The sequence below is a fragment of the Medicago truncatula genome, chromosome 1 (assembly GCF_003473485.1).
Source record: "Medicago truncatula cultivar Jemalong A17 chromosome 1, MtrunA17r5.0-ANR, whole genome shotgun sequence".
Lineage (NCBI taxonomy): Eukaryota > Viridiplantae > Streptophyta > Magnoliopsida > Fabales > Fabaceae > Medicago > Medicago truncatula.
Genome location: NC_053042.1, coordinates 118439 through 190527, shown reverse-complemented (window position 1 = coordinate 190527; position 72089 = coordinate 118439). Strand labels below are relative to the sequence as shown.

Below are 72089 nucleotides of genomic sequence, written 5' to 3'. Positions count from 1 at the left end.
GCTTTTTAACTTGTGTATCTCTCTCTACAATCTTCAAGTCTTCACTCCTTTATATAGAGGCGTGAAAGAGACGTTGAGATAATTAGCACGTCTAAAGAGTCGTTTGAAATCCTTTGATCATTCACCAGTAATCCTTTGCCTGATTTGGGTGTAGTCCTTTGAAGAATTAGCTTCAAATTCATTCCCACTTTGAAGGCACAAATTCTGCAGACATAGCTGTTGTCTTGTCTTGTAGCGTGGACAAAACAGAGTAGTGGAGGTAGTGGTTATACACTTGTACTTTGTCAACTCTGTTAACGAAGGACAAATGCTCAGCGCTGTCCAAATGACCGTTGATACCTTCCTTTCAATTCTTCGTTCTTCTTAGATGAGATTGAAATGAGAAACAGCTACTTTGGATCTTCAGTTTGAATATATGGATTAAATGTAGCTTCTGGTGATGACTTCGCTTCTGATGAAAACCTTGCTTCTGATTACCTTCTGCTTCTGATGACGTCATCACTTCAGATGCACTTCAGCTTCAGAAGCACTTTAGCTTCAGACGCAGTTTTCTTCAGATGCTTAGAATTTCTTTTTCTTTTCATTGTTCTTCCAAGACCTATTGAAATAACTTGAGTAGCCTTTGGTCCTGTACACTTGAACAATTATTAGCAATAACCAATTGACAATTTTTAATACCTTGTTATCATCAAAACTTATTAAGGTTCATTGTGAAACACATTTTGTTCCAACAATCTCCCCCTTTTTGATGATGACAAACAATAGTATTTAAAATGTTCAATTGTTGTTAATCTAATTAATAAGTTGACTTCTGGGATAGAGGTTTGTAAGCTCCCCCTGAGTCCAATAGATCTTTAAGGTGAGGTTTGTAAGCTCCCCCTGAGTTCTATTCTTATTAATTAAATTTCAGTAAAAAAAATACTCATAACATATCAGAAGTATTAAAAGGTTTTAGAAGTGGTTCTGAGCAAAGTTCATAAAAAAAACTTAATCAAGTTATTATAAAGGGGCTCAGAGCCTTAAAATACTATACATTTACTCCCCCTTTTGTCATCAACAAAAAGTAAGTAAAAACAAAAGAAAGAGCAGCATAGCAACAAAAGTATAAACTTTAAAATACAGTGTATCAGAGCAAACAACATTAAAATGCAGCAAATATTATCAGAGTACAAAGCTTGTAAAACGTGTGATTCAGAAGCAATGATAACATTTATAATAGACAAGTTAAGATACAAAGTCAAAGCAACTAGAATACTTAGAGGAAAAAATAAACAAGCAAAAATTGGGTGTGCAACTAAGGTTTGGCTTGCTTATACAACTGTTCCAATAGATACTTAATTTGCTCATCCTTCTTCTGAAGTTGTTCATTCTTTGCTCTCAGTCTACTTTTCAACCCAGCATGAATTCTAGCAGTCCTTGAAATGTACTCATCTTCTGGATAGAAAGGAGTGTTGGCTAACAAAGGCACATAATTCAGCTCTTTCACTCTAGCTGCTTCATGCATATCATCCAACATTCTCTTCAGCATTGCAGAGTGAGATGAGACACATTTTGTGCTCAGTTGATCCAGCAGCTCATTAAAATCTTTCTTCAGATCCATCCATTGATCTTGATAGTGAATGGGAGGTACAAGAACTGTTCTGAGAAGAATCAGTGTCTGAATCTCATCACTAAGCCTGATAAGCTGATCATCTATATACTCAGATTCTAGGATGGTGTCTGGGATTGGTGTTTGAGATGTAGAAGGTTTATTTGAGACTGTTTGATGGTCAGAAGAGGTTAGGTCAATTATTGGTGGTTCTGGTTGTTGTTGTTGTTCTGTGTTAGTTTGGTCTAGGTTAGAAACAACCTGTTCAGGAACAGTTGGTTCAGGAACAGTTTGTTCTTGGTCAGAAGCGACTTGTTCAGGAACAGTTTGCTTAGGAATGGTTTGAGTTTCTGTTTGGGTTTCTGTTTGTTGGTTTTCCAAAACAGTCTTTTCAGGGACTGTCTTAGAGGCTTTTTGAGGTGTAGGTTGCATTTCACCACCTAAATGTCTTTCTAGGTTGTGAAGGGTTGAGGATTCTTGTTGTTGGGGGATTTCTGAAGTAGTTGCTTCTGAAACTACTTCAGAGGCTCTTTGTGGAGTTTGGTCATTTTGTGGGTTTGTTTGGTTAGGTTCTTGGTTGGGTTCAGGGTGTTGTACACTAACAGCTTCTGGAATTTCTGGATAAAGTGGGTGAGTTGCAGGCAAATTGAATTTCTCACAGAGTTTAATTTTGTTCTTAGAAAATTCAATTTGAGTTTGCTCAAAGTCAAATGTTCCATAGTCTGTTAGTTTGGTAGGTTTGGTATTTAGAAGTTTTTCTATGTGTTGACTAAGTGGTTGGTCATCTGATTCAGTGGATGATGATGAGGGTGAAGAAGGAAGGTCAGGAATCTGAGTACTGATGTCAGTTTTTAGTGATGTACCTGAAGAGTGAGCTTCTGGAAGAGCTGCTTCTGAAGCTTTAGAAGCTGGTTCTGAAGAAGTAGCTTCTGAAGCTTGCTTGTCTTTCAAAGCTTGAGAAAGCAGTTTCACCCCCTCCTGAACAGTTTCCTTTTCAACCTCAGCAGCCAACGCAGCAAACTCAGCAGCCTTCTCAGGAGCTAGCTTATACCCTGCAGCCTTAAGTTGTTCCTCTCTTTTCTTCTGTTGTCTCAGCTCCTTCATCTTAGTCATCCCAGTTCTAGTATAATTCCTAGCATATAGCCATTGTTCTGCTGTAGGAACATACATTGGCATAACACTAGGCTTATTCTTAGCCTTTTTAGCACATGGCTCTTCTTCTGGCTGTTCAGCTTGATCTTCTTTGCTACCTTCAGCAGTTTTTAGATCTCTTGTTATCTTGTTTCTGATGGTTTGAAGAGCAGCTTCCCTAGCATCAGATTTCTTGACTTTCTGTTTCTGAACATCTTCTTCAGAAGCAGGAGCTTGTTCAGAAGTAACAGCTTGTTCAGAAGCAGAAGCACTAGCTTTGGATTTCTTTGGCTTTGGTGCTGCAACCTCAACATTTGTCTCTTTTCTTGTTCTCTTGGAAGGTTTCCTTTTTGCTTTTTCTTCTTCCAAGTACTCTTCCTTAGTAAGAGATTTGCTTTTTGATTTTCTGCTCTTGGCAGCAGGAAGAACACCTCCAAACATTTTTTCAGGAACATCTTTCAGACTGATCTTTTCTCTTGTACTTTCAAAGTGATCTCTGATAAAGTTCATCTGAACGTCCAGAGGATCTTGCTTACAGATGGGAGGAAAGTTTGGAATCAAAGCTGATTTGGCATCAGATGCCTTCATATCTGTGGGTAGCTTCTTAAGGTCTTTTACATCAATCAGATACATGGACCTCAAGGTTTCTCCATTGATAATTTTTCCTCTAACAGTTCCCAACTGTTCATCTGTGAAGAAGTTTGCCTCCTTCAACATCTTGATGATTCCTCCTTGATGAAGAATCTCAGAGAGTAGCCTTCCATAGGGTACCCAACACCTATTCTTCAGCTGGCTCTCTCTGAGCTGTTCTACCATATGCCTGAAGATGTATCTGGGCACATTAGCCTTTACACTAGTTAAGAAAAAATGTAAAAGGATTTTGTGTTCCAGAGAAGGTTGATCACTACCACCACCTTTTGGTAGTAGGTTGTCATTTTGAATTTTCAGCATCACCTTGGTCTTGGCATTCATATTTGCATAGGCGAAGTCCTTGACCTTGTTGTAGAGTGTTTTGTTCACAATGTCATTCCAGGGGCTGTCTTTGGGTTTAGTGATTCCAGCCTTATAATCTCCTTCTGCTGGTCTTCTGAGGACGAAAGCAATCACATCCTCATTGATCCATACATGTATCCCCATGATGCTTGAATGTATCTGGGTTTTAGTGAATGGTTCCAAGCCCATTTCTTGTCTTGATTTACCCTTGAGTTCTGGATAGAGAATAACTTTTTCATCTTCTTCCATCTTAGCAGCATCTCTATCAAAGATACTGGCTCTAACCCAGAAATGACGAATCAGAGTTTGATAGGTTGGTCCGTTCAGAAAGTTGAAGTAGCTTCCCAAGCCTTGCGCTTCATAGAAGCTTCCAATATCGCAGTTATGAGCGGCCAAAGAAGCAAAATCTACTGGATTCTCTGATTGAATCTTTAAATCTCATTCCTCCAAGGACATGGTTCTTCCCTTAATCACGTAGGCAGGAGCCTCTTCTTGTTGCATGTTAGATGATGAACCAGGTGCAGAACTTGAAGATGCCATTTGAATGATTGAAGATTGAAAAGGGTTCTAGGGTTTTTGAAGTTTCTTAACAGCGAAGGTTTGAAATGAAATGAGAGTGTGAGTTGTGAAGTGAGTAGTGTGTGTTTTTTCTTAAGTGTATTTATCAAAACGTTTGCAATTCAAAAGAGACAAACAAACATAGCATTAATGACAAATTGGGGGCGCGTGTTAGTACGTTTAAAAGCAAATAAAACATCATTGCCCTTTTTGTTATACTCCAATACAAATAGACCACGTCAGAAACTTTTCAGAAAAATAACCTTTGGGTAATGGGACAGCTGTTACAAAAGGTTATTGCCAACGTTCCCACTAGCCAACTATTCAGAAGCAAAGAATACCGCTTCTGAAGTTTTAGTGCTAACGTCATCTTCAGAAGCACATTTTCCTCAGAACCTCAGTTAAGAGCTTCTGATGGACTAAATGCTTCTGAATGGACTTCAGAACCAAACTTCTTATTCAGAGGCAAGCAAATTTTCAATCAGACACAAAGTGCATGTTTAAATTTTTCTTAATAAAATCAAATCTTTCAACAGATAAAAGTTTTGTAAATATATCAGCCCATTGATGTTCAGTATCAATGAATTGTATATCTAAAATTCCTTTTTGAACACAGTCTCTGATAAAATGGTGTTTGATCTCAATATGCTTGGCTCTAGAATGTAGAATTGGATTCTTAGACAAACAAATAGCAGCAGTATTATCACAAAAGATGGGAATACTGTTAGCATTAATCTGATAATCTTCCAACTGATGTTTCATCCAAAGTAGTTGTGTGCAACAACTTGCAGCTGAAATGTATTCTGCTTCTGCTGTAGACATAGCAATAGTTGCTTGTCTTTTGCTTGCCCAGGATATCAGATTCTCTCCCAGGAATTGACAATTTCCACTAGTTGATTTTCTTTCAATCCTGTCACCAGCATAATCAGCATCACAGAATCCAATCAACTTATAATCTAGGGATTTCCTATACAGGAGTCCAATATTAGTTGTTCCTTTCAGATACCTGAAGATTCTCTTAACTGCAGTTAAATGAGATTCTCTAGGATCTGATTGAAATCTTGCACACAAGCATACGTACACTGAATAAAATATCAGGTCTAGATGCAGTGAGGTATAACAGAGAACCAATCATACCTCTGTATAGCTTCTGGTCTACTACAGTTCCAGTATCTTCTTTGCTTAAGATGCAGGTTGGATGCATTGGAGTGTTCATCACTTTACAGTCTTCTAGCTTGAACTTTTTCAGAAGCTCCTTTGTATATTTTGTTTGATGAACATATACTCCTTCTTTACTTTGGTTGATTTGAATTCCAAGAAAGAATTTCAATTCTGCCATCATGTTCATTTCAAATTCATCCTGCATTAGCTTAGAAAATTCTTTGCAAAGAGATGCATTAGTAGAACCAAATATTATATCATCAACATATATTTGTACAATCAAAATGTCTTTCACAAGCAGTCCTCCTTGCACTTCCAAGGAGATTTCACTATAATCACAAAGATTACAAATGCTCAATACTCTCTAAGTATGAGACTTCTCAAAAAATGCTCAAGCACACACGCAAGAGTCTTCCAATGCTCAAGCACTAAGCAAGAGTCTTCTAATGCTCAAGCACGCAGGCAAGAGGCTTCTGATCAAACAAAAATACAATGAATTAAGTTTGACTTGAACACTTGATATACAATCAGTGGTGTTCACAATACAATACAATTAAGACTCTAGACTTTTGAATTTCTAAGATGTATCAAATCAGTGCAGAAATTCAGTGTGCTTTGTAGAATCAACTTGACAGAGTTTTGGCGCTTTTTAACTTGTGTATCTCTCTCTACAATCTTCAAGTCTTCACTCCTTTATATAGAGGCGTGAAAGAGACGTTGAGATAATTAGCACGTCTAAAGAGTCGTTTGAAATCCTTTGATCATTCACCAGTAATTCTTTGCCTGATTTGGGTGTAGTCCTTTGAAGAATTAGCTTCAAATTCATTCCCACTTTGAAGGCACAAATTCTGCAGACATAGCTGTTGTCTTGTCTTGTAGCGTGGACAAAACAGAGTAGTGGAGGTAGTGATTGTACACTTGTACTTTGTCAACTCTGTTAACGAAGGACAAATGCTCAGCGCTGTCCAAATGACCGTTGATACTTTCCTTTCAATTCTTCGTTCTTCTTAGATGAGATTGAAATGAGAAACAGCTACTTTGGATCTTCAGTTTGAATATATGGATTAAATGTAGCTTCTGGTGATGACTTCGCTTCTGATGAAAACCTTGCTTCTGATGACCTTCTGCTTCTGATGACGTCATCACTTCAGATGCACTTCAGCTTCAGAAGCACTTTAGCTTCAGACGCAGTTTTCTTCAGATGCTTAGAATTTCTTTTTCTTTCCATTGTTCTTCCAAGACCTATTGAAATAACTTGAGTAGCCTTTGGTCCTGTACACTTGAACAATTATTAGCAATAACCAATTGACAATTTTTAATACCTTGTTATCATCAAAACTTATTAGGGTTCATTGTGAAACACATTTTGTTCCAACAACTTGCTCTGTTGCAAATAGATAAAATTGAAATCTCTAACCCTTATCTCTTTTATTTATATCGTCAAATTAAAATAAGTAACGCGAGCTGTTTAGACGAAATGACAATCCATGTGAATATGATACTCCACTTATCACTTTATTACTTGTGAAACGATTTGATACACTTGTCTAATCTAACCCTCAAACAATAACAGTAACCTTGCATTATCACATTAAAGTGTGTTAATTTCTATTTTGACTATTGACATTTGGCTTAGTCAAAGTAATTAACACTCATTACTCAAGTAACCTATATGTGAGTTGTGTAGGCCTAATGCTGTGCTTTAAGTGCTTAATATTTAATGTAGCTGAACGATCATACTTGGGAGAATGCTTATAGATACTGCTTTCTATAAAACATAATAAGTGTTGAAAAATAAAAAATTAAACACAAAAAAAAACGTTATTCCCATCAAGTATTATGGGTTACATTTTCTATTACTACTTGCCAGTTCTGAATCCTCGACTTGTTTGAAAGGGTTTGTTAATCATGGGGAATTAGAGTATAATTATGCATAAAATTCTTAAGGACAACGTGAAAAGCGAGCCTCAGACTATTCATCCTTTGTTTGTTTTGCAGGTGTTGATTCTATTTGATTTGCTTATCAAAGATGTTGATAGAGTTGTGGTCAGATATCTAATTCAACAACAATCTCAAAAGAGATAAGTTTATTGACTCTCTTTTACTTATATTTAATTGATTCTTATATTTATATGTTGATTATTATTTATAGAGATAATCTTATGCTTAATTTTACAAAACATGACATTATCTATTGTTCCAAATCATGGTACACGTCTGGTCTCTTTTCTTTGTTGATAGGGATTAATTACACATTCCTATAAATAAACAATGCATATCTAATAGTATAATTCTAGCTTTCATAAATTATTATGTATTTATTAATTTTCTAAAAAATTCTACACATAAAGTAAGTTGTTGACTAAATTATAAAACCAAGAAAATTATTAGAAGGAACTTATATAATGTATATAAAATATCCGGATGTTACACATGGCACAAGAAAGGAACAAACAACATGGAACACATGTAAGTTTAGCGTGATCAAATAATGAGAAATTCATAGAAAGGAATAAAGGTAGCGTGAGGTCTAAAAGAAATACAAGTAGCGTGATATCTATGATGACGAGAAACGGAAAAAGGTTGTATATGTGTTTAGAAACCATCACCCTTTTCTGAAAAGGGTGCAAGGGTATTAGACACATATTCACCTGAAATGAATTCAATAACTTTTTTACAGTAGCATATGAAAAACTTAAATTATATATGAAAGATTTGCTATAATATATTTGTATGACTTACTTGATAGTGATGATTATATTAAACTCCTTGAATGATTTCGTTTGCGTAAAACATACTATCAAAGTTATTGAAAAGATGACATCATTTGTCAATTTTAAAGATTTGGAAATGAATTTCTTATAATCAATTTTATGATAATCGTATAAATATTATTAGAACACCTGATGAGATTCTAAAATTTGTTATATAAAGGTCGATCTGAACAAATCTAATTGATTATGTAATAGAATGCTTGTGATGTCACTTGATGTGAGTAAAGATCACGTCCTCAAGAAAATTACGAACAATTAGAATTGGTCAGGTAACTAATGTATTTTGCTTATTATATATATCATGGTATTTTATTTTTGGCATTGTTAGTAAATATAGATATTACAGCAAAGTCAAGCATACAATTTGTATCTTAAAGAAACAGCAGTATCATCCGATCATTTGAAAATGTTAGCAAGTGGAGAATGCTCCTTGTTAAGGATTATGATTTCACACATACAAGAAACTTATGATTTTCTAATTTTATAAGGAGACTCTTTCAACAACTCAATATGAATATATCTTATGAGCCGCTAATTTGGATAAGAGTATGAAGATAAATCATATATCTTTCTACAGAGTCACCGCCAAGCAAAGATTTTGAGTAACTAGTATGAAAGATTATTTAAAATTCTTCATTGTCTTTATGAGGGGGAGACAAAAACGTGTTATACACTCTTTTTCCCTTAACCATGGTTTTATTCCACTGGGTTTTCCTGATAAGGTTTTTAATGAGGCAGATTATGACACAAAAGGATGTTGTACTCTTTTTCCTTCACTAGAATTTTTTTCCCATTGGATTTTTCTCTGGTAAGGTTTCAATAAGGCATATCCTTTATGGACATCCAAGGGGGAGTGTTATGAATATATCTATTAGTGGATGTCCATCCATTACCCTTCCACATGCTTGTAACTCCCACTATTAAGTGGATTGTAATGTGATCATTCATGTACCTATATGCGTCCTATAAATAGGACCTACATTACAATGTAATGACACACTTGAGAAGCAATACACTATACTCTCTTGTTCTCTCTTTATCCTTTCTCTCTATTCATATATACTTTAAAATATATTACAATGTTAAGGATGAATTTCATAACAATTTCCAATCTATATTAAGATTTATAATTGTGAATTTGACAATAATTGTTTTGTTTAATAGATTAAGATTTAAGAACAATATTGTGTTGAATTGAAAAAAAAATTAGTTAAAAAAATACCATAAATGAAACTTGAATTATTGATTGCTTCTAAATGTATGTCTTAACAATTTCAAGGTCTCAAACAAATATTGATCTTAAAACTTGACCACCTTAAGGATAACAATAATTTTATGTATATTTTGTTGGATATTGTTTGTAAATGAAAGACTAAAAATGATGAAAAAAATTAATTTTAATATTACATTTGACATTACAAAAATTAGTGAAGGCTTTAGAAGAGCAAATATATTGTTACATGAAAGAATATAAATTTTTAGTATGTTGAATATCTTTATATTACTAGCAAATTTGTTTATAAATAAGTGTAGTGAAAAAGTTACATGTCTTTTCATCTGGATTGATTACACTTATATAAGTGCAATATTGTAAATTTACAAAATTATATTAAATTTGTTGTTGGCAAAATCAGCTGGGTCATCTTGAATATAATGATACGATGAAAACTAGTAATATTTACTTAGAAAGGAATAATGGTATCAAGATGAGATAAAGAAGATGGAAAAAGTCGCAGATACTAGAAATATTTGCTTAAACTACACACCTACGTAAATGAGAAGTTTTAAATGTTGGTCCAAAGCTTTAGAAATGGCTCTAAAAACCGTCATCCCCATTGAAAAAAGGTTGAAAGTGGAAAATACTTGCTTAAATTACACACACGTGTAGATGAGTAGTTTCAACAGTGGATCCATATCTTTAAAGTTAGTTCCACATAAAACGGTAAGATACACAGTTTTACCAATGAGACATTTACTATGGAATGGAGGGAATTTTTTTAATTCAATTGTATTATAGTTATTAAACAAATTATTTATTAATTGAAAATTTCCATTTATATAAATTTTTTGTGTTTATAAATACTTTTTTATTTTTATTTTGATACACTTGAGTTGCTAGATATTCCCTCTGGTATGATAGCAAATATATTTTTTTTCTTTCAGATTCATTGAATAAGATGATATTGTTCAAATTCCCGAAACACTTGTAAAATGGTTATTGGTGTCAATTTAATCAATACAAATATTTGAACATTACTAACCATTTTCCAATTGTACTCCCTTCGTTTCTCTTTTAAGTGTCATAGTTTGACATGTGCACTATTCACATAAGATGTTCAATTTGTCTCTGAACATTTTCAAAATATTAATTTTTTCATAATTTTTTGCAATATATATAGTTAAAGTAGTGCATTCATATGTATAAGTGGTCAATTGTGACACTCAAAGGAACACGGGAAGTATCGTCTATGAGTTACAGAGCTAAACTTTTATCATTAAACTGACGAGTTGAAGTCTTATCCATTTTATCTTTCAATTACTAAGGTTTTTGAATGTTTTAGGGCGTATAAAAATTATATGGACTTCTTTGATTTTTTTTATATGAACTCATTTAATGTCACACATTTGTAACCTTTGAACTGATACCTAAATATAACTATTTTTGTAAGAGTTTTTTTTTTATTTTTTTATTTTATTTTTTTATTTTATCATGTTATTGATGTAAACTACCCATTAACTTTGACGATGACTGATCTTTATTGCTGTATTTGATAGAACATATTTGGTGGAGTGTCTCCTCTAAATCACACTTTTCCATCCTCAAAGTTTGAACCCAATGATTAAACTTTTTATAAGAGGTTAAGAACTATACCTCAAAGTGTAAATAAATTATTATTTTTTAACCAAACTAACAAGAAAAATGTTGTTTGACCATTTAATAGCATTACAATTTATTACAATTAGAACTAATATTTTAAAATTCAATAGTTATATAGTTATCAAACTATTGTTAAACTTTAGTAATATTACAGTAAATATTAATTAATTAATTAATCTTATTTACCTAAGGGTATTTTATTATGAGAGATTAGCTCGTTCAATGAAAACCACCATATTAGATGATCAGTTGTGATTGGGTACTTTCTTAATTTGCACAAGTTATCTTCCTTGCGTATCCTTAATTGTATGTTTGATCCCTTATGTTTATTTTAGGTTTTAAGTTGGTCCTATATGCTTTAAAAGTTTTAAGTTGGTCCCTTACGTTTTAAAAGTTTCAAGTTGGTCCAAAACGTTACTCACGTTGCAATAAGTTAGTCTCTTCTGTGACACGATATTGACTTTAATAAAGCAAAAAAAAAATTAAAAAATGTTTTAAAACTGATTTTCTAAATAAGTTAAATTTCATCATCCATATTTTCAACCCGAATCTTTAAACAGTCAAGTGATAGAAGGGACTAACTTACTCCAATGTAAGTAACGTTTTAAACAAATTTGAAACTTTTAAAACATAAGGGACCAACTTGAAAATTTTAAAACACAAGGGACCAACTTAAAACCTAAAATACACATAAGGGACAAAACATGCAATTAAGTCTAAAATTTTAATCTCTTTCGTCAGTCACTCGCTCCAAGTTCTAAATGCTAAACTATGAGTTTTTTTCTTGTGGAAAAGTGAATAAAAGGCTAAAACTGCGGCACAAGAAAGGAATATAAAAACAAGGAACACAAATAAAGGTACCATGATGAGAAGAGGGAAAAATCGAAGAAAGAAATAAAGGTAGCGCGATACTATAAATAGGAATACATGTAACGTGATGTCCATGATGAGAAGAAGGAAAAGGTTGGAAGTTTCTCGAGAAACCACCTCCCTAAAGATAAGGTTGAAAGATGGGAATTTGAATGGATTAAGGTAGCATGATGCCATATAGAAGAGGGAAAAAGCCGTGGATGCCGAGAATACTTGATTAAACTACATGTGCACGCATGTATAAAGTTTTCATTGTGGGGCCAAAGCTTTATTAATAGCTCTAAAACCACCGCCCCATAAAAAAGTTGAAAGTGGTGCACAAGAAAGGAATAAAAAACCGTGAGCACATATAAAGGTAGTGTGGTGAGAAGATGAAAAAGTTGTCTAATGGAATAAAGGTAGCAAGATGCCATGATGAGCAGAGGAAAAAGATTGAATGGCTATGAGAACAACCACCACTCGTAGAAAAGGTTGCAAGTGGGACTCTAGAAATGAATAAAGGTAGTGTGATGCCATGATGAGAATAGGAAGGAAAAAAAGCCTTAGATGCTGGAATAAGTTCCTAACCTACAAACAAGAGTAGATGAGAAGACACTGATGTGGATACAACACTTTACAAATGGGTCCACATAATATGGTGGGACCAACATAATTTTCATCTAATAAAATAATGAGTGTTAGAGTATATGTTGAAAGGAGAATGATTATAACATTTCTCTTTAAAATAAACTACTTCCATCGGTTATTATGTGATCATTTGAACATTTAAAATAAATTAAAAAAGTGTATAAATGAAAGAAAGATAATGACACTTTTAATAAATTACCCTAATCACATATTTGTTTATTCTTTATTATCATAAATGTAAATGAGAAGATATTGAATTGAGAATAATAAAAGCAATATTAATTAGTGAACACAATTGAAAAAAATCAATCTTGTATTGAAAATTGAAAGGGTCAATTATTTTGCATTACAAAATGGGTGGAATGGAGGGAGTAATTTTTTTATTCAATTTTCGTATACTAATTAATTTTTTTTTTATCAATTAAAAATATTTCCATTTAAATGATTTTCTTATGTGTATAAATACATTGTTTGGATTTGTGTTAAGTATTCCCCATTTCAAATATGGTAAATCATACTGTTGTTTTATCAATCTTTGTGCCTTTAGTTTTCACATCATTAATTACCTTAGTGTGTGATGCTATTGAAAGTGGCGATGAAAGTAGTAAACTTTACATCGTGTACATGGGCTCACTTCCTAAGGGAGCATCATATTCCCCAACCTCTCACCATATCAGCTTGTTGCAACATGTTATGGATGGTAGTGACATAGAAAATCGCTTAGTTCGAAGTTACAAAAGGAGTTTCAATGGTTTTGCTGCCATACTCAATGATCAAGAAAGGGAAAAACTTGTCCGAATGAGAGGTGTGGTCTCAGTTTTTCCAAACCAAGACTTTCACGTTCAAACCACAAGGTCGTGGGACTTCGTTGGACTTCCTCACTCATTTAAAAGATATCAAACTATTGAGAGTGATTTGGTGATTGGAGTCATTGATAGTGGAATATGGCCAGAATCTAAAAGTTTCAATGATAAAGGTGTGTATATATATTTATAATGATAATCACTAAATCTTATCTGTTATAATTATCATAAATTGTTTATTTCTTAATAATTATCATATGTACGAAATTTCACCCTACTTAAAATTATACATATTTAATTACTTAGAATAATTTGTGATTATTATATTTAGTTAATTTCCTTCATAGATTAATTAATAATGTTGTTTATCATGAGTATCTTAGGACATGGAAAAATATTATTGTTTATATTATAGGAAGATACTATAATATAATTAGAAGATTGTAAAGATAAGATTACATTTGGGTTGGTATGATAGTGTTGGCTTGAGACCATGGAGTGTCCTCCTCTCAATTTATGTGAGATAGTTTAGCTGTTTAATACACACACACACAATGAGCTTATTAATTCAATTATTCTTTTTTATAATTGACCAGGTCTTGGTCAAATCCCAATAAAGTGGAGGGGAGTTTGTGCAGGTGGTAGTGACTTCAATTGTAACAAGAAGATCATCGGAGCACGATTTTACGGCATTGGAGATGTGAGTGCAAGAGATGAATTGGGTCATGGAACCCATACATCATCGATAGTAGGTGGACGTGAGGTAAAAGGTGCGAGCTTTTATGGTTATGCAAAAGGCATTGCAAGAGGTGGAGTTCCATCTTCAAGGATTGCTGCATACAAAGTTTGCAAAGAATCAGGTTTATGTACTGGTGTTGGTATACTTGCTGCATTTGATGATGCCATTGATGATGGAGTTGATGTCATTACTATCTCTATTTGTGTCCCTACTTTTTATGATTTTTTGATTGACCCTATTGCTATTGGTTCTTTTCATGCCATGGAGAAAGGAATACTCACAGTGCAGGGTGTAGGAAATTCTGGCCCTAGACCAAGTACTGTTTGTAGTGTATCACCTTGGTTATTTAGTGTTGCTGGAACTACCATAGATCGACAATTCATTGCTAAGCTCATTCTTGGAAATGGAAAGACGTATATTGGTAAGTCAATCAATATAACACCTTCAAATGGCACCAAATTTCCAATAGTTGTGTGTAACGCTAAAGCTTGCTCAGATGATGATGATGGAATTACATTTTCCCCAGAAAAGTGTAATTCTAAAGACAAAAAGAGGGTGACAGGTAAACTTGTTTTATGTGGATCGCGATCAGGTCAAAAATTGGCTTCGGTGAGTAGTGCAATTGGTTCAATCCTTAATGTTTCATACCTTGGTTTTGAAACTGCATTTGTCACTAAGAAGCCTACACTTACCCTGGAATCAAAAAACTTTGTTCGAGTTCAACATTACACAAATTCCACCAAAGACCCTATCGCTGAGCTCTTAAAGAGTGAGATATTCCATGACATCAAAGCTCCTAAAGTTGTCACTTTCTCTTCACGTGGCCCAAATCGTTATGTTCCAGAAATTATGAAACCAGATATAAGTGCCCCAGGAACGGAAATCTTGGCTGCATATTCACCTTTAGCATCACCCTCATCCGATATAAATGATAAGAGAAAGTTTAAATACAACATATTATCTGGAACCTCTATGGCATGCCCTCATGCCGCTGGAGTTGCTGCATATGTGAAATCATTTCATCCAGATTGGTCACCTGCAGCTATAAAATCCGCTATCATGACAACTGCTACAACAATGAAAGGTACTTATGATGATTTGGCTGGTGAATTTGCTTATGGATCTGGTAATATCAATCCACAACAAGCCCTTCACCCTGGACTTGTTTATGACATCACTAAGCAAGATTATGTGAAAATGCTTTGTAATTATGGTTATGGTGCTGACAAAATTAAACAGATTAGTGGAGATAATTCAAGTTGCCATGGATATCCTGAAAGATCATTGGTGAAAGATATAAACTATCCTGCAATGGTTATTCCTGTACATAAGCATTTCAATGTAAAGGTTCATAGAACAGTCACAAATGTTGGCTTTCCTAACTCAACCTACAAAGCTACTCTCAGCCATCATGATCCAAAAATCAAGATTAGTGTGGAACCAAAATTTCTGTCTTTCAAATCATTATATGAGAAACAATCATTTGTTATTGTTGTTGTTGGAAGAGTAAAATCAAATCAAACTGTGTTTTCCTCATCACTTGTTTGGTCAGATGGAATCCACAATGTTAGGAGTCCCATCATTGTTCAAATATTATCTCTATAGTCAAACATGTTATTGTCATGGAAAACTAAATAAATGACTATTTAGTCTTGTATTATAATTCTCTCTATATCCTTAGTTGTTCCTGATGATTTATTTATTTATTTATTTTTATAATAGTTCAAAATTAATATAGATAACACTAAAACAAAAATGAATTTGCACAAAAAAAAAAATGAACACTGAAGACACAATGATGATATAATAACTCGTGTACAACTAGTTTTCTCTTGAACTAATTTGTCATTAGTTTACAATGAAAAAAATAATAATTAATCAAGTCACACAAATCACCATTTTGAGGGATTATATATATATATATATATATATATATATATATTTTTTTTTAATCAATCCTAAAAGTCCAAAATCGTTTTAAGCTTGATACATACATTCAACTTAGAACTCTCGATATTAAAAACCACAGTTCAATGCACATTATAAAAAAAAAGTAATTTTTTTTTGGTGGTGACTGAGAGTTCTGGTGACCGAGGTTTGAACCCCGAATCTTCCATATTTTTTTGCATTGTTCTTAAACTGAGCTATGCTCACGAGGACAAAAAAAAAGTAATTAAAAACACATACAAATTAATATAAAAATATATCCATGCAACATTATATTAAAAAGGAATATACAAATACTATTTTACACCACATTTATGATAATTAATAAGGATCCTAGCTACTCCCCCTAAATATGAGACCCCCTCTCACTTAGCAGCCCCCATATATATATATATATATATATATATATATATATATATATATATATATATATATATCCAATTTTTCTCCAATTGTTTTTTTTTGTTTTCTACAATTATGCAACTTTGATAAGTTATGCATATAACAAATTAAGTCAAAAAAAATTAAGCAAATTATAATTCTAAATCTATTATATATCCATTTCCTTCTTCTTTATTTTCTACAATTTTAACATTTTTTTTCATTTGCTTCTTCTTTATTTTCTACAATTTTAATATTTTTTTTCATAATATGATTTACCCACAGATCAAATTTTATAGGTTTTTTTAATCATTTCATTCATATGTTTTATATACAACAAATTAACCCATTATCCCTAAAAAAAAAAAATTCACTTTTTATGAATCATCCCTTTTTTTCCTTAAAAAAAAAAAGAGTCATCCCTTTTTGAATCATACACACATACTAACGTTCAGACGATTAATTTAAGATTTATATTTAATTAATTGTATTTTTCTTCAATTTATCTATTCTATTATTTAATATATATATATATATATATTAAAGTAAGATTATTCAATTCAAAGAAATTCGCTTTTAGCATCTCCTTATTATTCTTTCAAATTCTCTCCAATTTCCTTTTTCATACTCAAATTCTCTCCATTTCACTTTTATATATTTAACATAGATATCTAAACAAATTATATCTGATTTTGTTTTGCGTAAAAATCTCAACAGACAACATATATTACTTTGATTATATTTTATTAAAATATTCTAAAAATCAGAGGGTCCGTGGGTCGATATTAGACTGCCCTATAAAATATATCCTCAAAACTATACAATGTTTTCATTAGGTTCTAGGAAGAATAAACAATTGTGTCCTTTTCTAATTTAATATATTCGAACTAATTGTTCTATTTCAAATTCCTATTTATTTTTTTAACGACACACTCCTCGAAAATGTTATATCTGTTTGTCTTTTGGACTCTCTATCTAACTGCCTTTTTGCCTATATTTATATTTATTTGTCTATCTATTATATATGACACAAATCAAGTGAGAATGTTATCTTTATGTGAGAATGATATGAATAAATGGTAACCCTCAATATAAAAGGAATGTGAGATTAAAACATGACTTTTAGTGTCACCAAAAATAAAAATGACTTTTAGTGAATCATGTGTGTCTCACTTCATTCTTTATGTATCAATGTGTTAAGTCTTCAGTTTCTTCTTATTCTTTGCGCGATCAAACTTCAAAGGTAACAACATTGCTAACATTTTCACCAAAGGTACATACAAAGGAAGAAAAGGCAAAATATGGTAGCAGCATTAGAACTTGATAGAGGAATCTCTAGGAGCAATGAGTTTCCAAATTTGGACGAATGAATTTAACCACCATTTCAATGCCATCACTGTAGTCCTCAAGAGCAAAGTAATTAAATTTTTAAGTGTTAACAAGAAACAATGGAATGGAAAAAGTGAGATGAAGAAGACTAAATTGAAAAGGAATGATAATATATAATTGGATTCCTAGACCAACAAAGTAACTTATGGTCCAAGAAAGAATTTAACTTTATCAAAAAGAAGGAAAAATAAAATAATTTGTTCTCTCTACGTATGAGAAGAAAAAATTATTCTAAATTCATTTAGTAGCACATACAAGCCTGCGATCTTGTTAATACAAAACCAACACAAGTACCAAAAGAAAGCAAATATTAGATTTAGACGAATATTAATACAACCGAAAAATCACTCGAAATAAATACACGTCAAATACTAACATTCTTGTTCTTCTTGATTGTCACACAGCTGACACCAGTAACAGCTTTCATTCCGAGTTTAAGCATTGCCTTGTGACTCTTCTTTTCACTTCTCGTCTGTTTGGACCTACCAGATGCATCACCTTCAAGACTTGCAATAGAAAAGAAATCCATCGAGATTGTATTCGTCATTGTCGCTTCAGTTCAGCAATGATTCTTCAATTATTTAACATATATATACATACATACATATATATATATATATATATATATATATTTGTCTACAAAAAAAAAATGCTTGAATTTGTCAATAACCTCTGCTCAAGAGCCACGAACATTCTTTGAGTAAATAAAAGTCTTCCCGACTCAATGCCTCCACATATTTCTTATGGCTGAAGCTAGTCCTTGTGTCTGAGATTTGCACATTCCATCTACAACAGTAATGATAGAGGAAATTAGAATCAAACACACCTTTTATGAAAATCATAATATAAGGATAATGCAATGTGACCTAGTAGATGATGAAAAGATCAAGTATCACAATAAAAGTCAAATCAAAGTTTTGTTTTCTGTAGCTCCTTTCTAATTCTTAAATGGCATCTTACTTTTAGAATCCCTATCAAGCTAAAATAACCTAAAAAAGTGAAATACAAACAAAAAAGTCTTACGTACGGATGTTCAGGACAAGTATATGGACTGAATGACTGCAAAAAGGCGATCAAAATGCAGTCAAACAATAGATACACATGATTTCAAGATAACAAAGTGTATGACTATTAGTATGAAAGTACTGAGATAATTAGTCTTAATAGAATATTGAAAAGTAAAAAGAAGAGTATAAATATGTGAACAAATGGATGTTTGGACATTTTGTATCAAATTTCGATTGTAAAAAGGAATTGCATCCCTCCTAATTAATAAAGTCCTACACAGAATTCTTATTACCTTCATCAAAATTTATAAAGTCATAGTCACAAAAAATAAATTGACTGTCAAATGATCTTCATATCTAATGCACAAGATCTTGAAATGGGCAACTACGCCAGATTGTTTCATGGTAAGGAGAAGCTTCAAGAATAGGCAAAAATAATCTTTGAGAAATTCATGCATTAAAGAAAGAAGATGGGTTCTTCTCAAAACCAGAGATGAAAGAACGACCGAGAGGAAAGAGACATAGTTAAGAGTAAGACAGAAGGAGAAAGAGGCGGAGAAAGTTGTAATACCTCATACCAACACTCGATCATTTATTGTGTCGTTGTATCACGTCATTAACATCTTCGTATTCGTCAAATTTGGTATTTTTTAAAGAAATTTCATAAAGACGTGGGGTGTATAAGATTCCTTCGAACCAAAAGGTCTTCATCTCTGGGCAGTCTTCAATTTTTATTCGCCGACATTGTGGCATCTCAATATAGCAAGGGAAAGAGCTTTGACCGAAACATTTGAGGCTAGGAAGCTTCTGCAGTTCAATCTTCATTAATTTCGGGAATTTAATTTTAGCTTTCTGTTGTACACAATCAGTAGGATTGCAATTATTCCCAATGATCTCCTTCATCTTCTGGCATTCATACACACCAATTAACCACAAATTTGGAATGCTTGTGAGCACGGAAACATCCGGAAGAACATATTCCAAATCATTGCACTCATAGATGATTATCAATTGTAAACAATCGAATCCTTGACAATGGTTTTTCCAAATGTGCTTCAGTTTTGGAAGAGAAAGCAATTTTAAGAACACTAGCTCCCACTGCAACATGCTATCAGTTGATTCAAATATCTCTTCTAAGTACTCACATTCATTAACAGAGAGTTTCTCCAAATGTGATAATAAGTGCATCATGTTGGATGGGATGCAATTCAATAGCTTGTGACAGTTTACAATGTCAAGGTGTGTTACTCTTTTGATGTAGCCAAGAAGCTCTTCGTCCATATCTTTAAACGTCTCTAATTTTTGCAACTCCACCTGCACAGCACACAACATAAACTTGATGTAATCCAAATTTAAAAGTTGATAATTTCCACATAATGTTTGAGTTGGGAGAAAGTTGTACCATGTATTTCTTTGAATTTTGAACATAATATATTGTCAAATTTAGGTCCCCAAGTGTGTTAACAGCGACCAACAGCCCATCCTTATCCCAACGTAGTGTACGAAGGCTGGGTGTGTTTACAATAACCTTTCCATATGGAAAAGTTCTCCTATTTGTACCCTCTTCAATTGACAAGAGCTCAATATCGTAGTTGTACCCTCCTGAACAAAAACACTTGATCTTCGGCACTCCACGAAACACTAACTCCTTTAATTGTGGAAATGAAATCTGAACCTTATCATTATTATTTAATTCCCTGTCTTCTTCAATAGTGCATAAAGGGATATCATAGTCATAATCTCCTGAACAAACACATTCCAACATAGGAAGATCACAAAGTTTCAATACCTCCAACTTAGGAAATAAAGTCTTGATTTTGTTCCCTCCTCCGATATATTCTTCTTCCATTGTTATTATCTCCTCCATCATTTTACATTTCTCAACTACTATTTTTTGAAGTTGCACAAGGCTTCTAGCCATAGAGTGGGAGAACAAACTCCTCAAATTGTCGCATTGAAAAGCATACATTACTGTTAGATTCTGAAAGCTTACAAACTCAGCGATATTGTGTTTCCATACCTGATTCAATCTTGGCAACGAACTCAATGTCATCTCTTGTAGCTGATAATGTGTAGTAACATCCCTTTTTCTTGTAGATTCTCTTATTGATTCAAACACCTCAACCAATGAATCACAATAACTTACATCCAGTGTCCTCACATGTTGAAGCATTTGTATCTCATTGGATGGTACAAGCATTGATAATCTATGATATTCCCTGATACTGATTTCTCGTTCTTTTCCAAAGTATCCAAACATGCCTTGACCATATAGCTCCGTCCAATTCAACATCTCCGAGCTTTGTAATGCCACCTACAATATATTCATTTAATTAGCTCCCAAATGTAACGCCTGACTTGTAATCTAAAGATAACTAATTCATGGCTTTCTCCAAAATGATTATTTCAAATACTTATTTGAAATTATTTAAGTTTACTAGGTATATCATGAAATTTATGAATATAATGTAATCTCTATATAATATATATAAGACGAGGCTTACAAATGTTTTAAACCCTTGTATAGTAGCATTCATGTCATTCTTATGAATGTAGCTGCTGCCGAGGGATCCAATACGTATGTTGCAGTCCTCAAGCTTAGGTGTACTACAAAATCCGTGTGAAAACACATCCATATTGGGACAACCACTGATTTGCACACTTTGCAGTGATGGACAATCAAGATTATAGGGACTTTGGAAGAAGGCCATAAGCTTTGGAAGGTTTGTAAGAATTAGAGATTTCAATGCAGGGAATATAATCTTTTCTCCACTTGATTCTGATTCTTCTTGAGATACTATCTCATTTAAGTTATTGCATTCAAATATGTGTAGCTTCTCTAACTGCTCAAAACATCGCATGGACGAGAAAGATAACAAGACAGTTATTTTGTCACTGTACCCCATGATTAGTGATTTTAAGTATGGGAACAAGTGCCCGTCTATAACTGGCCCACCTCTTATCCTTGCTTGATCCATCCCTTTCAAAAACAATTTATCATGCAAATCACCCGTTATAAAAAGTTCTTCAAGAAGAGATGCACCACCCAACTCTACCCTGGGTTTCCTTTCGGAAACAGAAGGACCCTAATCATGTAATAAAAGTTGTGTACAATCTAGTTAGAAACACTATTAAGCAATGATAATCAACACGTTAAAATATGAATAGTGGATAATTAAAAATATGTGTGACGTACACGTATACCTTGATTTTGTTATTTTTGTTGCTTTGACGGATCAGTTTATAACACAATGGCATACATCCAAAATGAAAATTAGAAGATCTTGGGTAGTTTTCGTCAAAATCGCTAACACCAGTGCCATCAAGATTTGAATATGATGCAACATAATGATTGTTGTGCTTTGTATATGCACTTAGCAAAAACAATGTATCTAGCTTTGGACAATCATCAATCACCAACTTTCTTAAGGATGGAAATTCTATCTCGCAAGAATTTGCAGAAACACGTGCTAGATTTGGGAGTCCAGAAAGTTTTAAGGAATCTAGTTTTTCAAACGAGATAATATTTACTTCCTCTTTATTAATTTGACCACCTTCTTCGCCATCTTCTTCATTGGTCACTAAATACTCCATCAACTTACAAGATTTTATCTCCAATTTCTCAAGATTGGTGACTTCTCTAATAATAGCTGGAGTAAATACATGTCTCAAAGAGTCACAACTTGATATTGTCAAGCTTTTCAAATTTTGAAAACCTTGAACATAATGCAGAGCTTTACTCCACACATGAGTTAGTTGATTAAGGTCAAATATCTCCATTTCTTTCAATTGAGGAAATACTTGGCCATCTGAGTATGAATATCTTTGAGTGTCAAAGACCACATTAATGGAAGAACACTTTTCTAGGAAGATTGTTTCCAATTTTGGGAATTGTTGCATCCACTCAGATGAAAACAACTTGTCATTCATTGATAGAACACCTTCATCAACTCTAGTAGCTTCAGATTGAGCACAATTCATTCTTGTTACCTGTGTAAACAATTGAAAATTTGATGATTATGCAAATAAAAAATTAGATAAATTAAAACAGGTAAGTGACAATCCACTAATACATATTTAAATTTTAATGAACATATTATGCATTTCAATTAAGTGATAATAATAATCAATAACCACCTAAAAACATAAATTACTTACTTGATTGAGCTCTTTCAAATTCTTAGCTTTGTCAAAGCCAATAAATAATGGGAGGTCTTTTAACTTCAACTCCACCAAATATGAGAAGTCAATCATCAATCCCTTGATTTCATGGTAATTAGGTGTATAACACATCTCTTTAAAATTCTGAAGATTTTTCAAAGACAATGACCTAATTTGTGAAAAGCCACTGCAATGAGTAGTACAATCTATCAAATACTCCAGATCAGGACATGAATCAACCCTCAAATCTTTCAAGTATGGAATTGGACAATCATGTGACAATTGTCTCATAACATTTTTCAAGTCTTTCACCTTTCTTATTGCGAGGATTTCACATTTCTTAATCAATTGTGAGATCATCAGTATGCTATTAATAGATTGATAGTCTATAGCACTAATTTGCAATAAATTTGACTCGAAATGTGCAGAGCGCTGAAAATCACTATAAATATCCACATAGATCCAAAACTTTTGTAGATTGTATAAGTCCAAATCCTTGATTAAAACTTCAGTCCCTCTAACTTTTATCTCAAAGACCTTTAGCTGATAAGATATCTTTTTTAACTCGTTGATTGCAACCTCATTTCCTTTCCAAGGAAAATTGTCCATCCTTAAATAAAGTTCTTCCAATCGAGACAGTCTTATCAAGACATTACTAGAAATGACATTAAGATCATTGCAATTTGTCAAATCTAATAATCTTAGAATGCTCAAGTTTCCTATTTCAATTGGAAGTTCTTTAATATTAGAGTGTGCAAAACTTAGGACTTCTATGTGTGTAAGTTCCTTACCAATTATAGATATATCACCAACATCACAATATTCTACTTGTAGTGTATGAAGACTAACCAAAGCTTGTGAAAAAGATGAAAGTTTTTGAATGTGTAAATTGTGCATAGACAAAACTTTGAGTGCTCTCATTCCTCTGAAGAAATGTTCTGGCCATTGATTTGGTCCATCTCCTTTTGATCGCACTTGTAGAAGTTGAAGCGTAGGACAATCTAAGCTGTTTTCTAACTCTATAGTGTGATCCAAGATAAGTGATATTGCATTGATGTCATTCAATTTTTCTTCTTTCAGCCTCTTCATGTCATATTTCACCATAAACTTGTGTTCAGTTTTAAATGAAACTAAGATGACAACATCACGTACAATGTCGTGCATCTTCACACACCCTGGAACATTGCTGTCCAACAACAAGAAACATCTCTTTAGATCGCCCACCAAACTACGCACTCGATTTCTTGCTTTCAATGGCTCACCAACGGCTTTGAACAATCCCAAGCCTATTGCATGACGCAATAAAATTTCAATAGGAATATCAAAGTCTTCTGGAAATAATCCACAAAGCATAAGGAGCTTCTTGTGTTCTGTGCTACCCAAAATTTTGAAACTAAGCTCGATGCGCGAGTAAACATAATTGTGAACATCTGGGAAGGAAGATGACTGTGAATTTTGTAATTGTTCAAATCCATCCTCCCATGCAGTAAGCTCTTTCTCATTTTCAAGTGCTTTACCAACAATTACAATAGCGAGAGGCAAACCTCCACATTCCTTTGCAACTTGTTTTGCAATTGGATAAATATGAGGTTCATATACAACATCACCTGTCATTGACTGAAAGAGATACCAGGCTTCTTCCTTGAGCAAAATAGAAACATGAAAATTCACTTGACTTCCCATCTTTTGACACTCCTTTTCAATTCGTGATGTGAATACAATTTTGATACATTTTTGGTTATCTCGAGATGGAATTCCTACCCAATCAAAATTAAGTTCGCTCCACACATCGTCGAGCACAATTAGGACTTTAGTCTTTCCATCATCATCAATTTCTTTCAATCTTTGCATTAATTCCCTGCCTCTTCCTTCCACACTTTCACTTTTCAAACTCAAGCCTAAACAATCAGCAATTTGACTCTGTATATTCTTGTAATCTGGATTTTGGGAAATCACTGCCATTACAACTTTATCAAATAACTCATTTTCTACAGATTTGATGAGTTCTTTAACCAATGTGGTTTTTCCCACTCCACCCATCCCACATATGCTGATTCTTTTGAACGCATCATCCTTTAGTTTGTCTATGATTTCTGTTATGATTTTTTTCCTTGACTCCAAGCTTTTAATATCTTCAGTGAAGGTCGATCCAAGAGTTGGTGGAGCTTTATGGTAGGATATGAGCTGAAACTCATTTTTTTCCTCCTTCAACTTTGTAATATACTCAATGCTTTTAGAGGCTTGCTTTCCCAATGAGTAATTATATGTCAAATTTGGACACTTTCCACCAAAACATTTCTTGTTCATTTTAACTTTGTCTTCATAGAAACTTTTTAACACATTTTCAAAAGCTGCAACATCATTTAGCCAATTTTGTATGTTAGGTTCAATTCCTTCTCTATTCATTCTTTTTGTGTCCACCCATCCTTGTAGTGCTTCTTTAACACCCTCCAACTTATCGTGTTCTTCCTCCAAGTCGGCAATAATTTTTTTGTAGTGAGTCATATATTCAATCTGCTTCAACGTAGACTCCACTGCCAATTCTCCAAGCTTTGAGATAGCTTCTTTTGCTAGTTCAGTAAGAAACTCCATCTTCTCTGAACCATTTATGAAAGGGAATACAAAGAAGGTAGAGAACAATGTGTTAGATCTAATTTTTTGTAGATAATTACAAAGATAAAAATAGTACTATTATAAATAGACATTAAGGTAAGTAGGACAAACAATTCCATATTCTTTGAATTCATTTCTTGTTGTCAGAGAATGAATCTTCCTATTGAGTTAAAAAAATCATAATACTAGTTTGTAGGGTTATATTATACATACATGTCGTGAGACCTGAATAAAATAAGGATTTTGAAGATGTTATGTTAGGAAAAATTTCATCATTATGATCTGGTTGATGTAAAGGAACTAAATGGTGGTGCAAGCAAAGATGATTCGACTAAAATCAATAAAACCTTCTCTCTTACATTTTTTTATTCAATTAAGAAGACAAAATGCATAGCATAAAGCAAAGGGATTAAGGGTTATAATCATTCAAAACATGATTGAAATATAAGGAAACCCGAAGAACTCATCATGAACAAGATAAATCAAATTATTACGGTATAGTGAATCAACTATAGTTAGTTGATAGGTTACCAAGTTAGTTACTGGAGTGAAAGTTAGTTAGGTAGTTACTCCATTGCATCATTCTTCATTATTTTATCAATCTATGTTTATTCAATATGAATCTCTATGAGTATCATCCTTATGAATACAATTTTATGCTCTCTTTCTTGCCAATTATTATAATCTTTATCTCTATCAAAGCAGAATGCATTATATTTATTTATTAACTTGTACTACGTACAAAGGAAGAAAGGGAAATATGGTAGCAGCATTATAACTTGATAGAGGAATCTCTACGAGCGATGACTGTTCAGATTTGGACAAATGAACTTCACCACCATTTCAATGACATCACTGTTCTTGGCCAAATTGACAGGATTAGAATGATCCAGTAATCCTAATTCCTAATTGAGATGAGTTGGTTGTTACGCTTTCCTAAGCTGAAGCATAAAAAACTATGAAGCACAGACACACGTTAGTGTCTGGCATTTCTATAACACTATTACGACACGTGTCGGACAAATAAGACCGGTGTCCTAAATAAAATTGTTTTTTTTCTTTACTTCAACATTCCTAAAACCAGTGTCGACTCTAATAAAAAAGAGATGAGATTTGGGATTTGTTGGATCTTCTTCCCATGTTTCAACAGCGAGAAATAGAGATGATCAATGCTAATAAAAAACTTGCTATCATTATGAAACATTTGGGATTTGTTGGATCTTCTTCCTATGTTTCAAACCCCAACAGTGAATCAAATGAGCACATTGATGAAGATGACAACAATTATTTTGTTGAAGATGTCGATGAAGATGACAATGATTTTGTTGAAGATGTTGATGAAGATAACATAAGTTATCATATTGATAACTAGTAACTTGGAGTCTCAAATTTTGGTATGTTTCTCTATTGGACTCTTACGGTTGCGTTTTTTCACATAAATATGTGTATTATTAGTAGTATGGTTATGAATTGTACTTTTTTGTTCTAAGATTGAACTTTATTTAGAAGATCTCAGCCTCTCTAAATAGTATTCACATGGTAGAGTATGAGATATAGTTATATTACACAATTGAATACTTCCCCTAATATTTTTTGTGTTTGATCAATCATATGGTTTTGTAGATTGAGTCAAAGTTGAAGGAGGAAACTACAAGGCTTGAGAAACAATTGGCAGAAGAGCAGGCTACAAGACTAAGAGCAGAAGACATTGCAAAATTACATGACATGCATCATGCAAAAGAACAAGTTTTGTCATACTGCTAGAGTGTTTTGTCATATTTTAAGTTTTTATTGCCTTTCTGTATTTTTTTTTGAGTGTATGCTATTTTTGGATTTTTTTTGTGGTGGCCGGGATTTAAACCCCGGACCTTGCATATATAATGCATTGTCCTTACCAGTTGAGCTAAGCTCACGAGAACCTATTTTTGGATCTTTTACCTCTTTACATGTTTTTGAAAAAACGCATATGCTATATCCCAAATTTGACTCGAGATAGTTTCTAAGAAGTTTCTTTATCAAACAAATAATTAAAAAAGACTTTTAATATGGTTGTTGACATTCATTACTAGAAAATAATCAAAAAATGCACTGATGAACCACTTAATTTCCTCTGAATTTTTCTGCGGTTTGGTTAAGTTTCCTGAGGAACTACCTGCGGAAACAGCTTTGCTGCAGCATTACCTGCAGAATTTGCTGCGGAATTACATGCAGATTATTCATAGGAAACATTCACGGGCAGGGGAACCCTCTCCCACTCTGACCAATAATTTCCTGCGGATATTATTGGCTTTTCCTGAGGAAATTTCAATAGGAAAGTTTCCTGCGGTTTCTAAAATCATCAGGAAACATTTACCCACGAAGGTATTACTTGGGAGAGCAATTCCATGCAAAATCCGCAGGAAACATGTTTTCCGCGGATTTATAACCAAATCCCGTAGGAAAATCCACAGGAAAATCGAGAGTTTCTAGTAGTGGTCTGACACCCATATAACACTCATACGAGCCGTGTTGGACAGCTTAGACAAATATCTGAAGCATCTTTCAAGAAAGTAGAGTTACATATGTTTTGAGAAATGTTGATCAATTAGGGGGGTTATAGACATTAAAGTTGATTATAACATTTTTAACTTTTTAATAGTAGATGAATAAATAAAGGTCAAATACCATAGTTGTCAAAGCGGAAACGCAGCGCAGCGCGACCACCCCAAAAATTGACGCGGCGCGGTATGCGGGCACGACGCGGACACTATTACATGACGCGGACACTAATATATTTAATATTAAAATACTATAATGTTGAAAAAGAAATACTAAAACAACTTAAATATTACTCAAAATTCATAATGTATTCATAATTTGAAATAAAATATCATAATGTTAAAAAAGAAGTATTAAAATACCTTAAATAATATACTTAAACAATATACCATAATGATAAAAAAATTACTAAAATACCTTAAACAATGTATTTAAGAAACAGATTAAATGTATATACTTATTAATTTCAAAACTATATATCATACTATATTTTTTTTTGATAAAGACAAATAATATATCATGCAATAATTTAAAAACAATATACTATACTATGTATTAATTATTATTCCTTTAAAAAACTATTATTACTATTTTTTTTTTATGAAGCAGAAAGTATTATTACTATTAATAATTTTGTAAAACAAATTATTATTATTATATGAGTTTGACTTTTTTAAATCACATTAGCAATTAATTATTAATAATTATTGAAAATAAAAAAGAATGTAAAGTATATACAGAAAGAATGTAGTGTTAAATGAAGAGAGAGGATTCAATTAAAAAAAATTATAGCAATAAATATTAAATAACGGATAAGAATGTAAAAGGACAAATAATAGATGGTAGTGGGTTATAGCTGTCCCACTTTGTTTCAGATCCCATTTTAACCGTTGGATCAATCTTAATCCCACCATATTCTCTTTCCTCTTCCTCCTTCTCCCCTTGTCCCTCTCTCTTGCCGAAAACAACCTCGAAAACACCAAAAAACGGCCGTTTGGTGTCCCTTTCTCCGGCAACTCGCCGGAAACAACCTCCAAAACACGAAAACATGAGAAAGCGGCCGCTTTGACCCGCTACCGCTCCATGTAAAGCGGCCGCGAAACCCGGTTTTGTTCCGCTTTTGCCTAACGCACGACTCGGTCGAGTTCTGACGCGCTAGGCTGTTCCGCGTTAGCCCGCTATTGACAACCGAGTCAAATACTATGATTTCTTGTTTTAAAACTTTTTTTAATGAAATAAATTGCTCAAGTTAGATACTTGTGTATGTATTTTGATTTACATTTTAGTCTGTCTATATAAATGAGTAAATTATACTCTCCTTTCTTGAAAGATGCTTGAATTACATCTCATCTCTTATGTTAAAATATACACTCCTCTCCTCTCTTATGCAAAACATATTAGAAAATATTTCACTCTTCACCTCTGAAAGAAGCTTGAATTACATTCATCGCTCCTCTTATGTTAAAATCTACAATTTCTTCCCTTAATAAGTTTTTTTTTTCTCTAGTAATTTATCGAAAAAGTAAAATCAAACACACTCCGAAGAAAAATAGTATTGTGGGTCACTTTAATATAATCAAAATTCATATTCATATTTTTCTCTATTTTTTATTCACAATTTCGTTAAAATCTAGTTTTAAACCTATTATAAATTATAAATTATAAAACAACACAAAATTAAATTAAATTTAATCGTCATTGACATTTATTACAAATAAATGAATTTTTTTTTCTTAAATGGTGTTTTAAAATTGTCAGATATCATCCTTCAAAAAAAAAAAAGTAGATATCATAAAAATATTTATTTATGTTAAAATAGATTAAATTGTAGTGCATATTTAATTATAAAGGGAGGGGTTGTAATTCAAACATCTTATAGGGGAGGGAAGTATAAGTTTTATTTTTTAAGGGAGGGAAGTGTAATTTACTCTAAATAAGTTAACATAAGCTTAGCTCATTTGGTATGGACAATGCATAAAATATGCAAGGTTCAAACCCTGGCCACCACAAAAAAAAAAAAATATATGTAGCGGTGTTAGTATCCTATATTTTTTACATTAGTGGTGTCGAAATGCCAATGTTAGTGTTGTTTCAGGTATCTGTGTTGGAGTACATGTCTCATAGTTAAAAAAATGTTTCAACAAAGGATGCACCGACGGTAAGAATCATAGTGTACGTAGCTCTGGTGGCTCCGGCGGGGGCTGAACCGCTTCGATGTTACCATAAAACCCCGTTCGGTGACGGTACAACTTATAAATTTTCAAATTGACCCTTATAAATTAACATACTTCCATGCCATCGTGTGTGTATATATATATATTGTACAAAAGAAAATAAATAGCAAAATTAATTGGAAATACACTTACCAGGCCTTAGCGAAAGAAAAGAGGCTTCCTATCAGATAAACAATAGCTTTTGAATGAATAAAGAGATGTTGATAAGCGTCCTCAAGAGCTAAAGTAATTAAATTTTAGAGTGTTTTACATGAAACAATGGAACGGAAAAAGTGTTGAGGTGAAGAAGATTAAATTTGGAATGAAATGATAATATATAATGGTTTCTAGGATTCCTCAACCAACAAAGAAGCAACTTATTATGGTCCAAGAAAGAATTTAACTTTATCAAAAAAAGAAGGGAAAATAAAAGAATTTGTTCTCTTTACATTTGAGAAGAAAAAATTATTCTGAATTCATTCAATAACACACAAGCATGCAATCTTCATGAATACAAAAACCAACACATGCACGTACCTATAGAATTCTCAGAATTTTCGGTTTTTACAAATATATTAAATCTAAAATGTATAAGAAACAAATTGATAAGAGCATCCTTTTTATCTTGAAGTTAAAGAAAAGTATATGAAGTAACAAAAGAAACGAGTTTAGAGATTCTATACAGCTATTAGAAATGACATGCATGTGGAAAGAAAAGAATACAATTCTTTTCACTTGAAAAAATAGAAAATGATTTACGCTTATGAGACGGATAACTCTGAATGGACGGTAACTACATCACGTCTTAGGTTTTGTAGGTTTTGTTATTGTTGCCCTAAAATTAGTGTAACATAATTATTAAGAACATTTATTCATGTTGTGAATATTTTTCTTTATAGATATATTTTCTTTAGTGTGATAATATGAATATATATATATTTTTTTTACAATAGTGTGATAATATGATATATGTTTGCTTTTATAATAAATACGAATCATTTATATCTATTTTATTGTAATTTTCATTTTCTAAGAAAAAAAGATATTAATCCTAGAATGAGTATTTTAAAAAATAATATGTTATTATTTTAATAGTATTCTAATTACTTCTTATAATTAACAGCAATTCCCTCCTTTGTAAAAACACAACCACAACATAGCAACAAAACTCAAAATTAACAACATCCAGTCATCCATCCATCAGACCGAACATAAGCCAAAGTCGTATCTACGAAGAATACACATCCCCGTAAAATCCACACGAACCAACCTATCAACAAACAATGCGAACAAGCACCATTACCTAACAAATTAAAACAATTTCCCGCGGACAAACTCCATTTCCAATAAATCACTTTGATCTCTACAATTCCGGCCACCTCAAACAATAGTATGCCAAATTAACCAAAAATCTTTTTTCCACTTTTTAATTAAAGCACCTCCGATCAAACATTCAAGTTGAACAAAAGAGTTCGGAGGGGTGATATAACACCTATCCATCAAAAGATTTTAGACCACCTCCATCGAAGATTTTTAATTAAATCACTTCTAGCCTCCATCTCCATCGAAGAAAGATTTCGAACCTCTCTTTTGACATCAAACTCTTTAATTTCATCAACTATCCCCAATACCCTACTCTCCAACCATCCATACTCATCTTTGTTCCACACTTTGAGGCGACTTTTGAAGCCTTTGAGTTTTTCTTTTAGCACATAACCCATCCAACCATTTGGTTTGCCCACATATTTCAACATCTTATTATGAAGCCAATGGTTACTAAACTAAAAAGGTCTTGGACCTCAATCCACCACACTCATTCTTAGAATTAATGGACAATGATCGAAAATATTCCTAGACATACAACACCCAAAGAGACCCCATCCCTAAATTCTAACCCACTCCTCTGAAAGAATAACTCTATGAATGCGAGTCATAGCACTTCCATTTGGGTGATACCACGTAAATCTACGCCCCAAAATATTTGCATCCTCTTTTCCTCATTTTCCTGGTCATCAAAGGCCTTTTATGGAGTAACAATGTGGAACTAATAACTGTGATGGCTCACTCACAACTTAAAGCGGACAATATCTTAAAATATGATACAAATGACTTAAAAACAAAACATAAATAATACTACAAATTAAAAAAGGAAAAGGTTGGAAAAAAGACTAAAAATTCCAAGTTAAGAAAAAATGTATAATCGCTAACAAAATTTTATAATGGAAAACAAATATAAAAAGTTGTATAACTCTACTACAAAATCAATTAACTGTGAGGCTCCACAGTAGATGTTCTAATATGTTGTATAATCTAGCACCTACTACATCATCTGCCTAAAATCAGGTCCCATATGTTGGTGAATCAAGTAATCATCATTATTGGACATATCAAACATCATACTCTGATGTTGTAAAATCTGGTTTTGTTGGTGTTGGTGTGCCCGCAACATTTCCTTCTGCCTCCGTAGCTCCAATACTTTACGATGCGAGTTGGAGTGTTTAGTGAGCACAAATGTAGGGCTAGCTGCAGGCCTGTATTCGGGCACCAATCGACCCGACTTATATCTTACACCACAAGCATTGCATAATGTTTTTGGGCCATTAGGCCCGGTTCGCCACTGTGGCGTCTTGTCTGTCATGCAATGCAGACACCTCCGACCATCTCCACCTGACCCTCCGTCATTGTCCTTTCTTCTTGGAGCAGTCTTTGCCTGCTTCCTTGGAACAGTGACGGTAGGTAAGGTGGGGGTGGGAATAAGGAATTCTGACTCAGAAGAAGACGGTGTTGTTTGAGACAAAACAAGAAGACGTGAGCTCCAGTCGCAAGGGGGCCCACGAGTCCTCTTGCTACGGGCCTTAGCTGGAACCAAAACTTCCTTGTTGAATATAGGATTGTTTCGGTTGGGTTGGGAAAGCTCGCGGGGTTCTTCGTCCTGGTTTCTTACCTTCATGCCCGATATCAGTTGCATCTTTTGAAGATCCTCACTTGAAAACGATTCCTCAACAATATTGGAAAGCCATTCCAGGTCGCCCGCTAAATCATCCTCCTATTTCAAATTTCAACACAAACAATAATTATTCCTCTATATATGCTCTTGAAACATTATTTGCTACGTAGTAATAATAATATTACATTGTACATAAGTAATCAAAGCATACACATTTTATGTTCATAGTCATACTATTGCTTTCACGTGTACTATTTTGTGATACTCAATAATTTGGTAATAATTGAAACAAAAGTTGCAATAAAATTTAGTTTTCGAACCGTGAAATGTGCCCCATTCTGTTGTGTTTAGCCTAGCTAGTTGTTTTTTCTCCTGAAATTATTGGCAAGAAAGGGTTCAAAATCTTCAAATGGAATGTGATGTTATTATATGTTATACGTGCATGAGTTAGAAATTTTCATGGAACTAATAGAAAAAGTCAAATTAAATGAGCTACGAAATTGTGAAGTGTCTGTGTGCTTTATATATATATATTTTTTTAAAAAGATAATAATTGATAATGCATATACACATATAATATACCGGAATACACAGGTCTCCGGAGAAATGGCTGTCAGAAAAATTCTGACAGCCAATATCAGGAACGACATTAGGGTCGCACCCGGACAATGACGACGGGCTAACGCTATTGACGACGGTAAGGGTGGAGGAGGAGGCAGTTGAGTTGCCCGTGGCCGAGTCAAGGTTGGTGTCGGAAATGATGGTAGTGTCGTCGTCGATGTCATTGTTGAGGTTAAGGAGGTCCTCAACAATGAAATTGTCGGTAGTGTTGTTTGTCTTGTTGTCGGAGGAAAAGGTGGTTTGGAAAATGTTGTTGGTTGTGCCTTCCATTCCTACGTAGGGAATGTAGTTTTAAGAATTGTATGATGTTTTTTTTTTTATTATGTGTTGGGAAAGTTTGAAGCTAAAATTTATGAAGCAAGAAGGGAAGAGAATGAGTAAGTGAGAAAGTATAGGGTGACTAATATGAAGTTGTGGTTTTTAGTTAAAGGCTTGAGAGAGAGTAAAGGAGAAGAGGTTTGTTTATTTACTACCGCTTGAAGGGGACTTCATACACTTAAATTAGATTACTAGAAAAATGACTCATTTTTTCAATTTTCCTTTTTCTAAATTTGCCTATGTTTTTGTTAAAGATGAATTTAAAATATATTTAAATATTAAAAAAAGGATATTATTGTTTATTATTAACAAGAGTCATATGTGACAGTATAATATAATAATAATCAACCAATACTCCATGTATGATCATCCAAAATCTAATTAGTCAAATCTCTCTCTATTATTATGCATTCTTCCAGTTAGGAGTGCATAATAGAGAGAGATTTGACTAATTAGATTTTGGATGATCATACATGGAGTATTTATTTCCATAGGAAAAAGTCCTAGTAATCTGGAGTTTGTCATGGAGATAAAAAAATATTCTATCCAATAATCAAACTATTAGGGGTTCGTACGTATGATTCATTTTTTAGGGGACTTATTAACCACTTGAGCTCAATCACTTGGTTAAATATTCAAATATAGAGTGGTGTGTTATGTTAATGATATGATAGAAAGATAGAGATGGAGATAGAAAGAAAATAAATGAGGTGTTGAATAATTAGGGATGTCCTTATATAATTATTGAAAAATAACCTTAATTGAAGTTTAAGTCTTGGTATATGAATCACAATCACATACTGAATAAGTTTGTTTACACCTCAAAATAATTATCATGTTAGCCAACATTGGCATATAGGCGATTAAGGGTTAGGCAAAGAACCACCAAATTTATGGAAGGTCAGGTGAAGGCAAAGAAAACGGAGTTGGGAAAACTGATTCTTTCTTAATTTTACTTATTGAGTATATGAGTTTTGAGGATCTCAGACAAAGTCAAAGCTCAGTAGAAATGTACGTTGAGACTTAAAACTCACGCTCCATGTTTATAGTACTATTAACCGCAAGGAGCAGTGAGTAAGGAAGAACGATCGAGGGAATGTTTACAATAAGGACCTTGCAAACAAATTATGCCACGAAGGAGGAAACTGATAGCCAAATGTCAGGCAGTGTTAACCCCTCAACAAGGGAAACAAACACACTACTTGCAAAATTTGCCGAGCGAGGTTAGACATTGTAGGTGATATCATTTTGGCCAATAGAAATAAACTTGCATATAAATACCTTTTATGTACATTGTCAAGACACATCAATCAAACATAAATATATTTTCGCAATTTTATCTCTTTATCAATAAACCTTTATGTTGCTTTTCATATGCATTTCATAGTCTAGCAGCAAAAGAACTTAAACAATTGTACTTACCGCTTTACTGAAGCAGTTAAGGAACCCATAAATGAGGAATATAGTTCATTCTTCAATGTTAATCACTCGAAGAAAATGAAATCACAATTAAGGATATCAGTTGATACCTCTACTAAATTTTTGATCCATCAAGTGGGACAATACAACCTTTACCATTGAAAAACTCAGTTTTCTATGTTAAGACTATGTTTGATGTATGCATCTCAGATCGGGAAAAAGTCTTAGCAATATTATCATCAAGAACTAGAAGGCTAGGCCAACATATAGACCAAACGGGCCTTCATAATTGGTAAGAATGCCAATAGGTGTGGCCCTTTTTAGTGTTTCTAAGCCACCACCAATGGATCCATGACATCATGTATAAAGTCACTAAATAACTTGTTGACATTGTTAAACTAATGGTTCACAATGAGGTTCAACAAGCCAAGGAGATAAAGGTCATACAATTCAACAATTCAATTATGGTAGAACCTATACATGCCAAGCGCTGCTACTCAATCATTACTTTGGCAGGTTCTTAGCAGGTTTAACTGATACCTATACAACAAGTACATTATGCTTCTTATAACTCTCAACCTAGTATTTTTGCCATGATTAACCCTGGCGTACCAAGTGACGAATGATTCTTACAATTATGTTAATATTCAAGTTAGTCATATACATATGGAAAGGAGGCCACCTAATGCAGTAGGGCGAATTAGCATGCCATAAGTCTTGCCTTAAAGAAATACTACATAGGTGAACAACATGTCCTACACTAGATGATACACTTGCAACCCAGTAACATGAATACAACATCCAATTGTATATTATCCGATTCAACAATCATTAGTAAATTCTCCTATATTAACTAATCCTACAAAATACCTTCCACGACCAGATGCAAATGTACAAGCCTTAGTGAGTTTAACGACACATAGACCAACAGTTGGATATAATGGTGAACAACCATGGACTCCTAATTCGCATCACCATTATAACAATTTGTTTGTTGTAGGAGATCATTAGAGAGGAGCAATTTTGAGCTAAACCAAGATCATCCATGGGGAATACCCCCACCTCAAGTTCAAGCTCAATAAGGTTTTCAAAATCCCCCAAAAAAATATGTGGCTTCGGCTAGCTGAAACCAAGGCAAGACCTCTTGGACCACAATTGTTAGATCTCAACCTCATATTTGATACAATCAAGAGGTACTTTAGGATACAGCTGAAACCCCCATGGATTAACATGTGTATAAGAAGACTTATCATGAGTGGGTTGACAAATTAATGCATTTTCCTGGAGGTTATAAGACTCCTGACTATTCTACCTTTACCCGGGAAGATGGAAAATCAACCATGGAGCTCATTGGAAAATGTACAACGTAATATTACGTTGTACATTTTCCACAAACGAATTCCACAAACTTCACTTGTTCCCTTTATCGTTGACATGAACATCATTTACGTGATATTCCTGTATACCACCAAACTCGGTAAAAACTTAGGCATACATGAAAAGATGCTTCTATGACAAATTCTATTGTCCTCAACCCAAGGTTACAACAACCTATTTAATGAATATGAAGCAACAAATGGATGAATCAGTTTTTGGCTTCATTAAATGTTCATAAAAATGGTTGTGAAATGTTTTGGATAACTTCCCAACGTCGAATATGTATCATTGGCCATCAATGGCATGTACCCACAACTAAAAGAGAAATTGGTTGGGTTAGCCTGCCATGATCAAATGAATTGACTTCCCTAGAAGAAAACAGTGAAATTCAGTAAAGAGAAAGAAAATAGGTGTTCTAGCCGAGGGAGAGGTATACACTTAATATATATCATAGATATCAAGAATTCTGATGATGATATGTCAGTTGATCCAACAGTAGACATTCTAACGATTGAGATCCTAAAAGAGAAAAGTTATACATGGCCTGCCTTAAGGTCCTCCTAAGGGAATGACATAAGTTCATCAGAAGATTGAATGTTATAAGCCTTTGACATAAGGCTGGCCAATTATTTGATTATCTGCTTAAGTATAAGCAAATCCGGATATTAGATAGTCATAAGATTCCTCAAGCTGAGGACATCATAGGCAACTCCAACAACCACTCAACATTTAATTGCATTGTCATTTGAAAATCTATTAAAAAATAATGAGGGTATGTTTAAGCTAGCAAATAAGAGAATGCTTGAGATGGACATCGAAATCGATTCTTTCCCAGTCACGAAAAATGGCCATGGTATCATTCTCTGAGCCCACAAGTGTACGTAGAACAACTCGGAAAGGGAAGAAATTAATCAAGCAGGATGAGCAATGTAAATCCATATCAGTCGAATAAGACTTAGGTGTTTGATATGCTAGCCACCACTGAGAACCTGGTCTCAAAAAACACAGTAATAAGTAATTCATCGTCTGGGTTACATGATCTGTTGAACCAATTAGAGACATAAGGGGTTAAGGCTAGAATACGTTGTGAGGATATGTTGTAGGAACTCGATACACCAATGACCTCAGCTGAGGACCTTTATGATCAATTAGTCAAACCACCAATTCAAAGGAAGCATCCAACCTTGAAACTCCTGAAGATCATAGGATAACGAAAGTTAGTGGATTTCTAACGGAAGAAGACATGAATCAAATGGTAGAATTGATTTATACATGGTTGACCACCTCTATCCTTCCAACCACAATTTTTCCTGATCGACGACTTTATTTAAGAGATCTAAGTCTAATTTCACTTAAATCTATACTATATATAAAGAAAATAACTCATTTCAACTTTTTTGGGTCGTCTTTTACTCTTTTTAAAAATGCTCTTAGTTTTAAATACAAATAACATATCTAATAAATAAATAAGAATATATTTAAATATTTAAAAAATATAACAAATACGATAAGAATATATTTTTCGGTTTTTTTTCTTTTATCATTTAAAAAGTGTAATAAATTAGATAAATATATTTATACTTACTTTTTCATTATCTCAATTATATCATTAAACAACTTTTTATATAATAAAGATTGTTGTTGGTGTCATTAAAAATAAAGAATTTAGATTATATTTTTTTGTTATATTGTTGGTGTCATTGAAATATATAATCATGATTAGTTTGATTTGTTATTACTTGAAAGCAACAAACATTTATATTTTTAGTTTGGTTTGTCATAATTTTCAAATGTATAGCGAGTGTGGTTACTAATAATAATGTAATTTAGAAACAATCGGATTCCACAGACTCGGATTTAGAAAATAGAGACGTAGAGTGTCGTTCTTTGAAAAATCAATTTAGAATACGTACGCAGCATCATTTTAATTTTAGGGTCTTATCTTAATCATCTCCTTTCCCCGCAACTTATCACATTTGGCTAATGCAGGAAACATTTCACATCAACACATCATGCCCACTAGAATATTAGCTTCTCGTTCATTTAAAATTTCCAAATTTTTATGATGATCGTTTTCCATACTTATTATATATGTTGCGTTACCGTTCTAATCAGCTATACCAAATTATATGGCTCTTAATTTGATAATAACTCTGCATGAAACTTTAAAATATATATCCAATCAAGACTATGACCATAGTGGAGATAGAGACAGAGAGAGGTAGTCACCAATCAAGATAGAGAATAAAACATTAGACTATAGTTATGTGGCAACAGGTGTTAAGATTGAAAACGATTTTATTTTTATTTTTAAACATGATATCGGGTCTAAGACTTTAGACCCGACTTATCTGAGCAGTTTACTCCTACCTGCTGTCATTTTGTGAAACTCAATTTAAAGTCGGAAAACATAGTTCTGTATTGACTCATCCTTCAAAATTGGCATCAAGAGAAATCAAATCTAAATCTTAAAAAAAACATACTTCAAGGTCTCAAGCTAACGACACAAAAATTAATTCAGTAAATATAAAAATGGTCAATTGCTTTATGGGATATACATGAGTATAACTTAGCTTTTCACTGTTACATTGTCTTTATCGTTTCATTTCTATCCTCCTAATTAATGAGATAACAATAGAGAAAGTGACATGATAGATATGATATAATAGAAAAGAAAAAAAAAATAGAGAGAAAACGAAGTATTGAGTAGAGAGCAAATTATATACATACATGTCTTATTCACTACCAAGTCAACATAGCTATCAAACGCTGCAAATGTATGGCCAATATTAAAGAAATCAAAACATATAATACAGAGTACAAACACTCTTAAATTGCTTGTATGGTTTTTTTTTTTCTTACTGCTGCTCGTGTCGTTTTCAAATATTGCAGGTGGTATCTAATATCTATAACTTTCAACGCAAAATGGACAGAATGAAAGTTGTTAAATAGAGGTGATGGCAAGCCACTAGTATTGGTCAAGTATGTTCAAACCTTGATTAACTTTCTTATCATATTGTACATAATTTAATAGAGCAGGTGGACAATAATGGAAGATGTTGCAAACTCCGGCAACTTACCTTTTAAAGTAACCGCCGTAGCTGCAGGGGAAGCACATACTCTTCTTCTCGCAGGTAACCAACTTTCTATTTTAGTCCATCCATGTCTAAATCTATGATTTGATTCCTTCGATTTTCAAAATCTCGGACACTTTTTCCACCAATGGCAAATGGTTATGCGGCAACTGAATTGATGATAGGAAATGAAAATTTACCTAGACAGTATCAAATCATTGATTCAATTGACCATACATTTTGAAACAATAGGACCAATATCGTGAATGAAGCAAAATAGAGAGACTTAAAACTATATTTAAGTTTTTTTAATGGTAGCTTTGCTTGTTATTAGAAGTTTATATGAATTAATGGAATTTGCTTTTTGCCCGCGCGTGTGTGATTATGACTGTAGGGGATGGGCGTGTATATTCTTGGGGAAGAGGAACATTAGGAAGACTTGGTTTAGGTTCAGAACAAGACCAACTTTTTCCAGCTCAAGTCAAGTTTGGATCACAAGAATCTATCAGAATAGTGGGAATTGCTGCTGGTGCATATCATAGTCTAGCTCTTGCAGGTTCCAAACACTTTTCGCTTATGTCTCGAAATGAATTTTAACATATTTTATTATAGACAAATTTGAAGGTTATCCTAACAATCTAATTTTTCATACAATTTTTGTGTTAACAGATGATGGATCTGTTTGGTGCTGGGGTTACAATTTATGTATCCTTAATATATGCTTGAATTAAATTATAGAAATTACTCAATTTTACTTTCTAAAAGTTTGATCAACTATATACTATTTTATTTATCTACTTCCTTAACTACTGCATGGATGGTCAACTTGGTATAATCAATGAAGAGGATGCCCACAACCCAAAATATACAGATGGATATTATTCTGTTGTTCCTTGCTTGTTGAACAAGTTTCTTGAGTTGCATCCCCCAGATTCTTCAACCTTATTGTTAGAAGAAGTAGAAGGGAAAGCACAACTAAAGGTACAATAATACAAATTTTTTTTTTATTAAAGCTATGTTTGGATAAACCGCTTAATTAAGCATTTGTTGCATAAACACTTGCCATACTATGAAGCATGGGCACTCCTCGGATTAGGCGTGTCCCGGTGTTGGACACGACACGACACCTACACTTGTAATTACACTGAATTATGTGATTTTTTCAAATTATTAGCTGTGTCGGCGTGTCAGAAGATGATATAAATTGTTTTCATGATCACTCCTCTCCCCACCAGATAATTTCTATCAAAGCAGGAGGAATGATGTCACTATCAATTGATAATCTTGGTGCCCTATGGATGTGGGGAAACTGTCCACATCAAAGCAAAGAAGGAATATTCTCAATAGTAAGCAATTTCACTCCAACACCAGTTTGGGATTTCCATGGTCACACAGTAGTAAAAGTTGCATGTGGAAATGAACACATTATAGCACTAGTTAGTGTTGGAGAATCATACAATGGTGAAAATGATGATCTCATTTGTTACTCTTGGGGTAACAACAATCATGGTCAATTAGGCTTAGGGGACACAGAAGATAGACCAAATCCAGAAATGGTAAAAACATTTGATCAAGATTCTCATTGGTCAATTTATGAAATAGCATGTGGTGCTTTTCACACTGCTTTGTTAACTCATAGAAAAAGGCCTAATGATGATACATTAGAAAGTGTGTGTTGGACATTTGGTCTTGGTGAAAATGGACAACTTGGTCATGGTACAACACAAAGTACATCAATTCCTGAACTTGTTCAAGAATTGCCACAATTTGTAAATCTTGTTTCTGTTGACTGTGGTTTGTTTCATACTTGTGTTGTTTCGTCGGACGGGGATGTTTGGTCGTGGGGAATGGAGAAGGGTCTTGGCTTGTATCCGGATGCGCGAGTTGTTGGTGAATATTCTAGTGATGCTCTTTCTCCGCTTGTTGTAAGTAATCCTTATGAGGCTAAGTTTTTAGAACCGGTTCAAGTCGCATGTGGCGCGGCTCATACTATTATTGTTGCTCAAGAGGGATATAAAGTTTGGTCTTTGGGAAGAGGAAGAAGTGGTGTTCTTGGAAATGGTAATGTAGTAGATTGTTACATTCCCACTTTAGTGTTATGGCCTCCACTGGTGGAAGATTTTCATTTCAAACAGGAGGAACCATCGAGTTTTCGCGAGCTAGATAAGGGAAAAGAAGAAGACTAACAGAAACATATGAGAAATCATCCTCAATAGCATGGCACATACAAGTCAATAAGAGATAGGTCAAAGAGATTTATAAAGGAATTCATAAACCCTTTATGTGTGGAAATTAGTGTATATGAAAGTAAAGAGTACACCATTCTTAAATATTCTATAGCACATACAAGTCAATAAGCTGATTGTGGCTTAATTGTTTGTTGTATCTAGCTTTTTATCCATATCCATGTGAATATTACTAGCCTTTATTGAGTTATCTTTGGTGATTGTGTTCTGTAGAGAAATTGAGTACAAATAATAGTACACAGTTTTTATGTAAGAAAATTCTGGTATTCTATATCATGTTTTTATTGCTTCTTTGTTTATTGATTAACAAGGTCAAAACAAAATAAGACACTACATGGAAACAAATTCCACTACAGTCAATATCAATCAACATAGGGAAATTTGTTTATACTAAAGTTAAAATGGAAGGACCAATATTCCCTTTGAAAGCTATGAAACTCACTGAAATATTCCAATCAGTTTTTCTGATCAATGAGACAATGTTTGTTTATACTTCAATGACATTGGATATTTGGATCTATCCAAATCACTCTCAAACTACATAAAAATACTAGTTGCAATCTCCAATCTATCAAAATAACATGATTCTGAATGAATGTTTCTTATAATAATGAGCGGGTGAAATAGTCCATACTTTAATTATCTCTCGAGAAAACTTCGGATTATTAGAGCTCTTTTCGTCTTGAGACCTGGAGGTTAACATGAAAAAAAAAATTTAATAACTTAATATAATTTTTCTTTTAATTTTTATCATTTGCATATGTGCTCAAATAAATTTTATTTAAAGTTGTGTTGATGCAAAAGTTGTTCCAAATAACAACGATATTGTCATCTTCAATTTTTCTTTCAAATACCATTTTTTAATGTGCTTAATTGTATATTTATTTTGTCAAGTCTGATTATAATTTTTGTGGAATATATCATAATAAAATAAAAGATTAATTAATATTGTGTATATTGTAGTTAAATCATTCTTATTGTAATTAGATGAGATTTAACTGATTTTTTTATTAAAAATTTAAATATTTATTGTAATAGAGATAACATTGAATGGTATAGTTGAAAGAATAAAAAGTCCAAAGGTTAAATTCGAGAGGTCCTAAGTTCGGTCGAGTCTTGGTAGTGTGTTTGAAGGAAGCTAAATCTAAATATATTTTTAATTGCTCAACTTGAAGGTCTTTCATACCTTAAATTGGAGCATCGTGTTTAACCGAAAATTTTATTAGCAAAAACAAAAGGAATAAAAAAAGTCAGCTAAGAAAATACATGATTTTAGACATACTATTTATTTTTCAATTATACTATTTATTTAAATAACAATGATATTTGTATATATATTTCATGAAAACACTTTAGTGACAACCATGTTTTTCTTTCTCCTTATTAATCAAAAGTAATGGAGAGATAAAAAGAAAAAGAGAGAATAAGAATAACATGTAAGTATCTGAGAGAAAGTTGTCAAAAATGTTGTACAAATATCATTTCTCTTATTTAAATAATTCAAATTAAATGTTTATCTTTTTGTAATATTACTTAAATCTTTAATAAAAAAAATCAATCAAATCAAATATAATCTAATGATAATAAAACAATTCGATAGTTGATGTTTAAAGAAAAAACAATTCATTCTCGTGAGCTTTCTAATGATAATAAAAACAATTCGATAGTTTTTTTTTTCAAAAAAAAAGCATTTCGATAGTTGATGTTTAAAGATAAAACAATTCATTCCCATAAGCTTAGCTCAGTTGGTATAGATATTAAATATTATATGTAGAGGCCGGGGTTCGAACATGAGACATCCCACTTGTCCACAAATAAATTAAATTGTGTGAACTTGACAAAAAAAAAAAACAATTCTACTACAATAAAATAGCATAAGTTAAAACTTAAATCTTTATTTGATTAAGATAAGATAAGATTGCTTAAAAAAAGGATAAGATAAGATTCAAAAAATTATAATCAAATGCGATAAACTAAACATAGTTAAACGCAGTAAAAACATAGTAACTCCGGTCATCAGTAGAGTAATCTTGCTCTTCCATAACTCCTTCCCGCGTAAACAAATCTGTGTTATAAACCCCCCAAAACCCTAACTCACACTCCCCACTCCCACTCCACAAAAATGTCCCCTAACACCGTCGACAACGGAACCCTAATCCCATTCTCCGGCGAAACCAACAACGATTCTCTCGCAATCTACCCTCTCCACCACACTCTCACCCGTCCAGTTTCTCGCCTTGCCATCTCCTGGTCCCGCGGCAACTCCCTCCGTGTCTCCCTCTTCGCCGAACCTTCTCAAACCTCCGATGCCGGAGACGGTGCCAAAGTCATTGAAGTTAAGCTCGGTGGTGGAGATCCGGAGATTGATGATGCTGATTGGCGAAGAATTGCGTATGGATCTGTTGCTCCGTTTGCGTTGCTTCAAAGTCGCCGCAGCGCGATTTCAAATATGTCGAAGTCTCCTTCCACGTATCAGTTAGATTGGTAATTGAACTTGGATTATAATTATAATTTTTGAAATTCTTAGTATGAAGCACAAACAAGAACACTGAACATTACACTGACACATGGACACAGGTAATAATTTGAGAAATTGAAGTAAGTGTATTTAACTATGCACGGTGTCTTCAATCTGAAGTGTTGGTACTGAGTAGGTTTCTTCTAAGTATTTTAATTCTTTTGTGGAAAATTGATTTAATACGCATAAACACGAACAGACACGTTGACACTATAATAATTTGATAAATGGAAGTAACTGAAGTTAACTATGCGTGTCGATGTTCGACAGTGCCTTCAATCTTAAGTGTCCGTGCTGAGTAGGTTTCTTCTAAGCATTTCAATTATAATGTGTTGTTAGATTTGCTTGGTGTACTTGATTAATTTGCTAATTTGATTTTGGTTATTATTTATTATTAAGAATTGAAAATTTAAGTTGTGATAATATCTCTTTGGATTTTTTATTTTTGTTATATCTCTTTACATACTATAAGACTAACAAGATAAGATTGGAAATTATAATATTAGAGGGAGAGTTGAAACAGGGCGTATAGTAGTAAGGATGGTGGAAACTAAGCGTAGGTGGTTTAGGCACTAGAGACATATGTAGACCTAGAAAAACTATAAGAGAAAGATATAGACATTAATGAGTTGGATAAATATATGATGTATGATAGAACATTATGGCGTCATTTGATCCATGTAGCCTGTCCCACTAGTGGGATAAAGCTTGGTTCTTGCTATGTTTTTTTGTTGGCATTGGCATGTTTTCATGTAAAAAATCGCATATCAATACTGAAAGTTGAAGTTCTGTCCTGATCTCTGGTTTTAATTTTTATTCATCGAAGTTTGGGTTTAGCTTAACCTCATTGCAAGGGATACCTCTGGAAATCACTGTGCTTTCAAAGTAATCGATTTTTTTGTTTTGTTTTTGAATTAACCAATAATAATAAGATTGTGGGTTGACAATAATTTGCTGATTCATGTGTGTTCACTTGTTGACAATAGGTTTTATTTGTTTTTCAAATTAGGTGGGAGCATGTCCTTCAATATAGCAAGGAGATAACATCGCTTCTTGCAGGGCCAAAGTTGGGCCCTAGTCCGATAATTGATGACCCAAATGAAATTGTTAAGGTACTATCACAGATTCTAAATTCTCTTGTTGAGTGTGTGGAGTTGCATTAAGACCATCTTTACGGGACTTATAGTTCGTCGCTTACTTTATAACACTTGTTGTAGAAAAATGAGGAGCCAACATGTTTGAAAGCTGCATGGGAGTTGATGGAAATATTTTATGTGGACAAACAATCTCAAGCATGGCTACCTGAAAGGCTTGTTGATTGGTTAGCTGTAATAATCTCTTTTTATTTATTTTTCCACAAGTTTTGTAGATGGTTGGATTTTATTTAAAGACTGTTTACATTTGCAATTTGTATATTCATGGTTGTGTTTTATTACAGGATTATGATAGCCTCTTTACCAGTACACAAGAAACAATTCATGGCAAGCTAGTGGATTTTCAGAATGATCTTGTCAACATACAGGTTTGGCCATATGTAAATTTGATTGATGATGATGAATCCTTATTATCAGGCGTTAAAGAATTGTAAATGTTGGGTATATGAGTTTTAAATTAAGGATTCTTGCAGCATATGTGGCGTGTGGGTTGCAGCATATGGTGGCTAGAATAAAAAGATAATATATATCATATATATGCATACAAAAATATTACCAAGAGAAATCTACAGAATTTAATAAATGAACAAAAAACTAACAACACATGCTAGAGCAGTGGTATCAATGGCAGATTGTGGAAAATAGTTGAATGCCAAAAAACACCCGCTATGTGAAATAGCAGATAGTGTTGAGTCAAAAACAAGAAGCCGCATAACGGTTGAAATAAGTCAATTATATGTAAAAAAGGCATGCTGCATATACAAATAAAAAAGGGAATGGAGGAAAAACATAATTTACATATAGAAAGCTTTACGTGTAATGGTGAATATAAGAGCACTACTCACTAACTCTTTCCTTTTTTATTATTACTGTATAAAAACAGGTCATGTTTGGCATACATACAGATTCTCAGGGACGGACCTATTTGTAAGAAGATATTGGGGGCATGTCCCCCCACTTAATTTTTTGCATAGGCAGTTTAGTTATCTAATAGAATATGTATTTTCTTACTAAAAGTTAAATATTGTGCCCACTAAATTAGTTTTTTTTTTTGTCCATACGGCTTAACTCAACTGGCAATATCGATCTTGCTAGGGTGAACATCTTCATTTGAGGCATTGTAGTTATGCATATGAGTTTCATGTGATATTTGTCGCTTTGTCAAATTTTAAAAGTATTAACAAAAAATAAAAAATATATCATTTCTTCAATAAGTTGTCCCATGCACTATATAAATATACTCATAGATGATCTTTCCCCCACATATCGAAATTTCTGGATCCATCACTGCAGATTCTTCAGTTTTATCTTTTAAAAAATCCCTAAAATTGTATTTTTCTACTTCAGCAAGCAGAAATCGGAATAGTGGCCATTGTTGCCGTTATAGTGAAATTAGGATAGCGTCAAAGTTTTCATATCAGATTTCATCAAAATCCTCTATGCTAAATGCTGCCATCGCTGTTAGTCGTCAACACTGTGTTAATTTTTGGAAACAGAATAGTACGGAACATGCATCCAATTAAACGAAATTCGGCGTAAAACATCAATTTTCCAAGATCTATGAATATCGGATCATCTAGAGCAAAATAAGATAAATGATAAGGATACCTACCTCCAGCAGCTAATTTCAGGGGAGTTTTCCCCTCAAATATTGAACTAAATATAATCAAGAAAATGTAAAAGGAGATGCAAGAAATTGTATGGCTATGTACAGACCATCAAATTATGGATACAAGAAAACAGGTAAAATCCTATACTACTTGAAGTGTGTCGCTACAATTGTAAGGCAGGGACAGGACGCCTTGAATCATGAATCCTTAACTTCAACAGAGTGCTATTAGCCTCCTAAAGGCTATATTTCTGGGCTGCACCTGCATGTGCCACCCCCTTAAGCTTGCTTCTAACTTATATTTTATTTCAAAATTCATCAACATGATGGAGCTGAGTTGGATAATTGCCTTTAAAAGCTTACACCGTAGTCCCTACAATTGTAAATGCGATTTTGGTTCCATCCCAAATAGTCTATACTCTATAATCTGTTGCCCCCATTACCACTGCCATTGTCACAAAACCCGGGCCTTTTATTCTATCCTCAAATTGCTAGAAACGCAGCACATTATAAAATAGAAAATACTTCTAGGAGGAAGTATACAGTCTATGCCAATGTTCCCTAGGGGAAATCCATCGCTACAGTCTACAATTTATTTGCAAAAAAAACATGTAATTGTTTCTAAAGTAGTTTACAAATACATATATTTAACACACACACACAGACCATTGTTCTTTACATCATCCTTCCTGACAAGTTAGTAATGTTTATAATAATTATGTTTGATCAATTTCTCAAAGGTTCGAGAGGTAAACATAGAAAATTTTGTTCGTGCAGGTTATTGAGGATGATCCCAGATATTGGGAAGTGATGTCATCTGCGTTGTCAGTTGGTTGGCTAGATATAGTGGTCAGTAAAGAATCCTGTATTTTTGACATTTTTTTTTATGTTCCATTGTAAATAAAGAATTTCGATTAAGTTGACTTTCATTTGCAGGTGAAAATGTTGCGGTTGCATGGATCTTACCAATTAGATCAGCTCAGCAACCGTGAGGTATGCATGAAAATTATGAAAGTTTTGTTACATGAACACAATGAATTCACACAGTATGTCAGTGATGATGTTGTTATAATCAGCAATCTTCATTGTTGTTGTTCATGCTGCTGCTGCTATTATATTTATTTATACTTTTCTCTGATCTCAATTTCTGTCCTCTTTCGGTGGTTCAGTTAGAAAATGGATTAGTGGAGGCAGTTGCTGTTCTTATTTCCAAAATGCCTCGATTACGTCCTGAATCTGCTGCTGGAAATTTGGGAGAATGCTTTAAATCCAAGCCTGACTTTATCAAAGTATATCCAAATTCCGCAATACTTTAAGATGCATTAGTAGTACATTTGCTTTTCAGCACATTTACTCCACAGTTATAAGATGTGATGTATTCTATTTTATAGGCCTGGGAAAAATGGAGGTCACAAATTACTAAACTGGACTGCAGTCCATTTTGGATTCAGTGTGATAATCAACAAACTCGTGTGGGCTTAAGAAACTTGCTACAAGTTATGCTGGGTAACACTGAGAGCCTCTGTACAGCTTCATGTTACTGGGTTGAGTTGTATATTTCTCATTTTCTATACATCAGGCCATTTATGATCGTAAGTTTAATCCACTTATGCAATTAACTTTTATAAAATGATTTTTACATATGCTGTTTTTAAATAATCTTCATATATCTTTGTTTATTAATTGAATCTCTAAATAATTTCGGTGCCCCCTTTTCTACGCAGGGAGTAGAAAGCATGTATAATTTGGCCCAGAAGTGCATCCAATTGAAACCACCTACTGGTACCCATAGGTTGACTGGACTTTTAATTGGAATTCTTGGAGAAAATACGGAGGTAAAAGTGAAACTTATTTATTCATGCTCCATTTTTTTTCCTTTCAATGAATTTTTTCTTTCCCGTTTTAAAGTCGATTGACTATGATCATGTTGAAATGTCTTAGGTTGTTTTAGCGGAAATTTCCAGAGAATTCGGTCCTTGGTGAGCTGTTTTTCTTTTATTAATTTTATTTATTTATTACTATATGCATGTTTGTATTAGATTATTTTTCTCTCAAGAAGCTCACAATGAAAATGTTCAAAATTTAGATTTTGACTTAAAATTATATATTTTGACTAAAATAATCAGTACAGATCATCTGAGTAACTCCCTTCATTAATTTTGTTTAATAAAATGTGACTTTTGTATGTGTCATCTCGTGTCAATAAAATAGGATGGTTGCACACGCCGTGGAATTGTTAACTGCAGGGAGTGAGCAAGCAGAGATTCTTCTATATGATGAGCGTTATAACTTGGGGGGAATCAGTATGGTGGAACTTCATCGCCTTGCATATGCTCAAGTTCTATCATCACATGCATTGACCTGGCAAGTAAGTGCAAGTTACTCACGCCAAAAATATCCTGCTTATTTGATCTTGAATTGGTAAATTATCTTAGATGAACTGTACTCATTCTTGATGAACGTTGAAATTTACTGAAGAGCAATGATGAAACTGATGTCTCATACATATGACTATGAAATTCCAGGCCAAATGAAGTTTTATTTCTTTCTTTTTTTTTATTGAAGAATGTAGTTGTTGTATCAACTATGTGCATGACAGCAATATTTTGTAGAAGTAATCTAATTTGGTGCTCGTGTCGTTTTATGTTTGCATATCTGCAGATAGCTCCAATATATTTAACATCGTGCATGAAGCAAGGAATGGGCTTGCTAGAGAATTTATTGTACCGACAATCTGTTCAACACAACAACATGTTGCTTAAGGTAACTGTTTCACCTTACTGTTTTTCATTTTCAATTAAAAAATCATATCCATATGATCCTTAGTACTCTTTTAATATGCTTGTGAGTGACAGACAAATCATTCCTACTCATGCAGAACATCGAGATATGCCGCTTATATGAGCTTGATCATATCAGTTCAAATATCATGAAGGTAACTTACATTCTTGATTAGGTTAACTATTGCAAATACTATGGGTAGAAAGCTTGGAGATTAAAATCTTCAACATCTTTTAATAATGTAGTTCCATAGAATTGAATATGCTTGTTTAATATATAGGTTGCTGGAGTCTATCACTGGAAGCATGGTCGTAAAGGTGCTGGAGTATTTTGGCTTCAACAATCCCAAGATACAAACTGTCTTGATAGGATTGCACAACAGTTATTTGATTCAGTTGGAAAGTCAATCTCCGACGAAAGCTTCAAAGTACTTCTCATACTGCTACAATAAAAACTTGTGCAAAAGTTTTACTATCTTTAAGTTTGTATGTGGATATGATTTTTTTTAATAATAATTTCAATCTCTCACTTCAGCAATCCATGTGTTTTACAGCAATGGGAAGGCTTAATTGAGTTATTGGGATCTGAATCTAAGCCTGCTGGAGGTCTTGAGTTTTTACACAAGTATGAACATCCTATGCTGTCACTTTAATCTTATTTTCACATCTTCATCTAATTACTTGTAATTTTCTTAGTTCTAACAATTGTCTTTTATTGCATTCAGGTATAGAGATTTCAAAAAATCCCTTCAGATGGTATATAGTGGAAAATCGACTGATGCTGCTAGACAAGCTGTAGGCTCCCTCATACTGGTATTAATTTACATTTGCAAACTTCTACGATTATGCTGTCCCCAATAAAACAGTAAGCTGATTGTACAAAATTGTCATGTTATTTACTAGTATTCCTTATATACTGAATTCAACTAAACAATATACCATGAACAAAACAAGTACTACCAAAGACACTAGAGGCATGACGGGGATTGTCCAAAAATGAAGATGGCATTCAATTTATTAAATATATATCCATCAAGATGAACAACATAATCCTAAAACTTCAAAGGTGCATTGGCATTCAGTAAGAGCTTACGAGCAATGCCAACAATATGTCTGTTTCCTTTAGGCCATACAATTTTGTTGGAGTGTAGGTGGACAACTAGATTGATGTATAATGCTGCGAAGAGTCTTGAACAAATTGAAACAGTCAGGAAAAAAAAAAAAAATTAGACGTGCTACTGTGCAAAATGCGTGTTTTTCCAAATTAAGTTGTAATAGCAAAACTTTTGGAAGATATTGAATAGCTTGCAATGATCTTTTATTGAAAATATAAGTACATTGTAAGAAATCGTCAGTAAAGGTGACATGTTGCTTATAAGTTATACCCTAAGATAGAAAGAACATGATTTTGTCTCCAAATATTAGAAGCAATGGTTTCAAAAAGAGAAATCTGGACAACACATTCAGGGAAACAACCAATAACAGCAAGCACCAACTCCCACCTAAATATGAAATAACATACCAGCAGCCACAACTTTTGGTATATTATCTTCATTTTAGATTTTAATTTGATTTTTTAATATATTTTCTTTCAAATGGTCTCATATTTCATAAAGTAAACCAACATGTCCTCTCCACAACACATTTTAAACGGAAAGTACCACACTAACATAACTTTGTAAAACAAAAGACTATTTTAAAATAAAAAATGAGCAAATGAAAACCTAAAACAAGAAAAAGAGATCGAAAATATAATTTAGTCTTTAATATATTATATGTTACAAAAGATATCTCGTAGCCAAAATCTCACGTCTCACTACGTACACAAGTTTTTCGAGTTGGTCCATTATCTTTTTACGTGTTTTCATGTAAAAATAGTTTTCATTTCCAATAGTTCTTTGTTTGTAATAAATTTCAAAGCTATTTTATGCGCTGCTATTTTATTTATTTTACAAGGGTACTTTTGTTTTCTCTCTCTAATTTTAGTTTTTTTGGTGTTCCTAGGGTTGGAAAAGATATGGTCAGAATATGTGTTTATAAGTTGGGCATTCCTCACCTTACAAGCCGGTTTTGTAGGGTTGAGTTAGGCTAAATCCAAAATTCTAATATCTTTGTTAGGAAGGATGAGGTTGACAATAGGGGATCTGGGCCCAATTTTGTTGATAACTAGAGCTTAGAGCAGTGAGCCGCAACTTGCATGGACAAAAAAACCAATCGAATCTTTTATTAAAAAATGTCCATGATTTGCATAGAAACTAAAAATATCATTTTGGCAGGAAACAAAGTTCAGACATTGACATGGCAACTCATTGAATAGATAAATTTATGGTATAGACAGTAACTGAATTAGATAGTTTAAATATTTTTATGGTGCAGACAGTTTATTGATTGACATATGTAATTAGCAGTATAAACATACAGTGATGTAGTTTGGACTTTGGAGTCAGCTTACAGTAGTCTCAAATATCATGGAATATGAATGCTATGCAGCTATAATATTCTATTGTTTCCCGCATAAATTTCTTTATGCCTTCATCTCTAATGTTGTACTCCCTCCGGTCTTATATATACGAAAAGATTCTTTTCGTAGGTTCATTGAATAATTAATGTATCTGGTTTACATTGTAAACCAGATACATTAATTATTCAATGAACCTAAAAAAGAATCTTTTCTTATATATGTGACCGGAGAGAGTACTCCATTAACGGGGACCCAGAAATAGAGGAATTCCACTAATGAAGTTCTAGTTTTTTCTTGAATTCCGATTCAGTTGTTAGTCAGCTTTCTTTTTTGAAATGTAAAACATTTTTCTTTTCATTCTGCAGCTTATGAAAAATCCATCAACCCCTCAGCGCTTTTGGCTGCCCCTTCTGTTTGACTCGGTGAGTATTTTTTTTTTATTTTTTTATTTCTGTGTATCTTTTCTTATATAATGTTCAGTATAATCATATGTGCATGTCTTAATGGGACCATCTTAATATCTCTTTCATCGCTGTTTCTGTTTGTATGCGTTCAGTGGAGCCAATTAAAAATATTCCCATATTACTTTTCCTTTTAAGAATGCCACCACAGCTTCCCAATATTATTTCTTCATTTCTTGAGTCGTCTGATTGATGCATTCCTTTTTTCATATAAATTTTCTGTTTCTGATATTTTGTGAACAATAGTTTCTAATGCAGTGGTTTATCGTGGGTTAATATGATAATATGATTGCATTCGCCATTTGCGTATAAATTGTTATATCGCTGGTATTTTGGGGTTGAGTAATAGTTTCTAATGCAGTGGTTTATCAAGGGTTAAAATAGCTTGTTCAACATTTTACAATAATCCCCCGAGGGGTTCTGAACTTCATCCCTTGAGGTAATAAAGCTATGCTCTTACCTCTGAGCTAGCACCTCATCGAACAAAAACAATTAGATAGATTTCCTTACATTCACCAAAACAGTGATGATTAACAGCATATTAGTTTCACAAATTCAAAAGTCCCAAGTCATCTTAAGTCAGTATTTTAATGGCAAACACACTTTTAGACTTGGTAATTCAAGCGTAATTGTAATTAATAACTCTTACTTATTTTAAGAGTTATCACATCAACGGGAAGCCCAAGTTCCAAAAGGTGTCTGCATGCAGAGACAAGCTATGTTGCATGACTGGAATGGTCGACAACAGCATAGTAAGAGGAAGAGGCTGTGCTGGCATCTAAGTTGAAGATATTCCTTACGTTATGGAAAACATGTGAATATCTTCATTCAAGGTTGATTCTTCTGGTAAACAGTTGAAACCGTTGATCCAACTACATTGGCAATTTTATTAGGGAATCCATGTAGGTAGTAGCGACAGTCTTAAGTGTGTTGGTCTCATTCACTGTCAGAGTGGTGGTGGAGATATTCTCTATCTCTACCACATCCACCACCAATACGGTATTGGCAATACCAGCTCTTCTCTGAGACCGTGTCTTCCACAGCCAACCAAATTAGAAACTAGGCATATAAACTTTTCTTCAGTTTCAAGCGTACGGAATATCTGTGATAGAAGAACGCCCAAAATTATCTTCAAAGTTAGGGCAGAACAGAAACCTGATGATGGGGGCAAAGAAACTGTGGTCAACCAGAGACTTACAATGCTAGTGAATCAGGCAAGGGTGAAAGTAAGGTCTTATAATGCTGGCAAGTTGGTACTTGGCCTTCACTCACCCTACAGAAACTGCACAAATGGGATTGCATGGATTATTGTGACTCAGATACAGTTGGAACAGATCTTTTGATGCTGGCAGAATTAACAACTTCAAACAATGAATCTGAGGGTTTTTTTTTCCATGCTGGACCAGATCCTTGTGCCTTGATACCAACTTGAAACACCAGAATGATATGATATGTATATTTTTTTTTTTTTCACCGATTAAGCTAAGGAGTGGTATGTTGAACATGTTCTTACATACACTAAATGGACAAAATCACAGAATCCATGAAACTAAACTCAGGTTTGAAAGGGATAACAGTCATGAAAATCTACTCTTACTGGAAACTAACATATCAAACAATACAAGGAAAGTAAGAAACAATGATGAACATATCAATTACAATTGATGCACATTTTCTTAATATGTTTGTTTGCTTCTCGTATCATTGTAGATCCTGTTATGATTTTATTTATTTTGCAATGTTATGTGTGACTAGTACCCAATGTATTTTGCACATTTAATACAAGCTGGTTATGTGTGACTAGTACCCAATGTATTTTGCACATTTAATACAAGCTGGTTTTTATGATCAAATATTACATCATTTCCTTTTTGTTTTCTTTGGGAACAGTTGAAGTTGCTAAATTGGAAAGATAGTCCTCTTCTCAGTGTATCTGAGACAAATCTTCTATTAAACAAACTTCAAGAGTTTTCTTTGGCGAGGCAGCGGCCGCACTTCACTGAGCCTAACTTACCTCCTCAAGCACTGAGTTCTATTAGGCTGGCTCTAGCTACAAATCTTGGCCGTGCTATACTTGATGAATAGGCTCACCAAATATATATCTTATAAGAGATGGATGAATATCAATGTCATTCAACAGCCTGTGTTGGTTTTCAGAAGGCAGGTGGAAGAGACTGGTCGTAAATTGCTATGCCCTAATGGTTATCATCTGTTGTAAATTGTTTGTGACATTGGACAGTTTTCTCGGTTTGCTGAGGTTGGGCTTACTTGTATTTTTATTTATCTTCCGAGGAATGGCAATCATGTATCTGTTAGGTTTAAACCGACACCAACGTTGTATCTTCATTTTAAGAGTTAAAACCTTAGTATAGCAGAGTTCAAATCATTTTTACCATATTCCTTAAGTGAGTTTCTTCAAAAAAATTGGCGCTTACTCAGATCTTTTTTTTTTTTTTTTTTGAGCAATACTCAGATCTATTTTGACACCTTAGAAATTAATATTTTACTACAAATCAAGTATAAATGAACTGTGTTCTTTTAAAAAAAAAAAAAAAAAAAGGTATAAATAAAGCGTAAATTAATATGAAAAGTTTAGAAAGACTTGTCATTTATAGTTCTGTTACGTAGAATTATTTAGTAAAACATCCATGTACCTTTTTTATCAACATTATCGATTTCTTGTAATTTTGCTGGTCTATGTCAGTATTCAAATTGTATTTTTCATTTAGCCACTGCTGAAATCTTTTTTTGAGGAAGCATGTGGGGATGATCTCTTATGCTAACATTTATTTTATGTTTTTATAGTTTTGTGTGGGGATGATATCTCTTTTACAACCGTTTATTTATGTTTTTATGGTTTTGGTTGGTAATCGTAATTTTTGGACACTTATTCTAAACAGTCGTGTGGTTTTGGTTGGTAATATAAAGTAGTTCTTTTATCATCATCGGTAGCACACACGGTTAGATTCTCAAATTTAATTCACTTTGTCTCTATGAGCATAGTGAGCTTAGGGTTTGGTGATCGAACTCTAAATTCGCCACTTATTCATTTTAAGGGGTGAAATTCTGCCCATTAAACTACTTAATAAAAAATGTGTATAGATACAAGGAATCTGTTTTGACTTTATCTCATTAGTCAAATATGATTAATTAATTTTATTTTTTTTAGAGTAAACACAATTATTTTTTAGAATTGTTGTTTACACATTTGATAAGGCTGTGCCACACGAGTATTTTACCTAAATGCTCTTCAACAGTTAACTGCCGAAGTTTTAGTAAATCGGCGGCAGTTAACTGCCGATGCGAACTAAACATACACAGAAGCAGAAACTCGGTTTTCTGAGTTTATTCAATTTCTCAAAAGTTTTTCAAAATCAACCAAGTTCTCCAATTTCCTTTTTTGAGCAAAACCAAGTGCATCATCTCCATTTAATCACAAGTAAGTATCTTGACTCATTTTTAATCATAATGTTAGTTTGGGTAGTTTTTTTTTTATTTTAAAAATGGTAGTTTTCATGTGTTTAGGGTTGATGTAGGAATTGAATTTTTGATGATTGCATGTAGTTTATAATTGAATGTAGTGGCTTTAATTGATGATTGAATGATGTTAGAGTATAATGTGGTTTTGAATGGTGGCAAAAGATCACATTTTGAGTATGTTTGATACTTTGTACACAAAGTGTTTGAGAAAATGCCTCAATGATAATTTTATTGTTTATTTAGTTAGTTTAGGTTATGGATATGATGTTGATTGTAATTCGAAAAAGTGTATATTGAATTAGGTTGAATGCATATTGAAAAAGTGTATATTGAATTAGGTTGAATGTATATATTGAATTATGTTTAGTTTAGGTTATGTTTAGGTTGAATGTGTATGATAATGCATTTGATTATTTACGTTTGAATGTGAATGATAATGTGTATGATAATGTTTAGGTTCAATCGATGTGTTTATTTTGGTCAAGTGGTTGAATGTGAAAGTGGTTATGTTTAGGTTGAATGTGAAAGTTTAGGTTATGTTTAGGTTTAGTGTTTTTGATAAAGTGGTTGAATGTATAAGTTGAATGATGTTAATTTTATTATTTTTTGTGTAGATATGGCTGATCAGGACCCCATTGATCCATCTAAGATGATTGGTGGTAGGTGTGCGATGACTCAGAGCCACCGGAGGGAGAGGCAGAGCGGCCACATCCCAAAGAGGGGTAGAGGTCGGAGGCGAGATGGTTCAGGGAGCTCTCAGGCTACACAGCCTGAGGAGTCACAGGTTGTTGACCTGTCTGGGGTGGAGTACCTGAATTATCAGGATCAGGTACACCACGATGTGACTGATGGTGGGTATGACCAGGATCATATACCACAGCAGCAGCATGTAGGAGACGATGATGACATTGCAGCAGCTGCTGCACCGGAGGTGTTACCTGTGGACCCTCCCTTTTCTGGTGGACCGACAGACTTATCTTTGCTCCACTCTTATGCCAGTCATCTGGTGTTGCCACTTTGGTATAATTCAGATAATGTAAGTGTAATTTTTTTAAATGTTTTTTCTTTATGTTTAATTATTTTCTTTAAATGTGTGTTTGTTTAATTATTATATCCACTTTTATATGTGTTTTTTTTAATTCTTTTTCTTTATGTTTAATTGTTTTCTTTATATGTGTGTTTGTTTAAACTATATTTATTTTTCTATTATTTCAGGTTCGTAAGCTCCGTGTGGTTAAACCGATTAATCATGGGGCTTAGATCCTCAGTCTCGGACGCCCAAACGGGAATGAGAATTGGTTTTGGGATCCGCTTAGGGAGAGCGGGTTACATGACTTGGTTTACCTGGGATACTCCACCGTGCTTCATGCTCTGCTGATGACTCTATGCGAGAGGTGGCATCCTGAGACCAGCACCTTTCACATGCCCTTAGGGGAGATGACTGTGACATTGGATGATGTTGCATGTCTCACGCATCTTCCGATTGAGGGGCGGATGTTGAGTCATGGGAAGAAGATGCTGAAACATGAGGGAGCGGCACTACTTATGAGGCATCTGGGTGTGTCGCAGTAGGAGGCGGAAAAGATTTGTGGGCAGGAGTACGGTGGGTACATTAGCTACCCGAGGCTGAGGGACTTTTATACGACGTACCTTGGTAGGGCCAACTTATTGGCTGGTACGAAGGATCCAGAGGAGCTTGAGGAGCTGGTGAGGGTTAGGACTTACTGCGTCCGGTGTTACCTTCTCTACTTGGTCGGATGCTTGTTGTTTGGCGATAGAAGCAACAAGTGCATCGAGTTGGTATATCTGACGACCATGGAGGACGGCTAGGCAGGGATGCGTAATTATTCCTGGGGAGGGATGACACTTGCTTACCTATACGGCGAGTTAGCTTATGCGTGTAGGCCTGGAGACAGAGCTCTTGGGGGGAGCGTGACACTGCTCACTATAAGAAAACTTATATTTTTTTTTTTTGTTAATTTTTTTTTTTTTTGGTATATTTTCCGTGTGTAATAATTTATAAATGTTATTTGTTTGGTTTGTGCAGGCATGATTTTTGGCGTATTTTCCTGGGTTTTACAGTGTTGATCCCAACACTGACTACATGGAAAACTATCCGGTTTCAGCGAGGTGGAAGCTCCAGAAGGGTCACGGGGAGGGGGTCACTGCTTGATCGTATACAATTTGATGACGTATGCTGGAGGCCTTAAGAGGAGCACAGGGAGATCCAGGACTTTGAGGAGGTTTTCTGGTATTCTGGCTGGATTATGTGTGGTGTCCGTAGGGTGTACCGTCACTTGCCCGATAGGGTTTTGAGGCAGTACGGATATTTCCAGACCATCCCCAGACATCCGACTGATGTTGTAGACCTCCCACCGCCTTACATTGTGCAGGCGTTCGTCGACTTCCGCACTCACACGCTTAAGGCGGATGATTGGGGTGAGCAGACAGGAGAGTAGACATGGCGGATGGCTATGTCCTATAGTACACTAGGGTGTCTCACCCTCAGATCTTGCCACCTCTTCCAGGAGATCTTCTGAGGCCTGCAAATGAAGAGCAGATCATTGCAGAGAAGTGGGAGCGGTATGAGGCGAGAAGCTCGCCTGACACCTATGACATGGTTAGTGGCGCTGATGCGCAGTTAGGCTAGGAGGAGGTCATGAGCATGACCCCTCAACAGTGGTTTCAGGCCATGAGCCATCTTAGGGAGCAGATCGCGCCTATCTTGACCAGGAGGCGAGGCTAGAGGCCGAGGAGGAGGCACCAGCATCAGCAGGACCAGGACCAGTAGTAGTAGTTTGTTTTTTAGGACTTGTTTTTTAGTTTTGGTATTTTGATGACATTGATTTATATATTTGTTATTTGTACTTTGATGACATTATTTTTAATTTCATGGGATTTTTTTACTTTGTTTAATGTACAAAAATGTTGGTTTAATTAAGTTGTGCATTTGCGCTAATATTTTTTTGTTATTTGAGCCGTTATGATGAATTTCAAACGTTTGTGTAATTTGAACCAAATGTCGGTTTGATTTAATTATGGACAATTGTAAAAGATATTGTATTTATCTTGTTTATGTCCGAGTTTCAATGTTGTATGAATTGTTTTGCCTTTCGAAATGCTCTGCTTTAATTACAGGTAAAAACTGGTCAAAAAAAGCCTTGGAAATGTTTTAGAATGATGCAGAGCTCAATGCCTGCATAATCAGATTTCCTCGGCAGGTTTTCCTCGGTAGTTAACTGCAGCTGGATTTCTAAAACTTCGGCAGTTAACTGCCGAAGGGCAAAAACGTCATTTACTCATGTGGCACAGCCTTATCAAATGTGTAAACAACAATTCTCATTATTTTATGTAATTAAATTTATAATGGCCTAGTTGAGAAAGCACTACGCGAGCTTTAAGAGTTTGGTCTAGTGGTAAAATAACAAACTTTGAATCTAAAAGTTATGAGTTTAGTCCCGTTAATACCTTTGATGAAATCACAAGAAAATGTAGAGAAAAATTAAATGTATGTAAAAATTTGAAAACCACTTATTTAACTAAAAAATATATATTTAAAAGTGTGAATCTCAATCAAAATTGATCTTAAAAAACTACTTCCCGACAGATAAGAAGGAGAAAAAATAATAATGGTGAAAACTAGATTAAGAGACGAATTGGAAGAACAAAACAACACTTTTGGAAGTTATGATTTGGTGATGTCATGAAAAATGAAAAAAAACGTTGATTCTATTTTGTGGAGGATGTAACGCCATGTAGACAGGCCTCCATTATAAGCATACCCCATACCCTGCGTACTTGTTTTACCCTCTGAGCAGCCCTTAGAAGCACATTCAATTTCAATGTCATAACATTACAAGTTTTGATTAAAATTTCTAATAATTTTAGTGTGATGCGTCAAGTGTGAATTAAAGTTTTATATTGATTGAAAGAGTTGATGTTAAGCAACATATAAATTAGAGAACTCATAAATGTATTGCTTTAATATTCTAGGTGAAGATATGGCATCAAATTTGATATTATTAATCTCACATGTGCGATTGTACTTAACCCAATATAATGATCCAACTCAATGAGGTTCTCCCTCATGTCTCAACAATGGTATCAGAGCTCAGTTTGACTTGGTACGGGAGCATGAGAAATTCATGTTGTTGGATCAAGGGCGTGGAAAGTCTCAAACTTCACACTCGAGGAAGAGATGATGCAATGTGTCAAATATTTGTTTAAGTTTTATATTGAACAAAAGTTGAGATTGAACAACCTATAAATGAGAGGACTCATAAACTGAATGTCTTAAGTTTTAGATAAAGACGTGATTTTTAATTTTAGTTGTGTGGTTGCTCTTAAAACAATGTGAGAATCCAACTTAATGAGGCACCCCTCGTGGCCCAACAAATTTGTATAAACTACACTTAAGAATGATATATTTATATGACAAAGGTGGTCACAAATAAATAGAAGTTAAGAGTTATCCAAAGTTAAGATAATGATTTAATCAATAGTAATTAAACAAAAACAATCAATGAAATTTTTTTTAAAAAAAAACAATGGAAATAATATGAGTTGAATTTTGATTTACTATTATTTATTTTTTATACTTAATTGAGAAATTAGCAATAAGTGAGAGATCAGTGTCTTAATTGTAAGAACAAGTAATATCATGAATTTTTACTTAAAGAAAGTGACACTCTGTGAGAACAAATAGGTTTTAAATCATTTTTACTTTGAATTTATTTGTTTATCAAGAAAATTGAAATACAATGCGGTTTTCTTGCTCAGCAAGACAGTTCCTTCACTTATTTGCTTTCTTGTTCTACAAGCTTTGTAGGTTAGAAAATTGTTTTTTAAGTGCAAGACAAGCAAAATGATGCGTGTATATAAAAGGCGCTGGTTTTTAGTTCTAACATGATGTGGAAGTGAGGCAGACAAGGGTTTATCCAAAAAGGAAATTCTTAGGAAATAAAAGGTTAAGATTTAAGTGTTTTTGTGGTGGAATTGTGTTAGAAAACATTCTAAACACCTTGGCCGAGACAGATTTACTTAGTTACTTTTTATGTTATATTTGTTAAGGTATTTGATATTTTAATTATTGCTCCTTCTTAAAATAATAAATTGCCCTCATCATATGGAAGTTTATACATAAAAAGAATTTATCTTATATGAATTTTACATAATCAAATATGCAAATACATTTGAGATAAAATTTTGAATGATTTTTCTTACATACGTAAAGAGAGATATTTTTGAAAGTGTTGAAAAGAAAAAAAAATTACAATACATTATAAGTATAAAGACACGTAAAGAACAAATTTATTTTGTAGATGTTAAGGAGCCTTTCATTTCTCTAATACATAATAGTATAGTGTGAGTTTGTCGTCCATTTGAGTCTCACAAGGCTTGAGGGATTTGTTTTTGTAGTTGTGTGCGGAAGATACCTGTAACACCCCAATTTTTAATATTTGTTTATTTGTATTATTATTAGATGATATTAATATTAACATTATTAATAGTATTGATTTGCTTGGTATTATTAATTTAATTTTCGTATTTATTGAGATAATAGGTAATTAAGGGGAAGGTAGATGGATTGGTTAGTCAGTTAAAGAGTGAGAGAAAATAATATTTAGGAAGAAAATAAAGTTTCTACTTTAGAGAGAATAAGAAAGTAGAGTGTGAACGGAGGTGGATTAGTAAAATTGGGTAGTATAGAGGTGTATTTAGTGAGATGAGTAGTGTTTTAATGATTTAAGTAGAGAGGAGTGTAATCAGAGAGACGGTGTAGTAACGGAAATAATAGTAACAAATTTCAGAGGTGCAGATAGTAATCTGAAAAGATTAGTAACAAACTTAGCTGAATATGATTATAAATAGATGAGAATATTATAAAAATGGGTTAAATATGTTTTTGATCTCTATAAATATACCAAATTTTGATTTTAGTCCCTCTAAATTTTTCCTTCAACTTTTAGTCCCTCAAAAATTTCCCATCTTCACTTTTGGTCCTTCCTTTAAAGTAAACTCATATGTAGAATTCATATTTTTTTAATAGAATTTTGCAGAAAAATTCATAATATTATAAGAATCTCTCCCAAAAAAAATTAGAATTTTTTAACAAAACATGAATTAAATATGAATTTTTATATTTTTGATAGTTAAAAATTCATATTAAATTTATATTTTGTAAACTATAGAATTTTTTGGGAAAGCTTTTTTCAATATTGTACACATTTCTGCCCAATTTTATTAATAAAAAAAATACTAAAATTAACTTAAAAAAAGGGACCAAAAGTAGTGATTGAAAATTTAATAGGGACTAAAAGTTGAAGGAAAATTTTAGAGGGACTAAAACGAAAAGTTGGTATATGTATAGGGACCAAAAACATATTTAAAATTAGAAAAATAGGGTTACAACAAGCAAAGAAAAGATTAGAGATCAAAGGAAAACTAGGGTTGTGGAGAGAAGAGCAAGGAGGCATAGTAGAAAGAATTTGAAGGGAGATTTCACCTAGGAATTCATCGGTTTGGCAAACTAGAGGTAAGGGAGGAGTTTTATTCATCGTAAGGGATATGTACTCATGTGGGTAGTGAAGGGTTGTTAATTTTGGTTGTTTCCTTATTCAATTGATGACTTTGTTAAATTTGTTTTCTTTTATATTGCTGAAATTTTATTTAGTGGCATGATATATACTTCTGCGTTGACCATAACTATTTATCAATGTCTAATTGTTCATTACTACTTCTGTGAGTTATTGTTTATATGATTGCAATATGCCACCGTTGCTGTCGTTCATGGGTTAAGATTCATACCTCGTAAATTTACATGTTCATTGAAGATTTGGTGTACTATGAGTTTTGTGCACATGCCACTAGTTTCTATGAGTTTTGTTCCTATGCTACTCATTGCTTTGATTTACTTTATTTATGTAAATATGTGCTTCAAATAACAATGCTATTTTAGATCGTATGTGATTAACTGTTGACATGATTTTGTAGAAATATCGATGAACTATCTTATGAGATGTAGATACTAATTAATTAGGCATCTTTTTATTTAGTATTTCATTTGTGATTCGTTGCTATACCGATAATTATTTGGAACTTGTTGCTGATTTGCTCTAGAATTTATAAACTGTGTGTATATACATGTGCATCGAAAGACTTCCTACTATTTCAGCTTAAAAGAATATATCCTACTTTAAAGTAATGTTTATAGAGATAATTGTTATAATGAAAATTATTTCTACTATTTTTAATTATGTTTGAAATAATAAGATTTAGATGGTGAATTGAGTTAATTAGATATTAATTGATGAGCAAAGATGATTTATTTATTGATGTATTATTTGATGATGTGTTATATAAAGATGTGCTATATAAAAATGTGTTATATAAAGATGTGTTATTTGAAGATGTGTAATTTCAAGATGTGTTAGATAAAGATGTGATGTTTGACGATGATGTTATTTAAAGATGTGTATTTATCGAGTCATATAAAGATGTGCTTTGTCGAGTCATTACTTTGTGTTCATGCATTCATGGTCGAGTCTATTTAACGATGTGATTTAACATACTTTGATGGTGTTGTACTCATCTTTAAAATACTTTGATTGTATTGTATTCAAAGACGGTGTTGCTTTTAAAATACTTTGATGGTGTTGCATTCAAAGATGATGGGATAAAATTGGTGAGTAGGTTTGGTACTACATGCATATAGAGTCGAGTTAGGGACATTGCATACATTACTGCAAGTTTACTTGAAGATGTGTAATTAAAACATGTGTGATTTAAAGACATGTAATTATTTAAATTCAATGATGTGCTTCTAAATGGTCATCTGTGAATGAAATGTATTTTGCTAGATGCTTTTTGATATTCTTAAATGTTGTTGATGCTCACATGTTATTATAAGATGTTGACTAATATATGTTGATTTTATTAAATGAAGGTATATGTTTAAATGTGAATAGTATCTGATTGTGATGTATACATGCCTAAATGTAAATGATGTATTCTTTGTTCTCGATCTATAGATGTGTTTATGCATTTCTTATGTTGAATATATTCTCACCCTCTAGTGGCGGGTTGGGCGCCTGCACCCTTGTCGTGTAGATTTGCAGGAAGTAGATCTTAGTAGCAGTGAGTCTCGAAGGATGGCGTTGGGGCCTTCTACTTTTTGTCTATCGCTTTTTGGGAGTTTTATTGAGTCGAAGCTCTGATCAGTAACACTAGGGACCAGAGATTCTTTTTATTTTAGACTCCATTTTAGAATTCTTTTGAATTTAGTTTTGGTTTTGAAATTGTGATGCGACATGTACTTTAAAGTTTTTGAAAACTATTCCATTGCAATGTTTTTAATTTGAATGAAGTACTTTTGAATTTTTTTTAGAAGATGTATGACACTCTTGTGTGTTTCTTTATTTTAAATGCATTTTTATTATAAAAATAAAAATTGGGAATTAGGGTGTTACAATATACCCGGTTTCATAAAAAAATAGTGGTTATAATCTCAAGTATTTTCTCAATGATATTGATGTAAATTTCTCTTTTTGAGGGGGATGTTATTATTTTATCACTTACAGATCACTAATAATTTTGTATATATACTTATTATATAAAATCTTGTCTCCATAAATCAAAATTTATGAAACCGTTAGTGCACCTTGGTGAATGAAATCATTGAGACCCTTGTTCATGGAAAGATGTTGGAAAAATGATAGAAATTAGAGTTTATTGTTAATGGTTAATTTCTTGTAACTCTTGTATATCTTTGTAAAAACCTAACGGATAGTTTATTGGAGAGTTACCCTCTCTTGTATCTTATTTTTATTGTTTGTGGTTTGTTTGGTCAATTTGGTTATTGATTTCTACTCATTTTGCTCCACATAGTATTCATGTGAGTTTTAATTAAATTCACAACATTATATAAGTTTGATTATGATTAACTTCATACTACAAATTTTTTTATGTTCATATAGTCTATCCAAATTGAACGTTAGCGAGCAACATGGTGTTAGGAGAGTTGACAACATGACTCTCCCAAAAAGAGAATTTATGTTCGATTCTTGTAATTGACTATTTGGAGGCAGTCTAACCTGCAATTTTTTTTTAAACTCGATATCCGATTCATAGATCGACTAATCTGAGAGAACCAATCACACCGCCCACTTGCTGGAGCCCCATTTAAAGTGCAAAACTTCATATGAACTTGTCCATCGAAATTGACACCAGAAGAAATCAAACCTAAAACTTTAAGAGTAGCACACTCCAAAATCTCATTCCAACCACTAAGTCAATCCTAAATGAGTTAAACCTGCTAAAAATTGATTAACAATTTCCTTAATTTATGTGTATAAAAAAGTTTAAAATGGCACTTAATAAGAGACTTTGGAAGAAGATAAATTGCTGAAATCTAGGAACCTTTGAAACTTTTGAACATTTATCGGTTTGACTCAGTTATTTGTCTGCATATCCGACAATAAGGCAAACACCATCCATGTCCTGAGCTAATAATTTAATTACCACAACTGACACACATAAAAACACAAAGATTTGTATATGGGTATTAATGATACCGTTTTTTTGGTTTTGTAGAAGTACTATTCAAGATTTGATTGACTCAATTTTCCTGCAATTTTAATTTGGCACTTTATAACTATTTTCACCCCCAACATTTTACATATTAGGAACTAGCTACCTAGCTGCGACTTTAGTTTTAACCACACTTGGAAAAAAAGAAGTGCAAAATCTATTCATTTTCGTTTTCATATGATATGAGTTATTATAGAATTAGGTATAGCTAGCTAGCATTTCTTTTTTGTTGCGGTTGATATAAGCATAGCTAGGGTTACTATATTTTTACAAATGTTTATAGGATTATTATTAGTATAGACACAACTAGCATTTCTGTTTTCACCTTCATTGTGTGTAACTGTAAGTGGTCTTGGAATGATGGGAGTATTAGCCACTCTAGGACTCTATTTATATGATATTTTTTTTAATAGCAAATTTTATTCTCGACGAAAAAACGCAAGGAGCATTAAACTCGTAATAAAAAGTGAAAAATACAATAAAGATGCTGCATATATACGGGACACCTAAGCACCTCTCAAAACCCCCAAAGGACAGAATCCGGTCTTGAGGCCGACATATACATGCAAAAATACCGCACGCATACCCCTGCCTTACAACCATAACACCGAAACAAGCAAAACCACCAAAAAAAAAACAGCAGGAACCTATAGCTGCTAAAACAGCGTCCCATACAGTAGCAGAACCTAGCAGAAAAATTCTGCAGCCGGCCAGCAGGCACGAACCAAAAGCACAGCAGCAGCTAAACAGCTCCAAACCCGGACAGCAGCAAAAACAAATTCAGCCCAGCTGCTAATACTGTCATGGCCGGAGCTGCCCTGCACCTTTAATATAAACAGGTCTTGTTAACTTGTGTCCTAAATATACATGTTAAGGTTTTTAAAAATAGAAGTTTTGCATTGAAAATACAATATTTTGCCTTTTAAATAATTGATGCATGTAATTTTTAAGATAAATATTTCTATGTTGAGCTCCTTAATATGTGTCTCTGGGATACATGTTAGCATTTGCCATATATATTTTATAAAAGCGAAATGTTTCTTACCACAAAATGAAAATTAACGAGTTATTACCTCCGATCACATTTATAATCAATTATTATTTTTACTTATTCATTAAATAACTGATGTGTTTTATTAAAAAAAAATAAAAAATAACTGATGTATTGAGATTATATTATAGTCTAAATATATCATTTATTCAATAAATCTAAAGAAAAAAATATTTACTTATAAATGTGACTGAAGAAAATATTGTTAAATATTTCAACCCAAATATTAATTTTGATCAAATAATCTAGTGTTAGATTCACACACATTTTGAGCGGAGAAGTGTGAAATCTAGGGTTGGAACTTCTTCCCCTGCACATAATATCACGATAACTACCAATTGAGTTAAATTTACGAAACACTTCGTCGCAAATTTATACCACCAATACGATATATTTTTTTTGTCAAATCCACAACTTTCCGTTTCCCACTGTGCTTTCATGGATTTCATGAAAGGGTGGTATCTTACTAAATAGCAATGTTCTTTATTAAATTTCTGTACTACGCCCAATATACACACCTCCATTCATTTTCTTAACTAACATCTCCATAACCTACTCTCTTCTTCGCAACAACCAAGTACAATTCTTTGGTGGCTTCAGTACCATTTCTTTTGCATAATAAATCTCCTCTCCAATAGATACATTTAAAATGTGTCATATTTTGTGAATGTCAATGCATCCACATGTGCACATTCTTTTGAATGACACATCTAGATAATGTGTGCTTTAGAAAACACTATTAGATTAGATTGAACATTGGATAACACTGCACATTATTTATTTGAGTGTCTCATCCAAAGAACATTGAATAATAGATAATAAAGATATTAAAAGTCAAATATGTATATTAAGATATGTGAAACAGTCAATTAGGTCATTTATTTTCTAACAGTATATTATTTTATCAAATCACTATTGGTAAAAATTAGAAAGGGATCGCAATAAAATTATATTGGATTATATCCCATTTTCATAGTTTTGATCTCCTGCAATATATGTATGATGCATCTGTTGTAGCTAGGGGTGGGGGAATAAACGAACCAAACAGGTAAATTGAACTGAACCAAACAAAAAAATCGAACCATTAATAATAATTTTGAAACTGAACTGAAACAGTTTGGTTAGATTCGAAATAGTTCGGTTCAGTTTTAAAAACTTCCAAAATTCGATTTCGTTTGTTTTTTATACATATTTTTTTCAATGATACCAATAGTAACAGTTCGGCTCGGTTCAATTCAGAACAATTTGGTTTGATTTAGAACAGTTCGGTTCAGTTCGAAATGCAAATATTTCAATTCAATTATTTTAAATTTAGCAAACAGTTCAGTTCAGTTTTTATCTTGAACCGAACTATATCCACCCTTAGCTGTAGGTAATAGTTTTGTTCACAAGTAGAGTACTCTAACCTAACCATACCATGCACAGTAGACCTCTAATTTGATTCAACAATTTTCAATCCTACTCAAACATTTTCATAAATTTATACATAACAAAGTGTATATTCACTATCTTGACGTCATATATACAATTGATTGACATCATTTCAAAACATAAAAAGCCACAGAAAAAGATATTAGTGACAGTCAATCATTTGAGATTGAAAACCATTCATTGTTTTTGGTCGGTTAAGCATGTAACAAATATGTCAGCATGCAATAGTCTCTTCTTTTTCCCCAAGAAAACGCAATGCCCCTTGTGTTGTGTGTCAAATTTTTATTCAAAAAGCCAAAACTAAGTGAAATTGTGAAATTGCTTTTGAACCAAAGAAGTTTCACTTTTCAATTATTGTGATAAGATTGATTCATGTGTTTGTCTTCACATGCATATTTGGAATTCACAATGAATTATTGAGGCTTAATTAAGCTAATTAGCAATACACTTGCAATATAGTATTGTACCATCGTTTATCATTTTCTTTCTTTAATCTTTCTATACGTACTCTTGCACTTTGCTATGATAATGAAAGCAATGAGCATAAAATCGTATAAAGCAAATAATACCAAGTAAAGTTGACATTAACTTTTAATTGAGGGGTGGGGAAGTGGGAGATTAATTCATTCAACTTAATTAATAACGTTAAAGGACCAGACAAGAACTTAGATATGAAAATTATTGAATTGACAAGTCGTGGGTGATGATGGAGATAGTACTAAAGTTTACCCAACCAAAGTCTAAAGTTAATTAATTTCTTTGTCTTCAAATAATTGAGTCATTTGATCATTTCACTTATATTAAGAAAAATGGTCTCGCTAACAAGTGTTTTGAGGATATTCTATAATGATTCTTATTGAAAAAGTCAAATAGTTCCATTTCCAATGCATTGAATTCCTCATTTTCTATATAAAAAAAAACTTACTCCCTCCGTTTTAAATTGAGTGTCACTTTAGCAAAAAAAAATTGTTTTAAAATGAATGTCACTTTACATTTCCAATACAACTTTAATTTTTTTCTTCCAATTTTTCTCTCGCACAATTTTCAATGCAACTTTAAGTTTGTCTTTTTCTTATAAAGTAAGGACATTTTAGTAAAAGTGTTATGTCTAATGATTATTTCATTCAATTCCTTAATCTGTGTGCAATTGACTAAAGCGACACTCATTTTGAAACAGATGGAGTACTGTTTAAGGTTATTAAAAAGTTTCTTTAAGGCACACGTTAACATTTCGCTAAGAAAAATGTAGAAGTGAAAGATAGAGAAAAATAGTTTTAAGTAGACTTAATAGCAGTTTTGCATCCTAAGTATCAGGAAGTTGCAATTTTGGCTCTCTAACAAAATAAAATACAATCCAGCCTCATAAGTACGGCCCCTTTTGCAGTTTAGGCCCCAAACCAATTTTGACTAATTAACGCTGACGTGGATGCCATACGTATGTAATTTTTTTTGTATTTTTTTATTTTTAAAATTATTTAATTTAAAAAATAAAATAATTTTTTTAACTTTTTTATTAAAGCATTATACACTTGCCATTTTTATTTATTTTTAAATTGAAAATTACACACGTTGTGATCACGTCAGCGTTGAATTGGTCAAAATTGAGCTAGGGGACCAAAACTACAAAATGGGGTAGTCTTAGGCAGGTTGGATTGTATTTTATTTTGTAAGGGGGTCAAAATTGCAATTTTCTAATACTTAGAAGGTCAAAACTACTATTAAACCTTTTAAATATCCATATCATTTATTAGTTCATTCATCACTATCATAAATGCAAAATAGAAGTTATTAAATTAGAAGTAATGAAATAAGTATTAATTAGAATTTATAGTTGAAAAAATGTAATCAATATACATTAAAAGGAGAAATAAATCATTCATTTGAAAGGAAGGGAATAATTATATTCATTGAGTGTAAGATGGACCAGGATTCCCTGCTGTCAAAGTTCTTCATCTTATATATTGTTGTCCTAACATATATTGGCTTAAAAATACACATTTAATTATTTCTTCTTCTATCTTTTTACCTTTTTGTATTTGTGTCAAATCTTGTAACCACACATTTAATAATGTTTTTGGTATTGGTGTCAAATCTAGAGTGTTGTATGCCAAATTACATGGATTAGGATTTTACACTTTTTTCAAATGGAGATTTTGTAGGGTTCAATACATAAGATCTTTGTCGTAATTAGTTTAAAAATGGATGATGTGTACTTATTAACCGATTATGTGACAATTCTAGTATACTCTTATGCATACAAACTATATGAGATTAATTATAATAGTTTCACAATGACAAATTTTTAATTTTTAATTTTTTACAAGTATTATAATAGTTACACAATGACAATTTTTTAATTATTTTTACAAGTGTATGCATATAATGAAATCATACTATATTTTTTTTAAGCACAAATATTAATATTGATACTCCCTCCGTCCTAAATTGTATGTCGCTTTGGAAAAAAAATTGTCTCAAATTATATGTCGCTTTACAATACCAATGAAATATTAATGTTACTTTTCCTATTATATCCTTAACTATTAATTACTATCATAATCTTAATGTTACTTTTTTTAGTACATGTAAAAATTGGTTTCACTAAGACACTAACAATACATTACTAATTAATTGACAAAAACATATTAATTCCCCTAAAAAATATATTAACTAAATCCTAAACTATATCAATGTTTTTTTTTTTAAATCCTAAAGTATATAAATATTAAAAATAACAATACGCTTTTTGAGACTTACCGTTTGCATATATAAAAGCCAAATTTCCTGAAAGATACCCTTTAGGTCGGCAATGGCTTTCCCTTCTTAGAAAAATGACTAATAAAAATAAAAATATAATATGTATTTTGGGATAGATATTAAGATTAGGATAATGATGTTTTTTTAAAAGGCAAAATATTATATATGTATTAATAAGCACTAGCCAAAGTAATGATGTTAGCCACCCTGATCGATCAACCAAAACTGTAATAAGTCAAGCTATTTAAGAAAAATGAGACAAAGTTCTTTCCCAATTGACATTTAGTATGATTAATATGATTAATTAACTAATACAAAAAATACTATATGATTTGGTGTTTGAAATGTATCCAGAGTGTTGCAAGTTTGTCAGCTAATAGGAAATATGTCGTTTACATGTTCCTGTTTTTCTTTATAGTATTGTAT

At 33.0% G+C, this 72089-nt stretch overlaps 5 protein-coding genes across 6 annotated transcripts; 3 read left to right on the top strand and 2 right to left on the bottom strand.

Annotated features, from left to right (window-relative positions):
- The first annotated feature begins 13057 nt into the window (after positions 1-13057).
- Positions 13058-15788, top strand: LOC11429588 (subtilisin-like protease SBT4.3). Its single transcript, XM_003588367.3, has 2 exons — positions 13058-13556; positions 13980-15788. The coding sequence occupies exons 1-2, from the start codon at positions 13085-13087 to the stop codon at positions 15725-15727; spliced, it is 2220 nt and encodes a 739-aa protein (XP_003588415.1). The 5' UTR covers positions 13058-13084; the 3' UTR covers positions 15728-15788.
- A 2705-nt stretch (positions 15789-18493) lies between these two features.
- On the bottom strand, positions 18494-30671 carry LOC25481847 (uncharacterized). Its single transcript, XM_024778610.2, has 7 exons — positions 30525-30671; positions 23005-25604; positions 22051-22836; positions 21351-21932; positions 20249-21160; positions 19418-20160; positions 18494-18625 (listed from the first exon to the last, which is right to left on the bottom strand). The coding sequence occupies exons 2-6, from the start codon at positions 25597-25599 to the stop codon at positions 19435-19437; spliced, it is 5601 nt and encodes a 1866-aa protein (XP_024634378.1). The 5' UTR covers positions 25600-25604; positions 30525-30671; the 3' UTR covers positions 18494-18625; positions 19418-19434.
- Positions 30672-32691: 2020 nt separating this feature from the next.
- Positions 32692-34209, bottom strand: LOC11430542 (GATA transcription factor 12). Its single transcript, XM_003588335.1, has 2 exons — positions 33901-34209; positions 32692-33417 (listed from the first exon to the last, which is right to left on the bottom strand). Exons 1-2 carry the CDS (start codon positions 34207-34209, stop codon positions 32692-32694), a joined length of 1035 nt encoding a protein of 344 aa, XP_003588383.1.
- A 5582-nt stretch (positions 34210-39791) lies between these two features.
- Positions 39792-42644, top strand: LOC25481846 (RCC1 and BTB domain-containing protein 2). 2 transcript variants are annotated; one of them, XM_039831611.1, is made up of 6 exons: positions 39792-39830; positions 39946-40187; positions 40522-40683; positions 40797-40832; positions 40945-41108; positions 41363-42644. In XM_039831611.1, the coding sequence occupies exons 2-6, from the start codon at positions 40103-40105 to the stop codon at positions 42311-42313; spliced, it is 1398 nt and encodes a 465-aa protein (XP_039687545.1). In that variant the 5' UTR covers positions 39792-39830; positions 39946-40102; the 3' UTR covers positions 42314-42644. The 2 variants fall into 2 exon arrangements, with proteins under 2 accessions (XP_039687545.1, XP_024630950.1); XM_024775182.2 differs by lacking the exon at positions 39792-39830 and having other exon boundaries at positions 39854-40007; positions 40093-40187.
- Positions 42645-44412: 1768 nt separating this feature from the next.
- LOC11434621 (nuclear pore complex protein NUP85) lies at positions 44413-55761 on the top strand. Its single transcript, XM_003588338.4, has 18 exons — positions 44413-44857; positions 45901-46003; positions 46109-46219; positions 46330-46413; positions 48432-48503; positions 48591-48647; positions 48824-48943; positions 49046-49246; positions 49379-49489; positions 49596-49633; positions 49866-50022; positions 50316-50417; positions 50533-50589; positions 50716-50862; positions 50989-51059; positions 51160-51247; positions 53261-53317; positions 55247-55761. The coding sequence occupies exons 1-18, from the start codon at positions 44496-44498 to the stop codon at positions 55439-55441; spliced, it is 2133 nt and encodes a 710-aa protein (XP_003588386.2). The 5' UTR covers positions 44413-44495; the 3' UTR covers positions 55442-55761.
- Positions 55762-72089: the final 16328 nt, after the last annotated feature.

Excerpts from the sequence above, each read along its gene's own strand:
- LOC11429588 (XM_003588367.3), top strand. The coding sequence starts at position 13,085 with ATGGTAAATCATACTGTTGTTTTATCAATCTTTGTGCCTTTAGTTTTC. Across the intron at positions 13,557-13,979 it reads TAAAAGTTTCAATGATAAAG|GTCTTGGTCAAATCCCAATA; the intron begins GTGTGTATATAT and ends ATAATTGACCAG.
- LOC25481847 (XM_024778610.2), bottom strand. The coding sequence starts at position 25,599 with ATGGAGTTTCTTACTGAACTAGCAAAAGAAGCTATCTCAAAGCTTGGA. Across the intron at positions 21,161-21,350 it reads TACAAGGGTTTAAAACATTT|GTGGCATTACAAAGCTCGGA; the intron begins GTAAGCCTCGTC and ends AATATATTGTAG. Across the intron at positions 20,161-20,248 it reads AAAATTCAAAGAAATACATG|GTGGAGTTGCAAAAATTAGA; the intron begins GTACAACTTTCT and ends TGTGCTGTGCAG.
- LOC11430542 (XM_003588335.1), bottom strand. The coding sequence starts at position 34,209 with ATGGAAGGCACAACCAACAACATTTTCCAAACCACCTTTTCCTCCGAC. Across the intron at positions 33,418-33,900 it reads CCGGAGACCTGTGTATTCCG|GAGGATGATTTAGCGGGCGA; the intron begins GTATATTATATG and ends AATTTGAAATAG.
- LOC25481846 (XM_039831611.1), top strand. The coding sequence starts at position 40,103 with ATGGAAGATGTTGCAAACTCCGGCAACTTACCTTTTAAAGTAACCGCC. Across the intron at positions 40,684-40,796 it reads TCATAGTCTAGCTCTTGCAG|ATGATGGATCTGTTTGGTGC; the intron begins GTTCCAAACACT and ends TTGTGTTAACAG. Across the intron at positions 41,109-41,362 it reads AAGGGAAAGCACAACTAAAG|ATAATTTCTATCAAAGCAGG; the intron begins GTACAATAATAC and ends TCTCCCCACCAG.
- LOC11434621 (XM_003588338.4), top strand. The coding sequence starts at position 44,496 with ATGTCCCCTAACACCGTCGACAACGGAACCCTAATCCCATTCTCCGGC. Across the intron at positions 48,648-48,823 it reads ATCAGCTCAGCAACCGTGAG|TTAGAAAATGGATTAGTGGA; the intron begins GTATGCATGAAA and ends TCGGTGGTTCAG. Across the intron at positions 51,248-53,260 it reads CTGTAGGCTCCCTCATACTG|CTTATGAAAAATCCATCAAC; the intron begins GTATTAATTTAC and ends TTCATTCTGCAG.